The sequence below is a fragment of the Euphorbia lathyris genome, chromosome 8, assembly GCF_963576675.1.
Source record: "Euphorbia lathyris chromosome 8, ddEupLath1.1, whole genome shotgun sequence".
Lineage (NCBI taxonomy): Eukaryota > Viridiplantae > Streptophyta > Magnoliopsida > Malpighiales > Euphorbiaceae > Euphorbia > Euphorbia lathyris.
Window position 1 is genome coordinate 26,372,263 of NC_088917.1, and position 72,089 is coordinate 26,444,351.

General features: G+C 38.7%; 4 protein-coding genes across 6 annotated transcripts; all 4 read right to left on the reverse strand.

Moving 5' to 3' along the window:
* Positions 1 to 5,407: 5,407 nt before the first annotated feature.
* Positions 5,408 to 7,764, reverse strand: LOC136204221 (protein EARLY RESPONSIVE TO DEHYDRATION 15-like). Its single transcript, XM_065995432.1, has 4 exons — positions 7,341 to 7,764; positions 7,097 to 7,222; positions 5,938 to 6,243; positions 5,408 to 5,808 (listed from the first exon to the last, which is right to left on the reverse strand). Exon 3 carries the CDS (start codon positions 6,205 to 6,207, stop codon positions 5,956 to 5,958), a length of 252 nt encoding a protein of 83 aa, XP_065851504.1. The 5' UTR covers positions 6,208 to 6,243; positions 7,097 to 7,222; positions 7,341 to 7,764; the 3' UTR covers positions 5,408 to 5,808; positions 5,938 to 5,955.
* Positions 7,765 to 20,332: 12,568 nt separating this feature from the next.
* Positions 20,333 to 20,857, reverse strand: LOC136202560 (PRA1 family protein F3-like). Its single transcript, XM_065993256.1, has one exon. The coding sequence runs from the start codon at positions 20,855 to 20,857 to the stop codon at positions 20,333 to 20,335; it is 525 nt and encodes a 174-aa protein (XP_065849328.1).
* A 6,758-nt stretch (positions 20,858 to 27,615) lies between these two features.
* On the reverse strand, positions 27,616 to 32,177 carry LOC136203774 (uncharacterized protein At4g29660). Of its 2 annotated transcripts, XM_065995001.1 has the most exons (4): positions 32,040 to 32,177; positions 31,494 to 31,574; positions 30,188 to 30,395; positions 27,616 to 27,908 (listed from the first exon to the last, which is right to left on the reverse strand). In XM_065995001.1, the coding sequence occupies exons 3-4, from the start codon at positions 30,368 to 30,370 to the stop codon at positions 27,801 to 27,803; spliced, it is 291 nt and encodes a 96-aa protein (XP_065851073.1). In that variant the 5' UTR covers positions 30,371 to 30,395; positions 31,494 to 31,574; positions 32,040 to 32,177; the 3' UTR covers positions 27,616 to 27,800. The 2 variants fall into 2 exon arrangements, with proteins under 2 accessions (XP_065851073.1, XP_065851074.1); XM_065995002.1 differs by lacking the exon at positions 31,494 to 31,574 and having other exon boundaries at positions 32,040 to 32,168.
* A 1,102-nt stretch (positions 32,178 to 33,279) lies between these two features.
* On the reverse strand, positions 33,280 to 37,859 carry LOC136202599 (thioredoxin-like 2, chloroplastic). 2 transcript variants are annotated; one of them, XM_065993323.1, is made up of 5 exons: positions 37,603 to 37,859; positions 37,276 to 37,506; positions 35,935 to 36,117; positions 33,822 to 33,986; positions 33,280 to 33,655 (listed from the first exon to the last, which is right to left on the reverse strand). In XM_065993323.1, exons 2-5 carry the CDS (start codon positions 37,504 to 37,506, stop codon positions 33,515 to 33,517), a joined length of 720 nt encoding a protein of 239 aa, XP_065849395.1. In that variant the 5' UTR covers positions 37,603 to 37,859; the 3' UTR covers positions 33,280 to 33,514. The 2 variants fall into 2 exon arrangements, with proteins under 2 accessions (XP_065849395.1, XP_065849394.1); XM_065993322.1 differs by having other exon boundaries at positions 37,276 to 37,858.
* Positions 37,860 to 72,089: the final 34,230 nt, after the last annotated feature.

The window sequence follows — 72,089 nt, forward strand, 5'->3', positions numbered from 1 at the left end:
AGTATGTTCAAGAACAGAAGCCGTCTTGCGGAAGATATGAAAGAAATTTCATCATAGTGCAAGATGATAACACTCCATATGTATAAAATAGATTAAGTGTAATCTAAAATGCAAGTTTGAGACAGCTTAAGTCCTTTTGTCTAAACAGCTGGAAGTAATCAATATATATATATTGAATTAAAGTTAGATGTTTTGGTAGATCTGAACCTATGCTTCTATGTGGTTTTAATTGTTGGTCCCGTGTGATTAGTTCCAGGGGGGTTAGGAACTAATGTAACTTTTTCTTTTAATTATGCTGACTTAATTGATTCTTTAAGTTACTTAACTTTGTTTAGGTCAGAACGGCCGAGAGATGTAAGACAGCTTTAGTCAGATGCTGACTAGAATTGTTTTACTTGTGAGTTGGGAATTAACACTTGAGGTCAGCTTCCAACTCAGCACCAAGATTACTCAGTGTCAGCTTTTACAATCTATATTCTGAGCAATTTAATCAAGCAACACATATATAGATATATTGAGAGAGAGTTAGAAATTACTCAGCACGATTTATCCTGGTTCGGCCTCTCCGCCTACGTCCAGTCCCCAGAGTCCCTCCGGGCTTTTTCAATCCAATACTGAGCTCTTTAAAGGTAGAGCACAAACCGTTTACAAGGCAGCTGAATATGCAAGAGTACCTTCCTCTATTCGTCTACTCAACTCCTACTAAGTGCTATAACCGAACACCTAGATTTCTCTACCGCTGAGTACTTAAAACCGAGTACTCAGCACAACTCTCTCAATTTTACAATTGATACAAACTTGTTCTTTCTAGATGAAGAACACTTTAGATGATTACAAAATCAATCTAGCTTTTACACAGAAATGGAAGTTTGGTGTAAGATTTTTTTCTTGTTTGAATGTGCTTTGTATGTATATGCTCTTTTCTCTTTTTGTATTTCTGCAATCGGCAAAGGATCCAAGAATGAACTTGTCCTTTTATAGTTGAGGTCTAAAGCTCTAATGATTTGAATCTGGAATTTATCCGTTGGATTCAAACGGATCTATTGCGTCATTGTTCTGGTCAGCTTCAGATTTGCAGGCCAATCCTTTCGTCTGAGATTAGCAGGCGTCAGGCTTGTCTTCTTACCGCAGGTGCGTCTTCTAGTGCCAGTTCGTCTTTTAGATAACGGACAGTTGACCCATGCATCTCGAAATTGACTCTGTGCGTACTTCCAAGGTTTCTATTATTGGTGCAGACAGTTGTCGGATCTTGTCTTCTAGCAAACGGAACATTCGCGCTGTCCTGACGAACACTCAGCTTAACTGTATTGACGTTGCTTTTGTTCTTTGTTTCTGAGTCATATTCTTACTCAGCTTCCGTGGTCAGCTTCGTCTGCAAGCATTAGTTTAGAGGAAGACTTCTCTTCTTCGATACTAAGTTGCGTTCCACTCAGCTTCTTTGGTCAGCTTCATCTTTAAGTATTTGTTCTGAAGATGACTTTTCTTCGATCGTGCTGAGTTCACTTCACTCAGCTTGTGCTGTGTTCTCATGCTGACTTCGTTCTGTCTTACTTTTTATTTCTGTTTGCATTTATACTTATACTCAACATTGAACAAACATATTAGTACAATTAAATCAAAGCACTTAAATTTAATTGCCTCTTAATCATGGATTAACTTAAATAATTCTGTCAAATCAAAATCATGTGGAAAGGTGTTTCAACAAACTCCCCCATTTTGATGTTGGCAAAATATTTAATTAATGGAACTCAGCATTGAGATTCCCCATGATTGAAATTTCTTTTATACTTCTGAAATTACTCCCCTGTAAGTGTTGCATTAATTGACTTAAATTAAGTCTAAACCTTCAAAGATTTAATCGAGTAAAATTAAGACATGCCTATACTGACTTAGTTCAATTCTAGACCTTCCAAGATCTAATTCAGATGAGCCTAGGTCAGCATTCAGAAGAGTTCAATGCTTGACACATATGTTTACTCAGTTCGATACACAGTCAGTTTAGGTATCAGAGTTATGAAAGGATGTATCAGAGCTAATGTGTGCTGAGTATGTTTCTTTTTAATTTTGTTTGTTTGTTCATTTAAGACAGATCAGCACAAAGCACAATAAGTAAGTAAACATCACATAAGATTTATCAGTTTGAATGAAAGATGCATAAATATATAGATGGTCAGCTTAAAACAGGATAGAACACGCCAGATAAAATTACAAGTCAAGAACTAAAACTAGCCAATCTATTTCTTCCTACTGACTTGAGCTTGGTGAGCAGGATTAACTTTGCCTTTCCCTTTGGCGGTTCCTTGTTGCTGACCCTGATTTCCTGAACCAGATGCTTCTCCCATTTTCTGCTGAGTTCCAGCAGCTTGTGTTTCTTTCTCCCCCATTTTTCCAGCATCAGATGAAGGGGGAATAAATGTCTCGCGAAGAACATAACGATTTAGTTTGGCTGAGTATGCTTGGAGTTGACTCGTACTCTCCCGAAGGCCGTCGAAGACTGCCATGCCATCGTCCAGAGTGGCAGCAGGGATCCTAATGTTAGCACTCAGCATGCTCAAGAGATACTCCTATGATTTCCCTATCCAAGTTATAGATTCCGACAGCTTAGCATAAGATTGATGGTACATTTTGAGCAACGCAGCATCATAGAACTGACATTAAGCATTGGTATGTTGAACATGCTTAAGTGTGGCTTGAGAATACTGCAGAATCTCATTTGTCTTTACTTGGTCAGTATCCATCTCTTCTTTACTCAAGTTGAGTAGCCGAACAGCTTCACTAATTTGCTCAGTGGAACACTGGAAGGAGGAGGAGATTAATTCACGAGTCTTGGTCAGCTCAGAAGTTAGCTGGGTGAAAAGCTGATTAACCTCAGCAGAGGTTGCATAGATTGAGTTCGCAACTGACAAGGTGTTGAGTTGGCCCTGGATAGCATTCATATGATTTACCATTGTCAGCTGGAGTTCAGCCAGCTTCACTATAGATTCTTGCTTGGGTTGTTGAGATTGAAAGGATGTCATGATACTCAGTAGATCCTTAAGACCCTTGATTTCAGTTAAAAGCTGAGTGACAGAAGAGAGTTGAGTTGGCTCAACATTGACAAACCCAGCAGCATCGGCATTGGATTGATGAATATCTTGAATTAGGGCTTGAGCTGAGTCAATGATTCTTCGTCCAGACTCAGTAGCATGCAGGTAAGCATAAGATTCATCATGTTGTGGTTCAGAGGCCGAAAATGGAATAGGACCGGATGGAGGAGGAGTATTATGCTGTCCAGACTTGGATGTGCCAGCTTGGTCAGCGGCTGGGCTTTTGTTTAGGTAAGCAGCAGGAACTGACTGGTTTTCATTCTGCGTTGAAGAATTTGGAAGAGGTGGATCGGCAAAGATATTGACCTGTTCAGAGTCAGCCTGAAGCTAAGTAGTTTCAGAAGATTGAGGTAATGCAGTGCTGACCTGAGCAGGATTTTCCTTTGCTAACTCATTGTTTTGAGTAGCAGGAACTTCGAGCACTTGCTCGGCAGAAACAAGACGGTGTGGAGCTTTGGGGTCGGCTTGTTCCTCAGCTTGAGAAACAGAGGCTTGCTTTTCCTTAAGTTGATCTGGAGTTGGTTCAGAGAAGAATTGAAACTGGAGTTTTGTGAGGGCAGTAATTGGTTCTCTTAGTGGAGAATCATCCAGAATGTCAATGACTGGAGACTTTTGAGCCTTGCGTTTGAGTCGTTTGCTTGTGCGGTTCTTATGAGTTGGAGGAGAGGGATCAGCAGGGATGGAGTCAAGAGACTTAGATGAGGAGTTCAGTCCGAGGTCAGTATTGAGACCTCCCACAACCTTGTCCTGCACAAGCTGCTCAGTTTGATTCTCAGTCTGCTCAGCATCAACATCCTTACTTGGCTCAACATCATCTGTCCTTTCAACATCAAACTGACCTTCATCATTGCCCAGTTCTTCTTCTTGGTCAACAGGAGTTTTCTCAAGATCAATTTCTTGACTTCTCACAAAGTGTGAGTCTTCAGAGACTAAAAAGTCTAGAGGAGGTGCATCAATTAGCTTTAACCCAGAAGGTTTCTTCTTCTTTTGCAAGGGTTGCTCAGGGGTTTCCTCACTTTCTTCCTCAGGCTCAACTTGCCTTTTCAGTGTTTCTGCTGACTTAGGTTCCTCCTGACCTTGCTCAACATCATTTTTCCTTGCACTGGATACTATTCGTAGCTTTTTAAGAGCTGTGTTCACATCCTTTGCTGACTGGTCAGCTTTCCGCTTTTTGTCCTGTCGAGTGCGGTCAGTTGGTTTCATCAACACTTTCTTCCCCTTCTTGGTCAGCACATCCTGTGCTTCTTCAACCGTGGCCCCCTTTCCTTTCTTGGGTACGATGGGTTGGTCGTAGGCCAAACCGAACAGTATGCCAGTAGAAATTTCTGTACCCCAGACGTTAATTTCCTCTACCAAGCTCACTTTGTAGTCTTTGAGTATTTTGGTGATAAGAGATCCCAACCTGAGTGTGCCGGTACTGCGTTGAAATGCATCGATAAGAAAAACGGGCATGTTGAGTGGCTGGTAGGTCAGCATGTGCCAGATAAAGCACTGCTCGAAGTTAGATGCGGAGGATTAGGAGTTGACTTTAGGGAATATAAAGTTGGTTAGGATGTAATGAGCCATTTTATGATTCTGACCCGTACACGTGCTGGCTATTTCTCCTTTGTGACCAGGGGGTTTACAGAACTCAACAGGGTATTTGATTTTTCCGGAGTCGTTTGTGCTCCTGAGTTCGGTTCCTTCATTCTTCAGTTTAAGCAGTTTTGCGAGATAGGGGGGATTGATGAAGATTTTCTTCCCCTTGACCTCGGTGACCATGTAGTCACTGTTATCACCAGCATCTCTTAAATTGGCATAGAATTCCTTTACCAGTTCAGGATAGGTGGGTTCTCGAAGAGAAAATAGCTCGAACCAGCCATTTTTCGAAATCCATTCGCAAAAGTGTTTTTCAACTTCAACAAATCCCTTAGAGAACCAGCGGGAATGGTCGATCTTGTCACTACAAGAAAATAATGATTTACTGACGGAAATTTCCGTCAGTAAAGTGATATCCTGACGGAATGTTGACGGAACGAAATCCGTCAGCAATACAAGCGTGGGTAATGTATTTTGACGGAATAGTGACGGAATATGTGCTGACAGAATATTGACGGAAATTTCCATCAACAAATTCTGACGTTTTCTTTGACGTTTAAACCGTCAAAATTGTTGCCGTTATATATTAAACGGTAATGTTTCGTCGGATACTAATTTTTGACGGAAGTTTCCGTCAGTAAATTTTTAAAAATAAATAATAATATATTAGCATTGGTTTTATAATTATAATTAATAAAAATATAAAACAAATATTATTTGTTAAATATCAACATTTGGATTGAAGGGAGCTAACTATATCTATAAAGACTTTTTACTTCTAAATGCCAAAACCATGGTACCTTTAATTAAGTCTCTAATTAATGGTAAATACAAAAAACCCAAAATGACCACAAATGGCTTCGATTCTAACACTAAGCCTCATAATGCAAAAACTAAGAATTCAAACCCCTTTCTCATTAGACTAAGATAGAAAACTTGCAATTAAGTTAAAATTCAAAAGTACAGGCACAAGTTCATTTCTGATGAAAAACCTCTCTTGCACCCTTTATGTCAAGAGCCGTATTATCTCATATATGGTCCATTAAGATGACAAGCTCCTTCATTTGCAGGATTGACAAGTAGTCCTCCCAATTTTCTTCCGGCCGTGGTAATTCTTCCGGTCGTAGTCCTCCCAATTTTCTTCCTGATATAGAAAACATATTATGTCAAATTATAAGAACTAGTGGAAAGAACACGAATACATTCATGCTAATCTAATTGTGAAACAGCAGCCATATAAATTATAATAATAAACCTCAATGATTAACCTAACCTTAATAGATGTGAACATTCAATGTGACAACAAAAGTGCAAGCAAACAAATATAGGTGATGCACAGTAGATAAGTGATATTATCCTCTGCATTATCATAGAAACCTTTTGCGTCCTGATGCTGACTGAGCCAGTAATCCCTATACCATGTTGAAGTAGTAACCAGTTGCCACCATTCAGGAGAGAAATCTTCCACTTGCCGGTAAGCAGCAGGAATAAAGAGAGGGGCATCTGGGTTTAGTGTTGACCTTCCTCCTGAGACAAGTGCCATCTCTGCCAATGGAGACTCTAATTCCCTTTTCTTAATCTGCACCCAAAATTCATAAACTGCATTAAATATTCATTGCCTCCAAAAACTGACTGATTTTAAGAAAGATTATCAACTTCACAAACATCAAGGGATCAATATTTGCATGCTAAGGAATAGATGGGTCCGATTTACTCATTCAACCACAAATCAATTGATAATAGGCCTAGAGATAATCTTTAACCAACATCTTTATTTAAAAAGCTTGATCAGTATGTGATTCCAAAAAATGTCTTACTTGGATCTAAACCAAATCAAACATCATAATTCAAAAATTCTAATCATCAAGAACAACATCCAAAGTTGCATTTATTCCATAGATCATGCAACATGAAATGATCAGATCTTAGAAACAAAGCTCAATATGCAAGTTGATGAAATTACTAGTTGTAAGAGATCACCACAGGCAAAAGCTCAAGTTTCAATAGCTACACAGGACAAAACAATTCACTACAGGAAAACCAAATATGATCACGATCTATCCACAGATCGTTTAAATTTAAACCGATCAAGATCATGAAGTTTTCATAGAAAACAAAACAAACAAAAATAAGCTCGAAAAAGAAAGAAAAGAGAAAATTGACTCCGATCTCGTGACTCTGTAGCTTCAATTCGATTTCCATAACTCAATTCTCAACTTTACACAATTCACTTCATTTTCGAATTCTGTCTACCATCATCAACAACTTTCAATGCAATCATACAACATCTCAACAACAGCAAAAGAAATCCTTCCAGAATTGAAGAAATACACGGATCTAAGAAAATATACCAAAACAAGACACAAGAAAAATTACCCGTCCCATCCGATTCAACAGAAGAAAAAAAAAAGCAGACATGAAATGGATAGTACCTTAAGCGAAGAAAATATCTCTTGGGTATATGTATAAGCTTTACAAAGGTGCCAAACCGACCAGCCCCTTGGAGAAACTACAACGATATTGATCAGCCACGTGCACCACTTGCAGAAACATTCTATCTACAGAATTTGACCATAAAAAAATCCCAAATGAGGAATACAAAATGAAAATTCTCTAATATTATAAAAAGTCCCAAATTCATGAGAAAAATGAAACTTCAAAAAGATATAAGCCAACCTGATGGATCTTGCCTGGCTCATTGAAAAGGTTTTGTTGAACTCATCGTTTGGTCCCCCATCGACTCCACAAGGCTACGTGTTTCCAGATGAACCCACTTGAGACGGAAAAGAAAGTGCGCTGTGGAGTCGACCAGCAGTTCAGAAAAAGAGAGAAAGAGGAGAGACGGAGAGGAAACGGCATTGTGGAGGCGGACCAGCAGTTCGGAACAACGGAGAAAGAGGAGAGACGGAGACGAAACGGCGATGTGGAGGCGGACCATCAGTTCTGAACAACAGCGAAAGAGAGGAGATGGGTCGAAAACTTGTCATTAGGAGCCGCCATTATGAAAGAGATGCCGTCGTTTCTAGTCGAAGTGAGGAAAGGAGAAAGGATTCTAGGGTAGACCGAGAGACACAGCCACAATGAGAAGAAAAAGCGTGGCTTCAGAGAAATAGGAAACAGGGATTAGGTTTTATAAGGTCACTTATATAGGGGAATGAGATGGCTTTAGGGTTTCCAGAAAAATAATTAGTGGGCTTTAGGCATCCATAAATGGGTCTGCCATTTAAACCCAATCCAATTTAAATTCTTTAGTTTATGTTTAATTTTTTATAAGTATTTTCTTTCTTTTATTTCAATTTGGAAATTAATATTTGGGTTTAGTTATGTTATAGATTAAGTTAAATTAAAATTCAAAAGTACAATTAAAATTCAAGCGGAAATATTATTATGTATAATTTTAAGTAGAAACACACTTAAATACTAGTGTAATAAATGAATTATGAGAAACATAAATTAGATCCAAATAATTAATGATAAATGATATAAAAATATTAAGGGATAAAGTGCAAAAATACTCTTAACGTTTATAATTTTATCCCTAACGTCTAAAATGACGTAATTTTACACCTAACGTCTAAACAATTTATTAAACACATTAAGAATAAAAAATAAATTCAAATAGAGATATTATTTTCATAAATCTATCTATAACCAACATAAAATGATGCATTTAAGTTAGAATAATATGATTTTTAGTAAAAAAAAAGTGAAAATATATTAATTTTTTACATATCAATTACTTAATTTTCTCGGAATTCCGTCAATAATTCCGTCAGAACGCATCACAAGTCTGACGAAATAGATTCCGTCAAAATATAATGTCAGAAATAATTGGCGGGAATGTTCGCGCCATAATATTTTGACGGAAATTTCATTCCGTCAAAAAATCCGTCAGAATATTTGACGGAATACCTTTTGACGAAATTCTGTCAAAATACGGAATTCATTCCGTCAGAAAATTCCGTCAACAATCAAGCATTTTCTAGTAGTGTGTATCCCCTTACACTGTTGTAAACCGGAGAATAGTTTCTTTCCAGTGGTTTCTTACCCTTCTCCTTTTTCTGTTTCTTAGATGGAGTTGCTTGGTCAGCTTGCGGGTCTTTACCGGAGATGCTGACCTTAGATTGGTCATGCTGACCATGACCTTGAGACTCACTTGAAGTCTCTACGTATTCCTGCTGAGCGGGAGACGGAGGATTTTCATCGGAGCGATTTTGATCGTAATCGCCACCGGAGATGTTTTGAGAATCAGACATGATTTTCTCAAGGATTTTAGAGAGATATTGGTATTCAAGAGAGAGAGAGAGATTTAATGCCAGAATTTTCAAGTGTAAAAAGGTATGAGTGGGATTTTGTCCACTATTTATAGAGGTGTCGAGTTGATCTGATACGTTGAAGTGGCGGTTTGACCTCGAGATAATCAATCGATAATTATTCTGGCATTTATGATACAATCGGCGCATGTGTTTTCTAATTAGTGCGCCTACGTCATTGTAGGTGGCTATTTAATACACGTGCTAGCATTGATTGTGCAAGTGGATTTACTCAGTATCTGGAGTTCTAAACGTTTGATATTCTGAGTAGTTAGTTTTACGTAGAAGAATTTCGTTATGCTTAGTAACTCAGCTTATGTTAATCACTCAGTATGTATGTCTACTCAGCATAGGGTGATATACTTCATATTTAGCTCAGCATGCAATGGTTACTAATTTAGCACAAATCACTCAGCATGGTAATCACTCAACATTCAATTTAAACATAGAATTTTAGTGAAGAGGATTAGACATATCGATAGCTTCCCTTAGTATGTTAAATTGCTCACGAGCCAGAGGCTTTGTGAAGATATCCGCAAGCTGTTCATCTGTAGGAACGTAGGTCAGCTTGATCTCACCCTTGAGTACATGATCCCTTATGAAGTGATGCCTTATGCTGACATGCTTCATCCTGCTGTGTTGGATTGGATTTTTGGATAAGTCAATGGCACTCTTGCTGTCACATTTGACTTCTATTGTTTCTGTTCTTACACCATAATCCTCAAGCTGTTGCTTTATCCACAGGACTTGAGCCACACAGCTTCCAGCAGCAATGTACTCAGCTTCAGTTGTTAACAGGGCCACTGATGATTGCTTCTTGCTGAACCAAGATACTAGACAGCTTCCAAGGAAGTGACACCCTCCTGAAGTACTCTTACGCTCTAGCTTATCTCGTCCATAGTCAGCATCAGTGTATCCAATGAGTGTGAAGTCATTTGTATTTGGATACCATAAACCTACATTAACTGAGCTCTGCAAGTATCTAAAAATTCTTTTTACAGCAATAAGGTGAGATTCCCTAGGGTCGGCTTGATATCTTGCGCAATAACATATTGAGTACTGAATGTCAGGCCTACTAGCAGTAAGATAAAGTAAGGAGCCAATCATACCTCGATATAATTTGCTATCTACTGACTTACCTTTTTCGTCAGCACAAAGGACAGTGTCAGTACCCATTGGGGTAGATATGGGCTTACATTCTTCCATATCAAATTTCTTTAACATTTCTTTGGCATACTTAGACTGACTAATGAAGATGCCATTCTTCCCTTGCTTGATTTGAAGTCCAGGGAAGAAGTTGAGTTCGCCCATCATAGACATCTCGAACTCAGTTTGCATCTGTTTACTAAATTCTTTGCATATAGATTCGTCAGTAGCACCAAAGATTATATCATCTACGTAAATTTGTGCCAGCAGGGTATTTTTACCCTTTTTCTTAATGAACAAGGTTGTGTCAGCTTTGCCTCTGACATAGTTCCTAGTCAGCAGGAAACTGGTCAACCTCTCATACCAAGCATGAGGTGCTTGTTTCAGGCTGTACAAGGCCTTCTTGAGTTTATAAACGTGGTTTGGAAACTTTGGATCTTCAAATCCTGGAGGCTGACTAACATATACCTCTTCGTTTATAAATCCATTAAGAAAAGCACTTTTGACATCCATTTGATATAGTTTGAAGTTCATGAAACTAGCATATGCACATAATATATGTATAGCCTCTAACCTAGATACGAGAGCAAAGGTCTCACCATAGTCAATGCCCTCTTGCTGACTATAGCCTTGGCTACAAGTCGGGCTTTGTTTCTGACTACATTGCCTTGCTCATCTAATTTGTTTCTAAAGACCCACTTAGTTCCTATGGTCTTTTGATTCCTAGGTTTTGGGACTAAATCCCATACCTCATTTCTTTTGAATTGATCAAGCTCTTCTTGCATAGCATTGATCCAGAATTCGTCGTGCTCAGCATCGGTGAAGTTCTTTGGTTCATGGACTGAGACGAACGCAACATTGCTGAGATATTTTCTAAGCTGATCTCTCGTCATCAGCTTGTTTTCAGCAGCATCAAGAATGGACTTCTCCGAGTGTCCTCTTGGAATTTTAACTTCTTTAGGTAATGTTGATTTGTCTGGAATATGTGTTTCTACAATATCTGCAGGAGTAGATTGGTCAGCAAAGGTAATTTTGGGTTCGTGTTTACCTTTGGTCAACCCTTGTGGTGACGACTCAGCGGATCCATTTTGGTCAGCGGAAGCTGAGCTTGGGTCATCTTCGGCAGACTGAGTTACCTTTCCTGCAGGGTCAGTTTCGTCGAACTCAACATGTACCGACTCTTCTACAACCTGAGTTCGTTTATTATACACCCTATATGCTTTACTGTTAGTTGAGTACCCTAGAAAGATCGCTTCGTCAGCTTTAGCATCGAATTTAGCAAGGTTTTCTTTTGTATTGAGTATAAAACATTTACACCCAAAGGCACGAAAGTAGCCAATGTTGGGCTTTCGTCCTTTCCAAAGTTCATAAGGGGTTTTCTTGAGTATAGGTCTAACTAAAGCCCTATTTAGTATATAACATGCTGTGTGGACATCTTCACCCCAGAAATACTTTGGAAGCCTATTTTCACTCAGCATTGTCCTAGCAATTTCGACTATTGTTCTGTTCTTCCTTTCAACAACCCCATTTTGTTGAGGAGTCCTAGGAGCAGAAAAATTATGGTCAATGCCACTGACTTCACATAATTCGTCAAACTGTTGGTTTTTGAATTCTCCGCCATTATCACTTCTAATATGAGCTACTTTTAGGTCTTTGTCAGTTTCAAGTCTTTTGACTAATGTGGAAAACATCTCAAATGTTTCATCCTTGCTACTCAGCAAGATGATCCAAGTATACCGAGAGAAATCATCTACAATGACTAAGGAAAATTTCTTACTGCCCAAGCTGAGTGGCTGGACAGGTCCGAAAAGGTCCAAATGTAGTAATTCCAAAGGGCGCTTGGTTGAGACAATATTTTTACTTTGAAAAGACTTTTTCGTTTGTTTACCTTGCTGACAAGCATTACATAATTGATCTTTCTCAAATCTAAGTTTGGGCAATCCCTCAACTAATTGCTTTCTTGCTAGTTTGGCAAGGAGGTCCATGCTTACATGACCAAGTCTCCTATGCCATAGCCAGGAGTTGTCCTCCTTTGACACTAAGCATATAATTTTTGAAAAATTCTTTTCTAAACTCAACATGTACACATTGTCAACACGAGGGGCAGTTAAAATCAAATTGTTTATTTTTCCCTCGAGTATCTGACACTCAGTGACATCAAATACAACCTTTCTGCCGCTGTCACACAGCTGAGCTACGCTCAATAGGTTATATTTGAGACCCCTGACTAAGGAGACTGACTCAATAGTAGGGTTACCTCCGATAGTACCTGAACCGACTATCTTACCCTTTTTATTGTCTCCGAAGCTTACACTTCCACCTCGTTTACGCTCAAGTGTGATGAATTGAGTTTCATCACCAGTCATATGCCTCGAGCATGCGCTGTCAATATACCAAAGCTTTGACTTCTCCACGCACCTCAGGCTCACCTGCATTTTGAATCATTCATCTTTAGGTACCCAATTCTTTTTGGGTCCTCGTTGGTTAGCATAGACAAGTGTTACATCATGTTTTAATTTGTGACGACATATATTTATTGTGTGGCCAACTTTACCATAGAAGTCACAATAAGTCACCCTTTGAGAGTGATTTTATTTCTGGTCAGCACGATTGTGCTGAGCATGCCAACATACCTTAGTGGTATGGCCTTTCTTTCCGCAGAAGTCACATTGGATATTCCGCCGAGAATACCAACACACATCAATGGTGTGTCTTCTTTTCCCATAACAGTCACACTGAGTGAACCGTATATGCTGACCAGTACCTTGATACTCAGCATTGGGATAGAACCCTTTCTTAGCCGATTTACTCAGCTGGTTCTGTATGGTTGTGATGTCCTTTCTAAGCTTCTTTGACTCAGTTTGGACTTCCGAGACAAAACCATGCATGACTTTTAAATTTTCATCTTGCCTAGTGTTGTCTTGGAGAAGATATCGGAGGTCACTCAGTTTGACCTCTTCAATCTCATCACATCGCTTGCTGAGTGCCTTTATTTTCTTGTTACACTTTTTAGTCAGTGTATATAGATCACTCAGGGTGTTAACCATTTCATTTCTAAAGCAAGAGCAGAGATGTTACCTCATTGGAGTGTTCCTCTTGGTCAGTATCATCTGAGAGGTCAGCTTACTCAGATTGGCATTGGTCAGCAGCGTCATCGGCCATGAAACATATATTTGCTGTCTCATTTGTATCAGCTTCTGATGAGGTTGACTCATCGTTGTCACTCCATGTGGCCACCATTGCCTTTTTTCTTCCCTTCTTTTCTTTCTTTAAGTTGGGACAGCTTGACTTAATGTGCCCAGTTTGATGGCACTCAAAGCACGTGACAGACTTGGAGCTGTCCTTTTTGTATTTGTCGCTGGACTCAGCTTTATACTTATCACTTCGTCTGAATGGCCGTTTGCTGTTCTTATCATTCTTTCTGAACAGCTTCTTCATTTTCCTGGTAAACATGGCCATCTCCTCATCATCTGATGAGTCAGCTTCGGTTGATTCAGCTTTCATGACAAGTGATTTTTGTTTCTTGTCTTCTGACTTTTCTTTAGCTTCAAAGTTCTTCATTGATATCTCATGGGTCAGCAGCGATCCGATCAGCTCGTCATATTTGTACGTGGTCAAGTCCTGAGCTTCTTCCACAGCTGTTTTCTTAGCTTGCCAGCTCTTGGGTAGACTTCTCAAGATCTTCTTCACTTGCTCTTCTTTTGTGAAGTTCTTGCCGAGTCTTTTCAGCTCATTTATGATGTTGGTGAATCTAGCATTCATTTCCGAGATGTCTTCGTTGTCATTCATCTCGAACAGCTCGTATAATCTCATATGTTGGTTCACCTTTGACTCCTTGACCTTGCTCGTGCCTTCATAGGTTACTTCGAGCTTCTTCCATATTTCCTGTGCTGACTCACAACATGAGATTTTGTTGTATTCTGCAGCATCTAGCGCATAGTGAAGCATATTGATAGCCGAAGCATTATTTTGTAATTTTCTAAGGTCATCTTCTGACCACTCAGTTTCACTCTTGACAACTTTTTCGTTGTCTACTGTTTTGTAAGGCACATATGGGCCTTGAACTATTGCAAGTCACGCACTCATGTTTGTAGCTTGAATAAAGTTTTTCATCCTGTTTTTCCAAAATGTATAATTTGAACCGAAAAACAAGGGAGGCCGACTAATTGATAATCCCTCAGGGAGTATCTGTGTTGTTTGATTTCGTGGAAGGAAACGAGTGCTGTTCTCAGCCATTTATCGGGATCAGCTCAAGATAGTTATATCTTTGAGTAGTGGGCTACTTAGCTCTGATACCACTTGTTAGTCCCGTGTGATTAGTTCCAAGGGGGGGTTAGGAACTAATGTAACTTTTTCTTTTAATTATGCTAACTTAATTGATTCTTTAAGTTACTTAACTTCGTTTAGGTCAGCACGACCGAGAGATGTAAGACAGCTTTAGTCAGATGCTAACTAGAACTGTTTTACTTGTGAGTTGGGAATTAACACTTGAGGTCAGCTTCCAACTCAGCACCAAGATTACTCAGTGTCAGCTTTTACAATCTATATTCTGAGCAATTTAATCAAGAAACACATATATAGATATATTGAGAGAGAGTTAGAAATTACTCAGCACGACTTATCCTGGTTCGGCCTCTCCGCCTACGTCCAGTCTCCAGAGTCCCTCCGGGCTTTTTCAATCCAATACTGAGCTCTTTAAAGGTAGAGCACAAACCGTTTATAAGGCAGTTGAATATGCAAGAGTACCTTCCTCTATTCGTCTACTCAACTCCTACTAAGTGCTATAACCGAACACCTAGATTTCTCTACCGCTGAGTACTTAAAACCGAGTACTCAGCACAACTCTCTCAATTTTACAATTGATACAAACTTGTTCTTTCTAGATGAAGAACACTTTAGATGATTACAAAATCAATCTAGCTTTTACACAGAAATGGAAGTTTGGTGTAAGATCTTTTTCTTGTTTGAATGTGCTTTGTATGTATATGCTCTTTTCTCTTTTTGTATTTCTGCAATCGGCAAAGGATCCAAGAATGAACTTGTCCTTTTATAGTTGAGGTCTAAAGCTCTAATGATTTGAATCTGGAATTTATCCGTTGGATTCAAACGGATCTATTGCGTCATTGTTCTGGTCAGCTTTAGATTTGAAGGCCAATCATGTCGTCTGAGATTAGCAGGCGTCAGGCTTGTCTTCTTCCCGCAGGTGCGTCTTCTAGTGCCAGTTCATATTTTAGCTAACGGACAGTTGATCCATGCATCTCGAAATTGACTCTATGCGTAATTCCAAGGTTTCTATTATTGGTGCAGAAAGTTGTCGGATCTTGTCTTCTAGCAAACGGAACATTCGCGCTGTCCTGACGAACACTCAGCTTGACTGTATTGACGTTGCTTTTGTTCTTTGTTTCTGAGTCATATTCTTACTCAGCTTCCGTGGTCAGATTCGTCTGCAAGCATTAGTTTAGAGGAAGACTTCTCTTCTTCGATATTGAGTTGCGTTCCACTCAGCTTCTTTGGTCAGCTTCATCTTTAAGTATTTGTTCTGAAGATGACTTTTCTTCTATCGTGGTGAGTTCACTTCACTCAGCTTGTGCTGTGTTCTCATGCTGACTTCGTCCTGTCTTACTTTTTATTTCTGTTTTCATTTATACTTATACTCAACATTGAACAAACATATTAGTACAATTAAATCAAAGCACTTAAATTTAATTGCCTCTTAATCATGGATTAACTTAAATAATTTTGTCAAATCAAAATCATGTGGAAAGGTGTTTCAACATTAATATGAGAGACGTGCTCCTCTTTCCAAGAAAGAATTAAAACACCATAACACATGTTTCATACAATTTGTGCTTTAGCGACCACAAGATGGAAAAAAGACGATCTCAGCCTTTTCCTAATGTGAGACTCACATCATGAAATCATAATTTCTAGACACTTCTTGTCCTTAAGACCCTTAACTTATTCTAGAAATATAATCTGATGTGGCTATCTTGGAAGGGTCATCTTTAGGTTGATGTGATAATTCCAACAAAAAAGAACCTGACTATAGAAGCGAGTTAGACCGTGATGGAAGAAATAAAGTAGGAGGAAAATAAATCTATTAAGTTCACATATTAAGAGTTTCTGTATTTCATTGTCTGGACACTTATGGGCATGTGCACATTTGTGAAAAACATATGAACTGTAGAGATCGATTTTGTTACAGTGGATGTGATGTGAAATCTAGGATAAAACATACACCAGAGACCATCATGTTCAAATATAAAAATTATATATCTCCAACAAGTATATAGTCCCAAGTTTGATATATGCACAATCGAGCAGCTATAGGTTCCAACGAGTATATAACACTAGAGCTTTATATAGTATATCGGTCGTACGAACTATTTTCCATAGTATGGATGAGATTGAGATGAGGTTTGAAAGTGCGAGGGAAAGATATTGGAATTATTCGATTAATGGTCGAGGAATCGATTTTTCAATCCATACCAGGCTCCAGGTAGATTTAGGAGTGACCTGGCTGACAGAGAGATGGAAGCGGCAAATCGTTTCGCCGAATAATTAATCCGCTCGAAATGGAATCGGACCAAGTCCATCTAAAGAATGAGAATTAAGGTTGGTGCATTATAACCTAGCTGAGGGCTATGAATAGAAAACCATCTAATCCTAATCACACAATAAGAATTTAGATTTTCTCATGTGCCTCTTTCCTTTCCTGCGCCTCCCCTCTATCTGTTTCTGATGTTAGTTTTAGTTTGTAGATTCACTGTTTCATTTCGTGATTGGCATCTACGTGGATGATTCTTGATCAGTGATACGAGATTGTAGTTGATCCGATTTTTTCGCTACTTATCTTTCCAACTGATTATAAGCTTTGAACCCATATTTATATTAAGATTATTTGTTAAGATAATTTTGAAGGAAGAAATTTAAAAATCCATATATTATGACAACAACAAAAAGAAATTATGACTCATCTGCCTATTTTAGATACACATGCTACATATTTAGCAGATCATCTCTAAAATGTGGTGATTTATGATGATGACTTGAATGAAACAAAGTGGCAATAATGCATCTATGGGCCCTAATACTGGATTACCATATTATAATTGTTTTTTGCATTCAATGATGTTTTGAGATTATTAGATCATAAAATAATAATTAAAATTTCAGAATAAAATAATAAGAGTTTAGGTTGAGAATGTAATTATCAAAGGCCAAGAGGACAAGGACCTTCCTACTCTAACTCTATTGTTTCACCTAACATTTGATAGGGAATACACATCTAGGAAACAAAGAACCTAACAATCATAATCTTGGATTTTTCTATGAAAGTCTCTATAGTTTTATCACATTATCCATATCAATTCATTTAACCACTCTATGTCACATTCTCATTCATGGATATAATTTTATTTTTAATGCTGTGAATGGTATAATTTGTTGATTTAAAAATGATTAAAACACATTCAATCAAGTTCAAGATCATTATTAATATGAATCAAATTACATAATCACATAAAAGAATGAATCGTATAAGCATTTTATTATGTAGAATTTTCAAATAAAAGTCTGATTTGCAACCACGAAGAATGAAAAGAACGTTTTCTTTTTTTGCAGAAAATGAAAAATTATCTCTTTTCATTCAATCTCTCCCTATTTATAATATTATAAATGAGTCAATTGGATTGGATCGGGCCCGTCAAGAGTGACCCATCCGAAATATCAAATATTTAATTAATGTTGACAATGACACCAATTTTAAACATCATTATGAAAATAGACATTTAGTTCTCGTGTTCTACACCAATTGCATATATATTGGTTCGGAAATAATTTTTTTTTTTTACGTTTTTTACAATTTCAAAATAGATTTATGGATAAAATTCCTTTAAAACTTGATGAAATATTTAAATTTTAATTTTTTTTTATCCAATACGTGTAGAATATCATGAAGCCAACTCTTTGAAACCATATGACACTTACTTGTTCCTTCACAAAAAAAGCCAACCAAAAAGTATAAATAAATATGTTTGCAATAATTGCATGCGCAAAGTTAGATACATACTGTATATCAAAGATATATAGTTGAAGCAGACCAGCACATATCATATGGAAAACCATCACATCAACCTATAGTAACAAGCAACATACATGATACCTCACCACGTAGTAGTAGGAGACAAGTACTAGTAACGAGAGGAACCTAGACACAGACTAGGGACTGGTTGGTCCTAATGGTAATTAATTACTCACTGTTGGATTAGATCACTCACCCAAATTGAATTTATGAAAAAAACTCATAAAGCTTTGTCTTTAAAGATTTATAGAAATACATCATGCATTGCTTGAAAATCACTTTGAAGTGATATTTATAAAGAAGGTCCTCGTATACTTGGATGTGCCCTAAGGGATACTCCACTTTTATAAAAGGTTGAGGACATACTTGATGTTTGACCACCACGCTCCACCATCCGATCGACTGACCGATCCGTCCCGGTTTGGATTAGTGTGGTGTAGACTCTATATTATATTTCTTATTTAATTAATTTAATTTTGGAATTAATATTCAGAATTCTTTAATTACTTTTTGCTTCTGAAAATCAAAACTGAGCAATAATTTAAGTGTAGTCAGACCGAGTTCGTACTGTGCAATACGAACTCGTATTTCCATTGAGTGAGCTGTTTTATCCTAGAGGTGATCGGAATTCACACTGCTTCCACTTACTGAAGGTAGTTCCACAAACGTCTTAAAGAGAGCGACCTCGTCTGCGACTCGTCTCAATATTATGTATAGTGAAGTTTTGTTTTTACAGTTCATGCTTTAAGAGTCACACCCTTATAGTAGTCCTTACAACGACTTGAGACTCGTGAGGAAAAACCATTACAATATCTCATTCAAATTACCTTCCATCACATAACACATGATTACATTAATTGTTCACTCTTACACATAACGCGAGACAAAAAAAAAATTCATGTGTATATACGTGTATTTGATCTGTTACTCCTGAGTAATAACATAATGCATATTTACAATAAAAATAAAAATATCTGTGACTGAAAAGAGAGTTTCGTTAATAATGTTCAAATTGGTCCAATTTATTAATATTAGATCTTTAATTGCATAATTTAGAGATATTTTTATACCTCATTCCTGTAATATAAGAATCAAGTATGGATAAAATGTTTCAATCAGTATCAAATTCAGATCAATTAAAAAACATTATTCATTTCACTTATATCTGAAATTATATTTTTTACAATTGAAAATGAGATTTTTATCATTTGTTTATAGATAAATCAAACATTAAAGATAAAAATATAAATTTGAAAATGAATAAAGTTCTATATTACACGAGGTTTATGTTCAAACCTTAGCTAGTCATTAAAGGTAGGGGTGTCAAAATCGATCATGACCCATCAAAATATTCATATAACCCATAAGAAACAGATTGGCTAATGGGTTAATTGTGTCGGCCTGTTTAGTCTATTTAAATTTAAAACGGGGAAAACCCTGAAAAATAGGAAAATGAAAATCCAGAAAAATTGAAACTGGAAAATAAATGAAAAAATGAAAAAAATCAGGAAACTTAAAAAAAGATATCGAAAGATAAAAAATGAGAAAAAAAAATACTACAAAAATCAAGAAAAATGAACATACGAAAGAAAAAAGGAGAAACAGAAAAAAAAAACAAGAAACGAAAAAACCCAAAAAAAATAGAATAAAGGAATCGGGAAATATAAAAAAAATGAAAGAAACGAAAAACTTGACAAAAAAAACCGAGAAAAGCGTTTTTATCGATTTTTCCCTAATATTCGCCTCTTTGCATATAATTTTTTTATCTATATTTTACTCATTTAATTAATTCAATTAAACAAGTCAACCCGTGTTAATTCGTTTAATAAATAACGTATATCATACCAACCCATTTAGTAAATGAGTTGTTCCGGTATGGATCCAACCGATTATGATCCAGTAATTTGTTGTTGACACTTTTAATCAAAGGCTCAATATGATCAAAATTAAGAGACGAGAGGCTTAACGTATTAAAATGAAAGAAAAAATAACTTCATCCACCGAAATCAAAATAATCAACAAAACTAACAATTTAAGAAAAAAAAAATCTACAAAATAAAATGATGGATGATTTAGGATACAGAAAAAGAAGAAGAAGCTGGATTTTTAAGAGGAAGTTTAAGCGATTAAAACCCCTGCTCCTCATCTCCTCCTCCCCCCATATACATCAAATCATCTACCTTCCTAAATCCTCCATGAACACAAACTACCCCAACCCCTAAAACCAGTGCAGACACAATATTATTAGTTACATCCGTAAAAAAAAGAAGAACAACAGTTACACCCAACAAAACTCCCATTACCATTTTATCATCCATCAAAACCCCAAACATGATCAACGGATCATCCCGGAGAAAATAGAGGAACAACCAGGCAGACATCATGAGTATGAACACGATGAGCGAAATCGGATGCCATAACAAGCTCAGGAACAGAATTGATAGTATGATTATGATGTAGTTGTATCTGAAGTATGAAATGTTTGTTCTGATTCTGTCAAGAGATTCGTCGAAATCGGCAGGGATGTTGCAGGAGGAGATGTTCATGAGCTCCTTCCATGGTCTTCTTGTTCCCAGGCTTGATTCTAGTTTTTCTTTTGGATTTGATATTGTTGTGTGGGGTTCTGAGGGGATTGTTCCATATGTTGTCATTGTGGAATCATGTAGAGAGAGAGAGAGAGAGAGAGAGAGATCAGATTAGATAGAGAGAGAGAATGGGGTTTGGAGAAATGGGAACGAAAAGGGAGGAGAAATTTGTGGAGATTGATGGTTTTTATATGGTTAGGAGGGAAGAATGTAAGGTGTGTAGACGGTTATTAGATTCATAATTTAAAGGATGAAGTTGAAATTTGCCTATATACCCTAAGGTAAAAAAAAAGTGGGCGACTATATACCGCACTAAAATTCCGGTTCACCGCCCTGTATTGACCTTTTTACCCTTCTCATTATTTCAAATATAAGTTTTGAAAATTCCAAATCCTCTCAACTTATTTTTCATTCTAAAAAAAACCGACCAAAAACGAGATGGCACGAAGAGGAGGCATCGGCAAAGGATACATGGGTATTACGGTAAGTATTTCCATAAAAAAAATTATCAAAATCGTGAGTAATCGGACCGAAATTCGGGATTAAAATCCCAGAATTTGGCCTAGGCGGGCGACACGCTCCATCTCCACCTACGGTGGAACGCATGAACTATGCGTTCCACCGTAGGTGGAGATGGAGCGTGTCGAGCGATCCACCCTATGGTGGATCGCACGGCGCACGCGCTCCACCGTAAGGTGAAACGCGCGGCGCATGCGCTCCACCATGGGGTGGGTCGCTCGTCGTACGCGTTCCACTTAAGGTGGAACGCGTACAACGCATGCGCTCTACCTTATGGTGGAGCGCATGCGCCACCCGTTTGGCCTAAGGGCCAAACGTTTACGGCGCACTGGTCGGCCCTAAGGCCGACTGGTGCGCCGCACCCGTTTGGACCATAGGGTAAACCACCCGCCCAGGCCAAAAAGGGGCAAATTTTGAATTTTTTTTTTAAAAAAATTGCACGGACCGGGCGTAGGCAGACCCGAACGTATAGAAAAAAAAATTATGTTAAATTGAATATACCTTATAAATAAATAATATTACAGGATCAGGAGGGAGCTGACCCTAGACGCACGTCTTCACGTCCTGTTACTGCATCTGCTCGGCGGGACCGGAAGGAGCAGCAGCGGTTCATGGCGGACGCCCGGAGGGCACATGCTGCACAGGCGGAGCGTGCTGAGGGACGGGATGAGGCGGCTGATATAGATATGGACGGGGATGCTTCTATGCATCGTCCTAGTGCTGATACTATCCCCATAGATCATGGCGTTGTGACGAGGGGTCGAGACGGACGATTTTCTTCTACCGCAGCATCTTCTTCTGGTAAGAGAAATTAAAAAATGTGTTTATTTGTATTTGTGTTAATCGTGATTATTGAAAAATATACTAAAAAATTAATGTAAACCGTTTGCTGTAATTTCAGGTAGCAGCAAGCGATCGAGGAGTGTAGAGGATGACTGGGTTGTGAAGGACCCCGTCCCCGGGGGTCCATTTGATGGTGCTGTGATCCCGAGCTTTTTGGGACATATTGCATGTGCTATATGGACCGGTCAGGATAGGGGCGTCCTTAGGTGTCATACCAGATCAGGGTATTGCACGAAGCTGAGATTATGGTACAGTGGTTCTTCCCGGACGATTCAGTCGCATATCGAGTCATCTGGCTTGTTCCATTTACCTGGTATTATGCACAGTCACATAGATGCTGCTCTGATCACGGCATTTGTAGAGCGGTGGCAGCCAGACACGTCATCATTTCACATGCCATTTGGCGAGATGACCATTTTGATGCATGATGTGTGGGAGATATTGCGCATCCCCGTAGATGGTGCCATGGTGACTGCTGATGCGATTGTTGATGAGCTTAAGGAGTGCGTGATGGATTTGTTTGGGGTGACTCGGGTTCAGTTAGATGCCCGTCATTATGCTTCTGGTGGTATACGAGCCGCTTCCGTCATGGAGCACTGTAGAGGTGATCGGATTTCTGAGACCCAGGCTATAGCTTGGACGTGGCTGATGCTCGGTTCCACCTTGTTCGTAGACAAGAGTGGTGACCGCATCCGACCTTCTTGTCTGTTAGAGGTGCAGGACTCGGCGACTGGAGCCGTTGGACTTTCTTGGGGATCAGCTGCACTAGCATATCTATACCGTCATCTTGGTATTGCTACTAGAGGAGATTGTGGGCAGATGATGGGTTGTATGACATTGCTCCAGTCCTGGATTTACGAGTATTTTCCTTGCTTCAGGCCACATCGAGAGGCAGTTACAGTTGACCCGGATCTTCCTAGGGCTTCGTTGTGGCCATCTATATCGATGGAGAAGAGCGATGAGCGGCTGAGAGCATTTCGTGCCCGGCTTGATGTGTTGACAGCAGATGAGGTATACTTGCTTTATAATTATAAATACTGTTCAATTAAAACAAATTTGTGTATTACTTGTATGTGTTAATGTAATTTTATACATCTGTAGGTCATGTGGATGCCGTATGGCCCTGATGCCATTACTGAGACCCCGAGGACTCTATATTCTGGATGGATACGGTATCGGGATGTGATCGAGCCGTACATGCCGGGGCGATGCCTTCGACAGCTTGGACATGTGCAGACCATTCCTAGACCGATATTGCAGCCTTCTAAGGCTGTTCGCCCGTGGACCAGTTTGAAGTATCGTGTAGAGGTGCCAGCTGTGATGGTGCAGGGTATTTGGGACTCTTTTCCCCAGTCGTCCGTCGTTATACTGTCTGTATTCACTCCAGCACATACTCCATCAGATTGTGAGGATCAGTACATGCATTCTAATATTGTTCTCCATTTGCCATTCTTGAATTTAGAGGCAAGACCTTTATCTCCAATGATTCTATACACACGATCTTCCACATCCTTATTTATATGCCAAGTGCATAGCAAGTGCGCTGCTTGTGGAAAAACTTCTTGTATCGGCTTTAATAACCCAAGCTCCCTGTCACTAACAACAACGGTCGGGTTAAGATCATCCCCAAGCAAAATCTTCAGCCTTTGCAAAATCCAACGATAGCTCCCTTCGGTCTCGTCTTTAACAATAACATACGCTATCTTGAAGTTATTATTGCATGGCGTCATCCCAACAATCTCAACAAACGGCATTTTGTACTTGTTTGTTTTGTACGTTGAATCAATGCCGATGTACCAGTGGTAAGTCCTGAACATATCAACTGACTCTGGATGTGCCATGAACACATGCGTTATCACACCTGAATCAGCCTGTGTGTAATTGACATATTTGTTCTCCACAGCAATATGGTAGAATTGACTAGCCAGGTCTCTACCTTCAAACGCGTCCCTCCTCATTTTGTCCCTGTAATTATATATGTGTTTAATTACTGAGTTGTCCTCTGGGTGTTTTTCTTTAACTGCTGCTAAAATAGCACAAGGCTTTGCTTGAGCTGAAGACATATCACGCACAATTTGTTTAGATGCGATACTGAGTCCGCTCATTTGCCGACTTCCCTCTGGATACATACGCATTGTATGGTTATGCATTCCAGTTAACCCAGCCTTAGCCTTTATCCCCCATCCCGAAAGGTCTGCATGTTGATAGGCTTTAATCTGAAATTTACAGCGGCACGCTTTAGTTTTACTTTTCCTAATTGCAGGATCTTCATCATTTTTCACAACACCTCTATATCGTTCACCCCGTGAACAGCGCAACAACTTCTGTTTTCCCCCATTTTTGTGCGAAGATATTACAAGCTCAAACCCATTCTGAATAGCTATCTTTTTTACCCAATCAATAGCATCCTGACTGCAGGGGAAAACGGTATCCGTTATAAAACGCGAACTATAATCAATGTTATCGGGGTTCCAATCTTCTATCGGTACCTGAATATACGAAAAATTTACATTAAAATTACAAAAAAAATACTTCGGGGCTATTTCTCCCGTTCGAAATTAATTCGGGGCAATTTCTGCCCATTTTTGCCTGAACGGGCAGGCTACCCGTTCCACCATAGGTGGAAACGGGCAGCGCGTACTGCCCGTTCCATAGGTGAAACGGGTGGCGCGTACCACCCGTTCCATGGGTGGAGCGGGTGGCGATTACCACCCGTTCCTTAGGCCGAACGGGTAGTTCATCCGTTCGGCCTAAGGAACGGGTGGTATTCGCCACCCGCCCAGGCAAAAATCGAATAAAAAAAAATAAAAAAATGCTAAATAACGTTTTTAATTCTCGTAATATTACCTCGTGTTCGAACTCATTGTCTTCGGGAATGTTTTGATCCATTTTTTTCAAATCCGGGATTTGTGCTCGGGAGAGAAAACTAGAGAGAGTTTTGAAGGTTTTAGGGGGAAAAAAAGTGGCAAGGGTAAAATGGTCAAAACAGTGCGGTGAAACGGAAATTAAGGGCGGTATTTAGCAATACCCTAAAAAAATTGGTAAGCTTAATACATCATTTATCTCCTGAATTTATCTAAAAAGCTTGATTGGCCTTCTGAACTTTTAAAGTGTCCTGATAGCTCCCTCAACTTGCATAAAATATTCAGTTAGCCCCCCTAAACTTGCACAAAATGTAATCACTTGATCACTCGGTTGCAAAAAAGAAAAATAATAAGTTAAATGCGGAAGATATATTGCACGAGTCTTAAAAAAAGTAAAAACGACCAAAATCGGGGTATACAGTTCTAATATTAGAGAAGACAAGTTTTATAGTTGAGCAAGTAATAACTTCATTTTTTTATTTTTGAATTATGTAATAACATTTTAAGATGCGTGGAATACATGGTTCGTGTTTAATTTACTTTTTTTTACGACCGGATGATTAATTGATTACATTTTATGCAAATTCAGAGGGCTAATTGAAAATTTTATATAAGTTGAGGGGTCTATCAGAATATTTTAAAAGTTCATGACTAATTAAATTTTTTCAACAAATTCAGGAAGCAAATGATTTATTAAGCCAAAATAACTTTGGAGCAATTATGAGCCATGTATCAATATAAGGATACATGGGACAATTTCGGATCTAGATATCATAAGCTATAAAATGGAACTATTACTTGCACCTAGATCAAACCCTCTAATGATCTTCTAATTTAATACATCAATTTACAAATTAAAGTTATAAGGTTATAATCAAGTCAGACGAGCTTTGTCAAACTCATGCTCGGCAGAAAATAGGCAAGCTCGAACTTCGATCTTAACATTTTGTTCGATCTCAGTTTATTGGATCGTGTGCAGCTCGTGAATTCTGTTCATAAATTTTACCTGTAAACAGCTCATTAATTATGTTTATAAGCTATGTAATTTTAAAGCCTATAAAAATTGGTTTAATACCTTCTTAGTCCCCCAAGTTATCTCAATACTGCAACTGACTCCCGAACTTAGACTTGTAGCAACTAATCTCCTCAACTTGCTTATTTGGAACAAATAACCCTTCAAATAGGTTAATATTTGTGATTTCGGAAGTTTTTTTAGGGTAAATAATTTATTAGTCCCCTAGTTTTTAACTAACATACTATTTAGTCCTCTAGTTTTTAACTAACACACTATTTAGTTCTCCTATTTTGAAAAACACATTTTAATGTCCCTATTTTTTGCCAATATTAACCTTGTGGTCCTTTTATCTATTTTTTTTTTAGATTTTTAGCCGAATATATTTTAGCTTTTAGGACAACCACAGTACAATACAAGTTGACAATGTTACTTTGTTATTTTATATATATATATGTGTTTATGCTAAAATATAATGATTACAAGTCTAAAAAAAACTAAACAAAAGGACCAAAGGGTTAATATTGGCAAAAGCTAGGGACTTTATAATGTGTTTTTCAAAATATGAGGACTAAACAATGTGTTAAGTAAAAACTAGGGGACTAATAAATTATTTACCCATTCGTTTACCATTTAGTTAATGTTTTGAAAATCTTTTATTTCTAATTTAATATTATGTTGAATGTTTTTTTTTTTTTGGTTTAGAGGTTATTTGTTCTAAGTAAACAACTTGAGGAGTTATTTGTTCCAATTGAGCAACTTGAGGTATTATTTGTTCCAAATAAACAAGTTGAGAATGTTAGTTGTCATAAGTCTAAGTTCGGGGGTCGCACTATTAGAACAACTTGGGGGTTGGAAAGGTATTAAGCCTACAAAAATTTCACACAAAACTATGCAAATTTACATTTCTTTTTTCATAAAATTACTGTTATTATAAAAAAAAATCGAACCGAACTTGCTCACGAGGTTGCTCATAACTTGTTCACAAACTTAAAATTGAATCTGCTCACGAGCGTCGAATCGAGTTTCACCTTACTCATGCTTGACTCGTTTGCAAATTGAGCCTCAAAATTATACTCAAGCTCAACTTGATTATAAATCAAACCAAATACTATCGATTTTCTATCGAGCCAAATGTCAAACTGCTCGAGCAGTTCAACTTATTTACAACCCTATACACATTGAGCTCTTGATTCCTTGAAAAATTAGTTGTAAAAATTATATTCAATTGAAATTGTGATGCTCGTTTCACCAGCAGTTAAATTACAGCTTGAAAATTCCTTTTTATGTCTATTGTGACTATAAGAAAGAAATTTGTAATAAGCTACTTTCGATATGTTAAAAGTGGAATTTCAAATGCAGATGAAATGTTTTAATAAAATTAACTTTTGAGGTAATGAAGAACTTAACAAGTAGAATTATAATTTAACCAAAAATTCAATATGTCAAATAAATGAAACATATAAAAACTGAAAAATCAAGGTCCTCAAAATGATGCCTTTTTTCCACTTTGGTGTGAACAATGTTGTTTATTAGTTATACAAATAATTATATTTAATATGCCTAAATGGAAAGCGCAAATCTCATAGGTTATAATAATGTATTGGCAATTGATATATAATATAGTTGATGGACACACCAGGATATCATAATTCCAAGTCAAAAAGGATCTAAACAAGCTTTACAGAAAGCATCAAATTGGGTTTAAGGTTAAGGTGAAGCAAATAGGAAATAGGTGTTTGCTAAAATCTAACCTCTGGGATTTACATTTTCACTTACTGATTGGAACTTCTCCCCTATACACTTTCCAAGGACCACCGTAGAATTTAGGGTTCATGAGGGGCACTTCTTCACCAGGGTGATCTTCCCAGTACTTCTCCTGCTCAATAATATAACCACATTTCTTTCATTAGATACTACATTCAAACAAGGGATGTCAGACGAATTTTAACGCCTTTAGACCACGGAAACCTACAACTTTGGGTATAATACATTATTGATATAATAAAATCATTTAGCAGAAATGCTAATTTGTAGATCGCTCAGAACAGAAACAATGTGGATAGATGACAGAGAGCTGATGTGCATTAAGACTTGTATATGAGCAAATCAACAAGACATATCCCCCCGCGTTCCTTGGAGTACCAGGATATGATATCACAGGGTCGATCCCAAACCCCGGCTATAGGGTTGTAGCCGAGCCGAGCCGAGCTTTGGCCTGCTCATGAGAAAATTGACAAGCTCAAGCTCAAAATCTTGTTCGTGAGCTGCTCGTTAATTTTGTTCATGAACTTCACCCGTGGACAACTTATTAATTATGTTCATTTGAAATTTTTTTAACACCAAACTACATAGTTTTGGAACCTACAAGACTAAAGTTTACACAAAAGTAGATTGTTTTACCTTTGCCCCTTTATAGAAATATTATTATTAAGAAAAATAATCGAACCAAGCTTGCTCCCAAGCGTGTTCATGAACATTATAATCGATCTTGTTCATGGGCTTGTTCATGAACCTATATCGCAAGCTTTCGAGCCGATTTTCTCTGTGCTCAAGCTCGGTTAGTTATAAATCGAGCTGAACACGGTCAAATTTTGTCGAGCCGAACACCTAGCCGCTCATGAGCAGCTCAGCTCATTTACAGCCCTACCCGGCTAGGACGTACAGAGAAACAAAATTCGTAAAGTAAATTTGATGAGCCAGCAGAATCCAGTTTAAAGATTGGGAAAGTGCATCCTCAAGCCCCTGATCCTTTTTGTTTATTATTTTTGTTGGTTATCCCTTGATCTCTCAATTTGAGATATTGAACTCTCGGTCAATTCTAAACACAATACACTTAGATATGAAAATCAAACTAGATTTGGAAACAAGTGACTAATGAATCTGAAATTTTTATACTTCCAAAACTGCAATTTTCAAATGCAGACGAAATAAGTAATGCACTCTTAACCAACTTTAATGCTCAAAGCTAACTTTTCAAGTAATCTGAGGGTTAATGTGGGCGATTATAATTGGCCGAGGATTCTCTGTGTCAAATAGAAATATCACGAGCATAAAAGGGCTGCCCGGTGCACTACGCGTTCCCCACTGATCGAGGGTCCGGGGAGGGGTCCCATCACAAGGGTGTACTGGGGGCAAGCCTTCCCCTACCAATTTATTTGGCAAGAGGCCGCTCCTAAGACTCGAACCCGTAACCTCTTGGTCACACGACAACAACGTTTACCGTTGCGCCAAGGCTCACGAGCATAAAAAAAAGGGCGGCCCGGTCGCATTACGCGTCCCCGCTGAGCGAGGGTCCGGGGAGGGGTCCCACCACAAGGGTGTATTGGGGGCAAGCCTTCCCTTGCCAATTTAATTGGCAAGAGGCCGCTCCTAAGACTCGAACCCGTGACCTCTGGTCACACGACAACAACGTTTTTACCGTTGCGCCAAGGCTCGCCCTCTGCCAAGGCTCACGAGCATAATCAACAAAAATCAAAAAGATCAAGGGCCACAAAATGATTTATCCCTTAAACGTTTGGTGAAGGTTTACAAATCAACCAAGTAAGAAAATATGACACAACAGTCAATTTAGAATTATCCAAATAAATTCCCTATCGGCACCGGAGATAATTTAAAAGTAAAAAAGAACTGGAATTATAAGTATTCAAAGTTTGTTCTCTTTCTCAAAACCCAAGTCAAATTCTTTGAAAGCAGGGGCATTACTAAGAGTATGTTTCTCATAGACAAGCTCAAACATATTGATCTTCTATCTTGATCAGTTGATCTATAACATCCATAGAATTTCCTATAAACAACAACATTAAAGATTGCAATTTAAAACAAAGTCATTTCATTGCTACATTACATCATCATGGCCATTGCCCCATGTGTATGATGTTAGTTATTTATTGGAATTAGGCAATTTACAGGATCAACATAAAAAGAAAAGGCTACCCTAATAGATTTATCTCATGTCTATCAGTTTCACGAGTTACAAATGAATTAGCTCAATCCTTTTCTACCATTGTAACCCTAAAGAACACTTGAAATATAATAACCAAGTATTTGAATGTGGCTACAGCCCGAACCAATACATACAAAGCAATCAGTAACAATATTAACTTTCCAACAGCAGAAGTGAGAGGAAAAGAATTTAGCAAAGTTGTCAAGTTTTACCTTGTAAAGTTGCTCAGTGATGGCAGCAGCAATGACTGCAGTGTAGAAACCAGCAATATAAATTGTGACTAGAGGAGTAAAAGTTTTTGGTCTCCTGAATGGCTCTATCATATCCCAGAGAAGTGTTCTCTCCCACTTGGTGTACTTATAGTCTGCATATTTCCTCCACAGGTAGCTCGACATTTCCACTCTCTCCACACACTTCTCACTATTTATACATGGGATTTGGGAAAGTTAGAGGAAGAAATAAAATAAATATAAGCTCTCTTAACCTGGGATTTGTTAAATAAATAGTAAATCCATCTGTTAGACAAGATGAGAATTTCATACCACATCAAGTATGGAAACTATAGATATCAAAATTCAACAACATCAACATATCAAAATTCCACCTTTTAATTGCCATGTTTATGTTGCACATGCTTTCGTAATACCTTAAAGCATCACATTGCAATTGATCCAACCAAATGATTTCCATGATAAAACAAAGCTAAATTAAAATGTCATATCTGTTGAAAAATATCGTAAAGCTTGCATGAAATGCAATGCATTAAATACCAAACCCCGTCTCATGATTATAGATGATAGTTTGGTTCTAACAACTAAAAGTTCAGAATAGAAAGGAACATATATAATCTATTCAAAATAAGCGCCATCATTTCTAGAATCGAGATCATTGATTCAGCAAATGCACTTGGCTATATGAGCATGCACAACACCATAAGACAAAAGAAATGAGATGCCACAACCTAAACAAAGAAGGCCTAGTTTCATTAATTAACACCGAACCAAATTACCACAAACTCAAAATTGTACACCAATTCAGGGAATCTGAAAGTACAGATGAATAATCTAAAAGCAAGGCAATAATGACGCTGGGGACGGAGCTGCAACAATTAGGGAATGCCCTACCTTGTAACTCCCAAAAGGAGATGAATTTCCTCAAGAAAGATACGACATACTTAGCTATAGACTGCATATTTTGGTCATGACATACGAGTTATGAGGCATAACATGAAGGGCTGTTTACTAAAAAAGCACAATTGGACTAAATATCTACTATATAAAAAACATCACAAAACTAGCATTTTGAAAGTTCAAAATTACAAAATAGCATTTTACCCTCATAGAAACAACCAATGGTGGAACCAAGATCCCGAAAGACCCGGGGCTCAAGTATTTAGTAACAAAATTTTCATAACGTCAAATATGTGTGTAATTTTATTTAAATATTTTATTTTCATCAGCTTGTTCACCTAATGCCAAAAGCTAGTGATCATATGGAGAAGAATGGTTAAAAACTAACCATTAGAGAATATGAAATAGGTGCCTGTAACATTAGGAATGTTGAGTTTTTGGTCACCTTCAATGAACAACAGCAAATTCACTACAAACGACATAGCAGTTAATTAGAGTTGTAAAATAATCAAACTTTGAAGGCTGAAGTGGAATTGATTTAAAATTGAAGAATATATACTTATATTTACAAATTGGAAAAGGACCGAAAAAAGGCTTAAAGACAGTGCAGAAAGTGAAAAGAAAACGAAATAAAATAAGCAGCCCGCCATATCCCATCTTCTTCTTCTCATGCTTGCTAAAGCTTTTAGGGAGCAAAGTAATCCAATGAAAAATTACACAACTTCAGTATGACAGAGCTCCAGAAATCCCAAATCCTAAATTAAATTATACTTATCAACTCATACATAAAATTGTGTTTCCATCCAGACTCCAGTATGCCCTTTTCATAATTTCCAGAGATTGTTCATATTTCACAGGGATGAGGGATAACTATTCTAGGGATTTAAAAGACAAATCGAAAGACAAATAAACTAAAGTAAACTAATCTGTATACCTCCAAGCCGCAGAAGCACTCAATCAAATTGGACGAAGAACTGCGGTAACCGGTGGAGGCTGGGTCAAGTCCTGGTCTGGCCGTGGTGGTCGATTGAGGCTGTTGCAAGAAGGTTTGGGTTTCTTTTTGAGAAAATGGGGTAGGAATAAAACAGTGAAAGGGCCGGCCCTGGGCCTTGAATCAAGGGGCGAAGGCCCAGGTCCCCTCATCTTAGGGGGCCCAAAAAAAAGATATTACGTATATATGAGTCAATAATTAAAAACGGAATGCCAAGTTCGTAAACTAAGAAAGAAACGAAGAGAGAAAGAAAAAGAATAAAAAATTTCTAAGTTGTTATATATATGAAGATCATTTTGGAAAAGTCACAAATAAATAATTGGTCTAAATATGTAAATGGATATTCCATTGACCTAATTTTGTTATTTTTCCGATTTTTTAAGATATATGTTACAAATATACATGTTTCTCTGAATTAATTATTTTATATTATTATTTTTAGATAATATAATACATATTTTAATTGAAATTATATAACAATTTCTTTATTAACAAATACAAAAATACAAATCCGATTAATTTCCAATTAATCCCCGGTTAATTCTTTAGGACTCTGTCTGCCCAACTAACGTCTAACATTTTTTACGACCTTGATTATAAATATACATGTTTTTATATATTAAATCATTTTATATAAGTATTTTAAATAATATAATACATATTTTAATTACATGCCTACAATAAATTGTTTATTCAAACAAATATAAAAATATAAATCCGACTAATTTTCAAGAATCTTATCCGTCCGATTAGTGTTTGCAATTTTTTACATATCAACTACTTCGAATAGCAAAACTATGCATCCTCTAAAGTATAACAACTAAGGAAACAATCTGTTACAGTTATTATCACTCCACTAATTCGAGAACAAATCATGCAAACTCTCATAGACGGCCAGATGGAAAGTTTGAGCGAAAAATGGCTCTAAAAATGGCTATGATCCGCACATCAAAAATGGACAGAAATGACTATGAACATAAATGACCGAACTTATTAGTAAAGTATATTTTCAAATTTTAATATATGCAGATACGTTTTACAACTTTGAAATACAAAAATAAAACTTGAATCAAAACATACAACATCTACATAGTAAACAGAGAATATCTATATGCTATCAGACCATGTTGTTACAATAACGAATGAAACATTTAGAGCCATCGAAGATACTGGAACGATGGAGTAACAGTAACCATAGTAATTGTGCTTAATTTCATTTCTGCAGAGGTTTTTACATTACAAGCTTAGCTTAGCGTGCACATCAACAATTAAGAAATTCTGCTATCTCGACTCGACAGATTAAAAAAACATATACAAACACAACAGCAAAATGCTCTTCCTGAAGGTATACTAATAAAGCAACATAAATAATAGAACACATTATATAGACAAATGATTTAAGCTAAAGATTCTCATGTTTATGTTGATGCTGATCCTGCCGACTTATCTACGGCAGCAGTCAGAGATTCAAGAGTAAGTTCTCCACTTCCCTTTGGTGGACCATTGCTGTATTGAATATCTTTGCTGTGCAATGCAATTGCATCTTTTATTTTTTGAAACTGCAGGTGGTTTAAAGAAACACACAATATGAGTAACACCGCCAATCGAAGATGATTCTCAAGACTAAATGCATGCCTCGCATAATCTAGATGCATTACAAAAGTCTCCATTTAATGAAATATTTCAGTTCTGTAGATTAAATGAGCCAAGAGAAAATTTGCCAACCTTAGCAAGTGAACATGAAAAGGATTCCAATTGTCCATGTGCGCCCCGATAGAAATGGAAGTAAGGAAGTACTTTAACATTCAAACTTTTGCACATAGGCTTGTTCTCATCAAAATTCACTTTCAAGAACAAAATATCTGGATGGTCTTCAGCTGTCCTGCAGAGCTGGAGAATCCATCTTAAGATATATCAGCAAAGTTCACCAGGAAACCTTTCCAAAAAGGGCACAACATCATAATAACTATACATATTTATATAACAAGACCAATAAAAAGTATCCTGAATCCATTCATTAGTTCATTCTATCTTGAACTAACAAATAATTTATTCCATAATATATTATGAAGGAAAGAAATTGTCAATGCAATACAAGTGGTGACATGGTAGTTCATGATATTAGTTCCAATCACTTTTTCGACAAACAGATATCACAGAAAAAGACATTTGGTGCCTTGAATCCGTTTACAATGAAGGACTTTTCCTTTACTAACATGTTTAAGTCCGTTAATGGCCACCAACTGTCTCCAATCAAATCCAATTATGGCAAAGATTTTGCCATTTCGGGGACCTATGTTGACAGAGATTGTGATAAGGAGCCTCCAATCCTATCACGGGGATCAACCGCAGTTCCGACCCATGTTTAAGGAACACATTTCCTGCACTTTGGTGATGATAGCGCTGGTCTGGGGAGGGGCTTTGAATTCCTCTAGAGAGAATTTCAAAACAGCAGTAAATGGAGCTTCTTTGGAAGAGAGGGGGAGCTTTCAATTGGAGGTGACCGTTACCTTGAAGGAGACCTTTCCTCCACCACCACCACCGCGGCTGCCATTACCTCCGGCTTCCTTTTTCAATTCCGAATGCGTGATTGATTTTTCTTCCTAGCATGAACTACCCAAATCTTGGGCCCTTTGGGACAATTTATCAATTGGAAGCCCCTTGTCACAATCTCAATCATATCTCTTCTATAAATTGGTCATTACTCTTGCCATTTGTTGCGCCTAAAAGAGAGTTGAGAGAATTTGATTTGGAGGGCTTTTGGTTAATTCCTAAAATGATAATATGAGATTGTGAGACATCCAGGTGTGATCGGGTTCAAAGTACTAAGTCTATGGGTTTTGAGGGTTCCTTTCCTTTACACAGTTGTACCATCTTCCCATTATTAGTGAAGGTTCACATTTGTTCCTTTCCATGGGTAGGCAAAATTACACGAACCATGTACTTGAGCATTCTATTTTCTCCTCCAATCCCCATCTACTTTAGTTTACAAATTTTGTCATTAAATTTTAAATTCAATCAACTAGATCCTTATTATAACCTTACAAAAAAAAAAAGAATACTGCAACTGGTCTTTGTCATCACACGAGAAATGTTTCAGTACATCCTGCAACTAATTCCAGATAATCGATACTGATGACAGGCACACCAATTTTTCTTGTTAGCTTGGTTACTCAGAAGGGACACATCCACATATGCATCTTGCCTATAAGTATTAATTGGATTATTAACAACCTCGTGATCTGTATTACGTCCATCATCAGCTTACAGTGTGATAAAATTGTAGATTAATTGTCTCCTCAGGTGTACTTCAATGTAACACTAGACTCCACAGGTTACAAAGTTAGAGTGAAAAAGTCGTGCCCTCATTATTGGCCAGATAAAGTACAATTGACTGCTAAAGAGCATAAATTAGCACAAGTGACTACTGACAGCAAACCATAGGGTTGTAATTTTACGAATTTAAGATTACCTAAATTACAAGCAGGATAATTAGATTTTGGCCTGCAACAAGGAATTCTCAAATCAAATGAACTCTAAAAGCTGGTAGGCACAAAGATAAGAGTTACTGAAATTTACCACTCAGATGCCCTTGACAAAATAATCAGCAGCCAGTGAAAATCCAGAAGCAAATTCCAATTCATTTATAACGAATCACAAAGTTGAAAAATATTTAAAGAACATGGCTGCTTATTAAAAAGAATTATATATATATATATATATATATACATATATATTTTATTTTGCCTATATTGACACAGACAAATAGAATAATCAGTGAAGTGAACAATTCTAGGGGGAAAAAAGAATGAAATGTCAAGCAACAAAAAGGGATTACCTTGGGAAACAAAGCTCGACAAGATGCACACCAAGTTCCATAAAATTCAACAATGACTAATTTATTTTCAGCTTGACTTAATGCACCCAAAAATTCTTGCGTAGAATGAATATCAACCATATTAGGTCCTGCATTCTTTTCCCACCATTTTGGCTGGTCAGTTTCAGCAACAGTAGCATGAACCTGCATTCAATATTGAAGCAAAACAATTATAAGCATTGGCCCACAGGGAAATTAACTAGAACAAACTCCCTATGACACAAAAAAAAATAATATGAAAAACTATCTTCCGAGTCTTCTTGTAGTTGTCATTGATGAGTTTCACCGAAAAAAACGACTATTCAACAGCTTCTTCATAAACAATTAGAAAGATCAATCTCCATCAAAGGAAATTCATAATTCCGTAGAGAATATCTTCATATTGGAATAACCATTATCCGCTATTTGCAAAAATAGAAATTGCATTCTTTCAATGTAGATACGTAGCAACATATAACTAAAATTTTAACATGTCCTGCAATAAGCATAAGTAGATCCATTTCCTGAAAATTTTGCTTGCACAATGTAATGAACAAGGATAAAGAACTTCATAGAGATGCTGGAAAACAAGACCCAGCACAAAAATGCCACACGCAATTTAAGAACTACTGGTACAAATTTAGACTGCGGATAAAAGTAAATGCAAGTCATGAGTTGGCAATAAACAATAATAACCAACCAAAAGAATATGCAGGAAGGATATATTCATACACGTGTCTTATTCTTTTGAAGGATGTTTGTCAGAATATAATAGCAGAAAACATAAAAAGTACAGATTTTGCAGAAAAGGTAAGCAGATGCCATAAAAATCAAACTCAGTCGAAGTTTTAGCAAAAGGATGGAGGCAAAGTAGACATAGATTTTGAGCATCAGGTTTCAATGTTGAAAAATTATACTACAGCGATAACAAAGTTGCACACATGAACACAGTCTAAATGCAAATAACAAAGCATTCACATGATTTCAAATGATTTTTCAAAAGGAACATTCTAAAAAGAGGGAAAGATTTAAAATATGGACAGCTTAAACCACCCAAAAACTTTTTCCAGACTGACTGGATGGACCTAGAAAATATAAAAACCAAATATGAATGAACATATTGTTTAATCAGTGTAAAGCAGGGTAAACTGACGCAATGCCATGATATGATACTATTGAGAAAACAATTGAGTACTTAGAAACCCTATTCTGTAACATTTAACAAACTCTCAGCTCGAAACACAAAACAAAACAGTTCCAAAATTGGGTATAACAACAGAATTAAGGGTAATCAAGAGACAAAACGCTCAATTGAATGGTTACCTTGAAAGAAAGCAATTGCTTTCTGGGTGTGGGAGAGAAGCAAGGTACAGCAGCAGAACCAGAAGAAGAATAAATTACAGGGTAAACCCTCTTATCTGAATTCAAATAATTACTATTCTGATTGAGTGGTAGAGAGGGGTGAAGAGAATTGCAATTGGAGGCAAAAGTATTGAGCAAAGAAGAAGAGAAACGAAGAGAGTGAAACACTGGTAATCGAACAACATCTGCCATCTGTAGATTGATTGGATGAAAAAGAGAAGAGAAAAACAAAAACAAAAAATCAAATTGGGAATATCTTGAAGTGTAGAGTAGAAGAGATGAAATTACATGAGGTCAAAAGCAGAAAAGACCAAGAAGAGAAGGCATGGGGTAGGAGAGGAGAGGGAGGCGAGAAGAAGTTGCTGAGAAGGGGGCTGGCTTTGGGTTGTCGTCTCGTCTCGTCTCGTCTGCGTTTGCAGAGTTTGTGTGAACCAGATCGAACGAAGAAGATTACATCCACATATGCAATTTGATTTTCTCGTTCCGGCAGCTAGTAGTTTCTTCTAGTTTCGTTTTCTCTTTAATTGCGGTTGGCCAGTAACCGACCCAAAATTAGTGTCTTGTTTGCCTAAGCATTTAATGAAACTTCTTGGTGGACTAATCCCTTCATTAACATATACTACTCTCTCCATTATAACTCCATTATAAGTGATTCTAACAATTGAGTTCTTAAAAATAGAAGTCTTTCTAGCATTTTAAGAACTTTTAGTATAGTTTTCGGATTTAAGTATTAAATTTTTTGTCTTAGTCAATATGTTTTTCAAAATTACAAGACTTATCCATCAAACTATTACATGAGAGATAATTTTTTAAGTTAATCAATATAGATCCATTAATTTCACTCTATATTAATTGTATTTCTTAATTTGTGTAAAACAACCTAGAATAACTTATATTTTGGAATGGGAGGAGTAATGTTTAACTTAAATTATTAAGTTAAACATTTTAACTTATTAAAATAAATGATTTTTAACTTAGTTGATTAAATTAAGTGGTGGAGAAATAACCATTATCAAACATACTTAAATTAAATAAGTACTTAATATTTTAATTTAAGTAATTAAGTTGGTTATTGATAATAAGTTGGTTATTGATAACATTTTACCTGAATTTGCTTACGTGTCCAACCCATTGGATCAATCTGACGTCGTAATGAATCTGCAAAACAGAATGGAGGTCAGACGGGGCCAGAGTCCGGAGAAATTTCTCTAATGCCTAAGTCAGTTTGTGAATGGATCGCATTGAAGGGTATGAACTAGTTGAGAGATAATAGTTAATTTACCGAACCATATGCCCATACATGTCCATTTATAGTGTTTAATTAGGTTATGGTTGTCACTTTTTTAGGAATCCTTATGAGTTTAGGATTCCTAGTCCCTTAAGGAGTCCGAATCATGGGAGGAATCCTTTATCTCGTAGGATTCTAGAAGTTTCTCTTGTGATTGGGGCTAAGGCCCCGTTTGCTGATCTTGGGCTTTGTTAGACATCATTGGGCTACTCGTTGTGGAACCTAGTCGTTGTCGTTTAAGCTTAGGCTGCCAATTTCAGCATGTGACCTTTTACCTCAAAGAATGGTGAGAATGATGTCATCCATGTGATGTCATTTTGTATGATATTAGATGTTCCCACCCTACTTGGTATTTACATTCTTTCAGGATGTCTTTTGTAATATTTATTTTGCTAGGAGGACCTTTTGTGCTTTTTGTCCCTAAAAAGTCATTGTTTTGAAGCTTTATTGATGTCGTCTATTTCAAGGTCTTAAAAATTGATGACGTGTCTGGTGGTGACTAGACTTGAGACTTCGTGTTTTAGCGGCTCATTTATGAGTACGTTTGTGATGATGAAAAAACTCTTCAGTTGCCTGCATCTTTTTTATTTATCCATCGCTTTATCTTCATTTATTTTGCTTACTATGTTTGTTATTCCTTACTTTTTTTTTACACTTTTTCTTCTTCTGAGGAGTTTCAAGTTTTCTGGCCTTTTTTCTTATGGATTTGATTTCTGAAGTTGTTGTTCTTCTAAGGTAAGTTCCTTCTCCTTCTATCTTTCATTTCCTATCTTTCCTCATTTCAATGGTTCGAGTGAGATCCTCTCTTGGTAAGGGTAAAACCCCTAGTAAGAAGAGTAATATTTAAGGTAAAAATGAAAAGGCTGAAGAGCCCAAGAAACCCATGGTTCCTCATTTGAAGAATTTCGAGCAGCCCCCACCTTTGACGAACTTACACTGGCCATGCTGGTGTCTAAATTTCCTAAGTTTGCTCATCTCGAAGTTAGGTTTCCTTCCCCTGATCAAGTGATAACTGAAGCATCGGAGGGTCATTTGAGGTTTTACGAGATCTTTCTTAAGAATGGGGTTTGTCTCCCTTTCTCCAACAACATTTTGAATGTATTAGGGGAGCTTGAGATCTGTCTGGATCTTTTTGGTATGGTTAAGGTTTGTGAGGATTTGGAGTACGTGCTGATAGGTACTCTCTTTCAGCATATCTGGACTCTTTATCGACGAAAAACCGATGACTCTTTAGCTGTTAGGCATGAAATTGACTACATTTTAACGTGTTAATTATAATGAATTAAGGGTGTTTGTAGTGTTTTATTGCAAGAAAGAAGGTCTTATAGGTGCTTTTATGCAGATAAGGAAAGACTTAGCCGAATAGACTGGAAGCAGCCTGTTCGCACATACCAAGAGGGGATTGAGCCATTCTTTGATCCAGCGGTCAAACGCCGGAACTTCTGATGATGGACAGCGACTAGATGGGATGCAGGTACGATAGTAGTTGCAGGTAGAGAGGCGGATAAGTGCAGGCGGAAAGCAACATGATGAAAAGAAAGCTCGGCCCTTGAGTGTTCAAGGGTCAAAATGATCTTCACCACTTTTAGCAATTTTTAGATTTCTGAACTTTTGACTTTGTTTTGTAATATATTTTGAGCGGATACTTTTCTAGTACCGTTTTGGACCCTGTCCTTTCCTTTAAATAGGGGTAGTAAGGAAGGAAAGGGATCGCACTCTTTAGAAAACACAAATATAGACCTTGCGGAGGAAGGAGAGCTCCATAGATGGAGTTTCAGAGCTTTAAACTAGCAGATTGCTCACTCGCCAGTATGAGTGAGTAATCCTTTTGAATGGGCTCGGCCAATCGGGCTCGGTAATGTAAGTTTCCCAAGTCTAGTAATGAATGAATGATGTTAATGCATGAAGTGTTTGGTGAGGCTTTATATTTCAATGCTTATGCATGTATGCTTGTGTTAGATGAATGATAGGACACTGCTTTCATCTTCACCGAACGCTCTATCAGACATCCAACCCCGAAGCAGAAATGTTAGGTGGTTTTATCAAGGGTTTTCTCATTTGAAATGTTGCTTAAATCTTAATGCAAGAAAGAACAAACCTGTAGGACGCTATTGGTTTTAGTAAGTCTTAGAATCTTAAGAACACACGAGAGTTGACTTAAGTGAGTGTTAAAGCAGAAACCTTGGCTTCAGTTGCATCATTCATGACTTATTAGGTTGTTTGGAGGCTTGCAGTAACATGTTCTGCTGTGCTTAGCCTGTTCCCTTTATTATCATTATCAAGTAGAGAGAACGTGTAGACGAAACCGAGCGGGAGTTCTTTAACTGTTTATGCGCAGAGCTGGACCTCCTGTTTTTCCTATCGATCTCGAGTTAGAGAGAACGTGTAGACGAAACCGAGCGGGAGCTTGACGTGCAAGACAAAGAGAGCGACAAAGAGAAAGAAGGATGGATGGAAGGGTACCACCCGAACACCCAGTTCAACCCAATCAAGAGGAAGAAGGAGAGAATAACAATCCTCCTATTATGAGAATCAGAGACTATTCGAGGCCAACCACGGAAGGACATTCGTCATGCATTGTGTTGCCCAACGAAGGAAACAACATGTTTGAGGTGAAAGCATTGATGATACAAATGTTGCAGGCAGCAGTACAGTTCAATGGATACTAGTCGGAAGATCCAAATGGGCATATCCAGGAGTTCATAACACTGTGCAACACTTTCAGATCAAACCGAGGGGTTTCTGACAATGTGATCAGGCTAAAGTTGTTTCCCTTTTCTCTGAGGGATAAAGCAAAGAACTGGTTGAGAAACTTGCAACCAGGAATGATCACCACTTGGGAAGAAATGGCCAGCGCATTTCTGATGAAATATTTTCCACCAAGACAGGCCATTAAACTCAGAAATGAGGTATCCCATTTCGTGCAAGAAGAGGATGATGTTGGTGTGCCCTAGTTCATAGGCATTGGTTCTTATAAAATGTATTTGTGTCACATTAATAAAGGCATCAATCTAGTTCATTTATATCTTGTGCTATAATGTGAATAGAGAATCCATTGATTGATAATCGTAAAACCATATCCCAAGTCTATTCTATCATGGGAATGATTAGGACCACAGACTTGTATATTCGATGACTGTATGGTAGTTATTGATACTAGCCATAACACTTGATAAGTCAGTTGTGAATATGGGTACATGTTGTATACATGTGACTGGATCGATCCGCCCGAGAAAACTACATGGTGGTTGTATCATTAGTTTTCTTGAGTAGGTCTCTAACTATCTTTAGACCAGATTTCATTATAATATCAATACGGGATCCGGTTCACTTTGACATATGCCTAACAGGTCTGTAACAGGATGCCAAATACGGGTATGATTGGGTGAACAGGTGAACATATTGGCATTGATAGTGAAGTGACGGAATTACCACTCACATAACAGTGAGATGATATCACAGGCCACTTGATAAGTGAGATTGATAAGTGTGTGGCCACACCCTGATAAGTAGTTTACTTTTCTGATTCATTAATCTACTTAAGATCAAGAAATATCATAAACATCAGAGAGGATGACAGCCGCCATGCCTCTAGTTTATAATATCGATATCAAATGGTAAAAGAAGTTGAGAGATAACTACAGGGTCTCTGCATCTTTAGACTGCTGAAACTCTGTCTTAGTTAGGGGCAGTAATGGTTTGCTAGAACCCACTTACTGTCTGTGAGCCATAAGCCCACTGCTAGCTAAGGACAGTCCCATAGGATCGTGCACATCGAACATCTGAGTTAGAACTTATAGAACGGTACATTGGAGAGATAGAATTAATTGATTGATTGACAGTAAAATGTCAAGGTAATTAATTGGTGGTTAATTAATTGATTAATTGATACTTTGTATCAAGGTAATTGATTAATGATCTAAGGAGTTAAGTGTTTAATTGATTAATTAGTTCGCGGGATGTAATTAATTAATTTGTAAATTAATAAAATTACATTCGGTGAATAATTAATTAAACTGATACATTAATTTATTAACTAGTGTTGTTTATTTAATTGGGGTAATTAAATTTAATCCAATCATAACTAATTGCATAAAATAAATACTATTGGTATTTATTTAAGTGATTAGGTTAGGATAGGATTAGTTTTGTAATTAACCAATTAATCCTAAACCAACTAGGTTTAGAAATGCACTATATATATAAATTAAACTCCTAACCCTAATAATACAATATTTCGGCCACCACTTTGAGAAAGTGGAGAAATCTTTTGGAAAATATCACAATCTCTCATGTTCTTCGTTCGTTCTTCGGCTAGCACCGGATTTGGCTCGATAGCTGTTCGTGCACCTGATTACGGAGATCTTACTACTTTGTGGATTCTTCAGCCGTCTCTAGAAGAGACAGTCCGGGTAAATTTTTATCCTTAAACGGATCCAAAAGGTTTTATTCGATCAATGGTTAACGGACAAAGATCAAGCTATAAGGGATTAGAAATAAATTTTAAACCGCAATTCCGCTGCGCTACAGTTGATTAACTGGCTTTAATCCCTAACAGATGAATCCTTAGCCGAGGCATGGGAAAGATACAAGGGACTACTAAGAAGGGTACCAAATCATGGCATCCCCATGTGGATGCAAGTGCAGAACTTTTACAATGGAGTCACCAACATTTATAAAATCCAGATCGAATCCAATTGCCAATGGAAACCCTGAAGATCTTGAACCACAAGCCTTGTATGACCTTATTGAAAGAGTAGTGAGCACGAGTTATAACTGGCACTCCGCCAGGAGTGAAGGAAAAAGAACGGGAAATGATGATGTTGTGTCAAAATTGACCAGCCAAGTGGAACAGATTGCCAGACAGCTCGGCAAGATAAATGTGTCGTCGATTCACAACGAACCGCCGTTCAATGACATATGTGATTTTTGTGGAGGGCGTCATTTCAATATCAACTGCCCTGGAGTTAAACAAGGGAAAGGTGAGCAGGGAGAATGTGATTATGTCGGGTATAATCAAAGAAATCCACCAAATCCATACTCAAACACCTACAACCTAGCAACAAGAAATCATCCAAATTTTGGATGGACAGGCCAGCCTAATCAGCAGGAACAACCAAGATATAAACAACAGCAAGGAGGACATTACCAGAGGCAACCTCCGCAGCATTATAAACAACATGTTCCACCAAAAGAAGATGTAGAGCCAGACATGAAGACAATGATGATGCAATTCATGAAGCAGACACAAGCATCAATTAAAAATCTGGAAACACAAGTCCACCAATTAGCTGCATCTACGTCAAAAGGAAAGGGAATAATGCCAAGCAACACGGAGCCAAACCCCAAGGGCGATGTCATGGCCATCACTCTGAGATCTGGTAAGCAAACTCAACCAACTGTATCTACTGACGAAAATGCTGAGTGTGCAGGAACATCCGAAAATGCTGAAGGTGGGCGGGAAAAAACTGTTCATAGTCAAGAAGAACCCGTCGGGGTAAAGTTATCCAGTGATCAAGATCAGGAGGGACGAGGAAAGATGTACAAGACACCTCCACCTTATGTTCCACCTGTGCCATATCCGACGCGGTTAATAAACAAGAAGCTGGAAGAACAAAACTCTAAAGTGCTAGACACCTTGAGGAAGCTGCATATCAACATTCCCTTCGTGGAAGCACTTGCCTAGATGCCGACATATGCAAAATTCTTGAAAGATATCTTGTCAAATAAGAAAAAGTTGGAGAACATTTCGATGATCCAACTAAACAGGGATTGTTCTTCAATACTCCAGAACAAGCAGCAGCTTCCACTAGTGGAAAAATGGCCATTTGCATCAGCCGTTTCGGGCCATTTGCATCGGCCATTGGCCGATGCAAAAGCCCTCGATGCAAATGTGTCTGCATCACATTTGCATCGGCCGTCGCCCAATGCAAATGGTTGTAGCATTTGCGTCGGCCCTTTAAAAGGGCCGATGCAAATGCATCTTATTTGCATCGGGCCTTTAAATGGGCCGATGCAAATGATGTAGCATTTGCATCACATTTTTAAAAGGGCCGATGCAAATGATGTAGCATTTGCATCACATTTTTTAAAGGGCCGATGCAAATGCAGTCTCATTTGCATCGGCCCTTTTAAACGGCCGATGCAAATGTCATTTAAAAAAATAAAAATAAAATAATTTGGATTGAATGGAGCTCTATAATATAGCAAATAGCTTTGATTCATATAATATTAAATGGAAATTTTTCATATACATATGTATAATTGGGTAGCTTGAAAATATACCAAATCGTTTGCATATGACAATCAATATTTAGAATATGTCCATCACAACAAATTACAATAATCCATATTTAGTATATGTCAATCAATATAAAATGCCTAACATTTTTCAAAGAGAGTTCTTTGTCTTTTGCCAATGCCAATATCCATCCAGGTGTCCCAACAACTATAACGAGGGCATTCCCTTTTCAATAAATCTTTATGAGTTTTTATATTGACCACCTTGATATCTGGTAAATAAGCGTTGAACCTCTCAAATGCATGGTAGATCAAGCAAAGAATTTAGTCAGGGAATAGACAATGCAATCATCAAGAAGTTAAAGACAATAAAAATAAAAGTCAAAATTTTCAGAATTGAAAGATACCTGGTAAGCCAACTCCATAGTATGACTTAGAACAAGAGCAATAACTTGGCCAGATGTCGAATTAATAGAGGAATAACTGGACAGATTCAGTAAAAGCTGATGAGCTAGGTGGTCCTCATTGATTGTGTGCCCGGGCAAACACAAGACTATTGAGGAGCTGATATTTGAGAAGAAGATCAACATCTATTGTATTTTTATTACCAGCTGCAATCAAATTATTGGACACTCCATACTGCCTTAAAATTGAATTCAAAGTTTGAGCCCTGAGCCACCAACGGTGAGAGTAAATGGACCAATATTATGAACTCCACTAATTGCTAAAATGAATGATTTTTCAAAACTCAATGAAGGAAATTGCAGCAAAATACAAATATAAAGACCTAAAAATTAAGATTTCATTCTACCTTTTGATCGCATGAGCTGAATGATGCTTGTTGGGGTTTTGAATATATACGGCTTTAACATTTGCAGAATATGAAATCTCCATATATAGCTGTCATAAAATCAAAAGACTGAAAACAAAAGTACCAGAGAAGGGAAGGAGGGAGGCATAGAGTACCTCAGCCAGGCCTTCAAAGTGCTTCTTTATGGAGAGCAATAAAATTCAGGAAACAAAACAAAGAAGAACCTGACCTTGAGTTGTCTCGGAAAAGATCTTTTCCTTCAGAGGAAAATTACCTTGAGTTGACAAAGAAAATTACCTTTCCTTCAGAGGAAGCAAAATCAATAGTGGAAGGACAAGGAGTCGACAGTACAACCCAGCCTATCCAAATTGCATTACTTGGCCTAAATTAATGAAGTAACTAGCTTACTGAACCTGAACTTAATTAAAGAAGAACACTTCAATATATATACATGTTCAAGTTCTAACCAAAAAGTTAAATGATTTTGCTAAGACTTGGCAGGATAAAGTTCCTAAATTAGGCTCTATTAAGTTTCCTAATCTGGTAATCCATCCATTCTGGTTTTGAAAATGAAAGTTTACTCACAAGAACTGAAATGGCCCAAGAATTTCAATCTATGGTCTTTAAAAACAGTTAATTCACTAATCAAATCACAAACCAATAGTTACCAATCCAATTCCTACAATCCAAATCCACCAATCTAGTAGGATCGAAGGAATTATTATTTACATAAAAAAGAATTAAATAATGAAAGTGAAGAACAGGAATACATCATAATCATAATAAGAAATGAAAGTTTCAGAGTATATACTACGATGCAACCGATCAAAAATTGTAGAATTGAGCAACAAGTGCGATAATTATGATAATAGCCCCCATAAACAATCTCAGATTGCTCATCTTGACATCTTCCATATATCCATGACTAGTTAATATGTAAAATTAATAAGAAGGAAAGGAAAAACGATGCATCAACCAATTGAATTACAAAGAAAATCAAAACACACTAAACTTAGGGTTTTCGTTGAGTTAAATCTTTCATCATTCTCTGCATACTTCTTCGGATTTTCTTTTGCAACATATATATCTTAAGATTAGGGGTATCTAATTAAGTATAAAATTGAAATCGACATTAATCGGAGTATAAATACAAATCATTAAACGTATTAAGAAAGTCGATTTGAGGAAGTTCGGGACCAGGTACAGATTCGAGACCGGTAGATCCAGACATAAATCCAGTATTAGCTGCAAAAGCTAGAGAATCATGAAAACAAAGAGTATAAGAAGAGTAAATTAGTATAGAGTAACGAACCAGGAGTTGCAAAGAGAAGCAGAACAAGAGAAGCGGCTATGGAGGCGGCACGACAAATCCGGGTGAAGCTAAATTCACGACGTATGAATTGAAGAGCAGTGGCACCTAGGGTAGGCAGTGAGAGACAAAGAGAAGGTGATGGAGTTAATACAAAATGGGAAAATCAAATGGCAAGACATCGCTAATGGAACCTTAAATCAAATAGAAAAGAAAGAAGCCGTAAAAGGAGGAGAAAAGAGAAAGGGAGTAGCAAGCGACGAAGGACGACAAAGCAATGAGGGAGATGAAGGATTTTCAACTCAGAGCTCAAAATCGGAGGTGGAAAAGGTAGCCATGGAAGGGAGCTGAGTTTCCATCTTATGAAAAGGAGAGGAGGGAGATGGGAGGCGGCTGCAAATAAGTACATTAACCCTAAAATCCAAATTTTATACTAACACTATTTGCATCGCGTTTTATAAACGGCCGATGCAAATAGTTCAATTACTATTTGCATCGGCTCTTTTGAAAGGACCGATGCAAATAATACATTTATTTGCATCGGTCCTTATTAAGGGCTGATGCAAATGACCCTTTTGCATCGGTCCTTATTAAGGGCCGATGCAAATGAACCTTTTGCATCGGTCCCAAATAAAAGGCCGATGCAAATGAGCCTTTTGCATCGCGTTTTATAAGGGCCGATGCAAATGATCATTTTTCCACTAGTGTTCCGAAAAAGCTAAAAGATCCAGGGAGTTTTTCTATTCCCTGTTCAATTGGAAAGTTAAATATTGAAAATGCACTATGTGACCTAGGAGCTAGCATAAACCTAATGTCGTATTCTGTATATGCTAAACTAGGATTAGGAGAACCACAACCCACCAGAATGTCAATTCAGTTGGCCGATCGATCAGTATGTTATCCTAGGGGAGTCGTGGAAGATGTGTTGGTCAAAGTAGGAAAATTCATATTGCCTGTTGAGTTTATCATAATGGACATAGATGAGGACCTGCATGTTCCTATTATCCTAGGTAGACCGTTTTTAGCAATGGGTAAAGCATTGATAGATGTGGGAGAGGGACAACTGTTTTTAAGAATTAATGGAGAAGAAATCATTTTCAAAATGAATGAAGCAATGAGACGAGCTAACACTATGGATGACACATGTTGTTTCTTAGATGATTTTCAAAGTCTTTCTAATTTACAGGAACAGGAACAGGACACTCTGGAGACTCTCTTGGGAGAAGAGGTGAACTTATGTGAAGGAACAGGCTGTTCCATTGAAACCAACTTGCCTACACTTCCTTCAGATCCTACTGTTCCCACTCATCAAGAACCACCTGAAATACCCACTGTGCCATTGTCTAGACCCGAACGAAAACCCTTACCCTCACATCTTGAGTATGCTTTCCTGGAACCACCCAGCAGAAGCCCAGTAATTATATCTTCAAAGTTAACTCCTGATCAGAAAGCTCAACTCATGGAGGTACTGCGAAGGAACAAGGATGCAATCGCATGGAAAATTGATGATATAAAAGGTATTAGTCCGACAGTCTGTGTCCACAGAATTTTGATGGAGAAGGATCACAAGCCATCTGTCCAGCCACAGCGCAGATTGAACCACCACATGAAGGAGGTCGTGCGAAAAGAGGTGATCAAGCTGCTGGATGCCGAAATTATTTACCCCATTTCTGATAGTGTGTGGATAAGCCATGTTCATGTTGTACCAAAGAAGGGAGGAACCACAGTGGTACTCAACGAGAAAGACGAGTTGGTCCCTACGAGAACCATAACAGGATGGCGAGTTTGTGTGGATTACCGGAAGCTCAATAAAGCTACAAGGAAGGATCATTTCCTTTTGCCCTTCATTGACCAGATGTTAGAATGGTTAGCAGGGTATGCATTCTATTGCTTCCTTGACGGTTACTCGGGGTACAATCAAATTGCAATTCACAGTGAAGATCAGGAGAAGACAACGTTCACATGTCCATATGGAACCTATGCCTACGGGCGCATGCCGTTCGGACTGTGCAACGCTCCAGCCACGTTTCAAAGATGCATGATGTCTATATTTCATGATATGGTGGAGCGGACTGTAGAGATCTTCATGGATGACTTCTCTGTTTATGGAGACTCTTTTGGAAATTGTCTAAACAACCTCGAAGCTGTGCTTGTGCGATGCAAGGAGACCCACTTAGTCTTGAATTGGGAGAAATGCCACTTCATGGTTACTGGTGGAATTGTTCTCGGGCATAAGATTTCTGAAAAGGGAATGGAAGTGGATAAAGCTAAGGTGGAAGTAATAGAGAAACTGGCTGTTCCAACTAATGTAAAGGATGTGAGAAGTTTCTTGGGACACGCAGGGTTCTACCGGAGGTTTATCAAAGATTTTTCAAAGATTGTGCTGCCTTTGTCAGCTTTGCTTCATAAGGATGTGGAATTTTCATTTGATACAAACAGTCTGAAAGTGTTTGAACTATTGGAAGGCAAGCTGATCAACTCGCCCGTACTGGCAGGACCCGACTGGAAACAGCCTTTTGAGATGATGTGTGACACTAGCGATACATGTGTGGGAGCTGTTCTTGGGCAGAGGATTGAGAAGAAGTTCAAGCCTATCTATTATGCAAGCAAAACATTAACCGAGACCCAACAGAACTATACCACTACCGAAAAGGAGCTCCTTGCAGTAGTGTACGCTTTCGCCAAATTTCGTCCCTACTTGGTTCTGTCAAAAGTCATTGTTCACACAGACCACGCTGCGCTACGCTACTTGTTTGCAAAGAAGGATGCAAAGCCAAGGTTGATACGGTGGTTACTCTTACTTCAAGAGTTCGATCTCGAAATTAAGGATAAGAAGGGAACGGAAAATGTGGCTGCTGATCATTTGTCAAGAATTCCTCACCAAAGCAGCCAGGAACAACTAGAGATTTTGGAAGATTTTCCAGACGAGCGTCTATATACTGTACAGCCTGCTCCATGGTTTGCCGACATTGCCAATTATCTAGCCAGTTCACTGAAACCTCACAACCTGTCCACTAATCAAAGGAGGAAGTTCTATGCAGAAATTAAATACTATTTTTGGGAAGAACAACCTTATCTTTTCAGGTTGTGCGCCGATCAAATTATTCGCAGGTGTATATCTCAAGAGGAGGGACAGGCTGTTCTAAGCCATTGTCATGACAGAGAAGCAGGAGGACATCACAGCGCTAGCAGGACTGCAGCCAAAGTACTTCAATCAGGTTTTTTCTGGCCAACACTTTTTAAAGATGCCAATTCGTTTGTTTGCACTTGCAATGAGTGCCAACGAACAGGCAATATTTCAGCTAGAAATTCCATGCCCCTCAATAACATAGTCGTTTGTGAAATTTATGATATATGGGGAATAGATTTTATGGGACCATTCCCTACATCTTTTGGGCATAAATATATCTTAGTGGCTGTTGATTATGTGAGCAAGTGGGTTGAAGCAATGGCTAGCCCCACTAATGACTCCCGTGTGGTTGTAAAATTCCTAAAAAGGATGTTTGCCCGATTCGGTGTCCCACGAGCGATCATTAGTGATCAAGGAACCCACTTTTGCAATGCCAAATTCGAGAAGCTGATGGGCAAGCTTGGAGTCTCTCATAGAATTGCCACGCCTTACCATCCACAAACAAGTGGACAGGTTGAGATTTCAAATCGAAAAATCAAAAGAATTTTAGAGAAAACTGTTGGCAATTCTAGGAGAGACTGGGCAAACAAGCTTGACGATGCTCTTTGGGCGTATAGGACGGCCTATAAGACACCAATTGGAATGTCCCCGTTTAGATTATTGTACGACAAGTCTTGTCATTTGCCAGTTGAAATGGAACATAGGGCCTTTTGGGCATTAACCTTCTTAAATTTTGAGCAACAGGCTGTGGGAGACCAGAGAAGACTTCAACTCTGTGACATGGAAGAGTTCAGGCTGTTTTCGTATGAAAACGCGGTAAATTACAAGGACAAGACCAAGATGTGGCACGATAAAAAAATCCAGACGAACACGTTTCACGAAGGATAGAGAGTTCTCTTGTACAATTCGAGACTCAGGTTGTTTCCTGGAAAGCTGAAATCAAGATGGTCGAGACCTTATCTGGTAAACAAGGTGTTTGGTCATGGAGCAGTTGAAATTGGCAAAGAAGGTCAGGAACCTTTCAAAGTAAACGGGCAAAGATTGAAACCATATCTGGAGAATGATCACACAAGGAAGATCGACACAGTCCACTTCCAAGATCCCCCACGAAAATAGAAGCACAAACAGGGTGTTCGCTACAAACACAAATTGTAGCACAAGTAACATTGCATTTTTTTTAATTAGTTTACATTTTCAGTTTTGTTAAATAATATTAAGGGTAGTAAGATCAAATTTTGTGTCATATGATGGTCCGTGATTTCGGTAATTCCTGTGCAAGCAAAACGTAAAATTTTCCCTTCCATATGGGTCAAGTTTTACATTTTTACTGGTTCTAAGTAGAAAAATGAAATAAACTTTTGTTGAAGAGTTATCCTTGGGAAAAGGGAGGCGAACTGTGGACTGAAAAAGTAAACATCTAATCGTCTGTCACTGGGTACCTACTGTTGTAGACACCGAGTCGGAGGACCTGTGACGAAAACCCACGACAAACGGCAAAAGCGGTTGATTCCATTAGTTAGGAAATTTAAAAAATCAAAGGGAAACTCGGAGAGCCGGCATGTGATAGCCCCGCTAAAAAATTTAGCGTCTCCTGAGTGAGATCGGGCATGTTCATCGTCGTGTCGATGAATGAGAGGGCCCCAGAAGTCGGACGTTAGCCGACGAGTGACCAGTGTCGCTCCCGGCGACAATCATCGTTACGTAAATAACGGCGCGCGACACGTCGAATGCCCGCCCGACGGGCCGGGTGTCGAACGTCGCCCGTCGGCCGACGGGCGTCGCTCGTCGAGCGTTGGGCGCAGCCCTAGGCACATCGACGTCGCCCGATGGGCGGACGCCCCGCGGCGTCGGGCGGACGCCCAACAACGTCGGGCGAACGCCCAACATTCGTTGGGAGAACGCCCGACGAGGTTGGGCGAACGCCCAACGGCTGTTGGGCGCGCGCCCAACGTGGTTGGGCACGCCCGCCCAACCCAAGTTGGGCGTTCGCCCAACAGAAGTTGGACGTCCGCCCAACTATTTTGGGCGTGCGCCCAATGTGATTTGGGCGTCGCCCAATTCCCGTCGGGCGACGCCCAAATCGTTTTGGGATCCGTGCCTATAAAAGGCACGGATCCCCATGCATTTGAGGGGAGGATTTTTGGGAGCTTCTCACTCTAGACATTTTTAGAGAGAGAAAGTTAATTTTTTGGGAGAAAATATTTTTTTTTCCTAAAAAAATCCAAATTTCCTAAAAGTTCAATATTTTACCAAAACACCAAAAACGCCGAAAAATCATAACTCGTGGGATCAACCGACTTCAGCTGTCAATACCGATCTTAAGGTATTATCCGAGGACTAGACTCGTTTTATTTATTTTATTTATTCTATTCATTTATTTATTTTTAGGATATAGTTTTATTTATTTATTTGGTTATTTATTTATCACGTTTATTTACTTTTCCGCGTTTATTTAATTCTCATCTCGTATTAAACAAATGTTTTTGTTTTAAATAAAAAACCTCGTTTTGACATCCCAACACGAACCGTGACCCGATTTGAGGGTAGTTCGGGATCAAAAGGTTGTAATTATAAATTTTAAGAATATTTCCAAATAACGTTTTGAAATAAAACATCGTTTTAGGAGTCTCCGTTATCGACTATGATCCAACTTTGGTAGTTCGGAGACCCAAAACGATAGAATAGATTAGATTTAAAGTGCTTGAATAAATCTGGAAAGTATAAGGATTGCTGCTGATATTCTGCCATTTCTGTCACTAACAGCAGATTAAGACGGATTTTCCGTCGGTAATCTGCTGGAATCCGAAAATTGCTCTTTTAAACCCGTTTTCTTTACTTTTTGGCATTTGATCCTTGTGTATATAAGTATATAATCATGTAATATATTTTTGAAAATCATTTTTGGGCTATATAACTATTAATTATATATTATATATCTATCTATTTCCTCTTTGAAATTTAATTCACATTGATTTGGTCTTGTAAAGTAATATATTTGTATATATATGTATTTTGGGGTTTATTCAAGTTATATTAGCTATTATTTGGGTGGAGGTTATTTTCCATATATTTATTATTTGAAACTATTTCGGGATAAAGGTTATTTTTCTATTCATGAATTTTGTCCATTATTCTTACATATTGAGATAAAAATGTATTATATTTAGTATTTTTCATTTTTATTATTATACCTATATTTAGTTATATAATATAGTATCTTTTACTCGTTTTTCCCAATCTATAGATATATCCTTATTTTTGATAAAAATGTATATGTATATTCACTCTATTTTTGTACTTATATGGACATATTTCAAATGTATTAGTAAGGTTTGAATTGTGGATCTAATTTGCTAATTGTTGTAATTATGTTGGCATTGAGTGAATGGAAGTGAGGATTAAGGTGAGTGAAAAAGGGAAAATAAACCACAAAAAGAGACTTTAACTTGATTATTTAAACTAATGGTTTCTAGAGGTTCCTAATGTAATTAAAAGATTTCTCCTTAATTCTTTATCGTTTTCAAAACGATTTCTTAAATATCATGTTTTAAAACCTTAATCCGTTCCAACGACGGATTAATCGAACCTTGTAATTAAAATGGTTTCTTTTAAATAATAGATTTTTGAATCGTTTTTCCAACTAAGCGGTTTTGTACAAAAATAAATGGACTTGTATGCTTAATCACGTTTTTGGTTAAAATTTCTTGTTCAAACGTTTTCGAATGCTTGAGTCGTTCCAACGGCGATTCGAGTGGATATCATGTAAATTAACGGGGTTTTGAAACGTACCTAAATCGTTCCAACGGCGATTAAGGTACGAACCATGTAAATAAACTCGTTTTTGGGAGTGAGATTAGCTTAGAGTTAATATATAAATTGAAGCATAAATCACACTGTGAGTAAATCAATTCTTTCTTCTATCTCCCTCTCTCTCCTATATACTTTAAATTCATACAAAATGGGTGATTCTTTACTAAAATGGCTTTCAATAATATGCTCAAAACGATTTTCAAAACGAGAAAGAAAAAGTTTCAAATGAATTTTAAACTTAAAGAAATATGCGATTAGTCCGTTATCGCCTAACACGCTGAGTAGGAGGCCGGTGGTTCATAACCGGGCGATGTCGGGGTGCCTAGTAGCCTTTCTCCGGAAAGGAGCTAGCCTTCTCGGCTCGTACCTAAGTTTCCCGAACCCTCACCGGTCTCCCGCAAGGGATCGGTGTTCATTTTCCCATTCGTGGGTGGCGACTCTTCCATACTCCAGGCTCCGGTCCTGCTGAGAAGCTTGATTCCGTGATTGGTTGCTTTCGGCGCTAATCACAGCATCTGTCGTCAACGGTGTCCACCCCCCGGTCCGCCCGGGCGAGGCCGCGGCACCTACAAGTGGCGACTCTGCTGGGGAAGCGAGAAATTTGATTCCGGAAGGCGTGTATTAAGCCCTTAACGGGGACGGATCGTATTATTTCTTTTCGTATGCATTCATAAGCATTATTGCAAACCTTTTGGGTAATTTCCGCGAAACCTCTATTGAGAGTCCATTCGTCGCTCGAAAGAGGCTAGCGTAAGTTCCCCCTTGCAGTAAGGCGCCAAAGGGTCCCCATCCATTCGTTAGGGGCGAATTTGTGCGGTCCTGTGAGGTCCCGCGATCAGCCGTGTCAGCATATAGTAGCCTTAGAAGTTTCCATAGGATTACCCGTTACTATTTTTGACGTGATGAATGAATCAGTTCGTGTTTTCAAATTACCATGATACGTGTCTAATCCTAAACTATGTAAAGAAAATGAAACGATACGTTAATATATACTCTTGAACCGATATATAAACTACCCCAAAACATCGAAACAATTCGAACTAAAGATGACTTAGTCATCTCGTGTGAATGAACTTGTGCGACCCGCCTGGTCCCTTTCCGTGTCCCGAAGAAGGCACATGTTCAGGAAATGCATTATGACGTAAGCACGTATTAGTACAAATCGGTTTGGTATTAAGGATGGTTATATCTCGATTCAAAAGACTATATTAACGATAATCGTTGTTCACATTCTTTAATACGTTGGGATAAAGCGAGATTATGACGAAACGAAAATGAAGAACATTTCTGTTTTGAACGACCCCGTTGTAACGTAAAGAGTTTTGCAAACATGGCCCGTCCCTTCCGAATAAAAGACAAGCTCTTACATTATACCTTGCGTTGTTCTAAGGAGAAATGGACGTATCCGCAAAAGTGACTAAGAAAATAAAAAAAATGAAACCGACCAAAATCATTCCATATCTACGATATATGTCAATCCCGAGAGTAGTTAAAGAAAATGAACCAATGCCGTTGAATATGTGCCTCGAACGGGTATATACGCCGATTAAAATCATGAAGTCGAATTAAGCTAAACCGCATAATCGCACCATATGGACGAGACTGTGGGTTTGACTAATGGCTCGATCATTTCGACCATTACCCAAACTACAAGAAATATGGCCCGATCTGCGTGTTCGCTCAGTTCGTGCTAAAGTGAAAAGAACGGTAATATCCCTTCTTCGAATAAGCATGCGATTCAACGAAACGTTGATTTTCTATAACCACGCTAGGATGATATATCCCGTAAATTGGAAGAAATAAAAATTTGTTGCTAGCCGAAAGATTATCGTGCCCTCGAATAAGACTCGCCGTCTCTTCACGTAGCCAAAACGAGCAAACGGATTCTTGACGCTAAAAACAAACACGTTACGCAATGGGTCCGTTCCCTAACATAAATCCAAAAGTGATACCATCACTAAACAAACACGTGGTTATGTCTCTCGAAAGATCCAAAAGATCCCGTTGTAATCCAAAAATCGAGACACAAACCCACGCGAATAAAGGGGAACGAGTCATTGTCAGTAACGAACGATTGAACTGAAAAATAACTCGTACCACGTCTAAATTCGAGACACGTCAAAAGGGGGTCAAAACCCGAACTAATGCGTCTCGCAAAATAACAAAAGACGAGTTATTCAAAAGGACAATCTAATTTGGTCGATATCTTAGTCACTGAACGCTGATACATTAAAACGAACTGTATTGTTTGATGGATGATTTACCTTTCCGCAATAATCGATGGTATCATGCGTCCCCTGGACTGCAATGTGAGCCCCAAACCAAAATCCTAGGAAAGAGACTTGGACCAACGAGTGTGTGGAGGAATAAGGATGAAAGAGAGATGATGTAATGATTGTGATTATTATCTAACGTTTTCTTTCTCTTATTGCAATGTAATTACGCGTTATGTACGATTTTCGCTAACTAGTTGTTTGTATGGATTTATATCTGGTTGTACATCAGTCGAGTCAGATTTAAGTTATAATGCATCCTATGCTTAATAAATCATTACAGTCATGCCATATAGAGTGTCGCATGCTAACCGAATTGCGTGCAGCCATTCTAGGTTTTGTAGACTTAGGACATGTTTGTTAGGAATGTGAGAAAGAGTCGACCCCAGCATCGCGTGTTCATCAGGAGGCATACTAGTTATTTCGTGACATATACCATACGTCTTTGCCTTGTCATACCTGTGTTTTGGGACGTATCCTATGTGCCCCTGGCCTGGCTCGTGCATCTTTATAGTGTCGTTTGTATGCTAGCTAGGAGGCATGTCCGTTATGTCATGACGTATCCTATGCGTCTTCGCCTTAGCATATTGTATGTATGGTAGCATACCTCGTACATTTCTCTAGTATCGTAGGCACTAGTCAGAAGGTACAACCCTTATGTCTTGACATATCCTGTACGCCTTTGTTTTGGCATACCCCGTATGTCGCGGCGCCTCCAATATGTCCTTACCCTGTCAAGAGGTGTACTGTTCTCTTGTGACATGTCCCCTATGTCCTTGCTGCGTCGTATCATCGTGCGTCCACCTGTCAGGAGTCCCACCTGTCATGTGGTGACGTATTCCTTGCGTCTTTAACATTTTCCATTAATCCTTAAGACGCCGATCAGGAGGCGTACTTGTTATGTCGTGACGTATCCCATACATCTTTTCGCCGTTGTGCCTCGTATATTATGACCCATTCCTTGTGTTGCTACCATGTCATTACGCACTGATCAGAAAGTGTACTATGTGTGTCATAACGCATCTTGTACATCTCCGCCTCATTCCTGGCACCGAGCAAGGGGCATGAGCTTCATGCCCCGTATGTCATGGCATATCAGGTGCTTTTTCACCATGTTATATACGTTAGACGAAAGGCATACCATTTGGGCCGTGACGTATCCCATACGTCCTTGCCTCGTCCCACCTTCCATGTCATGAAATGTCCCATGCGTCTCCATCACGCCAGCTATACACTAGTCAAGACATGTACTCGACGCGCCGCCATGCATCGCGTACATCCGGGTATTATCAAGGTCGTACATCGCGATAGGTCGCATATGCATCTTCCATATCGGATACGCCAGTCTAGAGCCGTACCCCGTATAGCATGACTTGAGTTCTCACCTTGCTAGGTGCCTAACGGAAGACATACCCCATATATCACAATGTATCTCGCGCGTCTTTACCATGTCTCGCATGCCCGTCAAAAGGTCTACCCCGCATGTTATGATGTGTCTCATATATTAGTCCGGAGGAGCACCTTTAGACCTTGAGGTATTCCCTATGTCTTCGTCGTGTCATACTTTGTGTGGGATACACCGCGCACATCTTTATCGTCATGTTTATACCGTTAGAGGGTATACCCGGTGCATCGTGACATATCACATGCGTCTTTACCACCATGTTTGAGTTACTCGGAGACATGTCCAGGTGTCACGGTGTACTCCGCCTCCTTCTATCATGGTTAGGAATACTGTTCGTTAGATATGCATCTTTGCCGGATCTAAACTGCTGGGTGGTCATACCTCGTTTGTCATAACATTCGCATCGTGGGGCAAATTCTGTTCACTTTCCGCATGGTCGACTCGAGACATACTATGTGTGTCGCCACGTCGCTGACAACTTATCGATAGTTCAAGAAAAAAGAAACATTATCACGGCATCGGTTCCCCCGAGATTCAAATTAACCATTCGTCACATGTCTCATACACGTCCTACTTATACCGCAAGACATACCATGTATGTCGCTACGCCTTAGCCAACACATCTCAAGATTATGACCGGTACCTTGGACTCAAATGGAACCATAATCTCCTGGGTCGTCGTCACCTCCCTTTCGTATCTCAAAACATACCCACATATGTCGCCATGCTATACACAATGCCCATGTGATTCCAAATTACGTCGTTATATTATCCGTACCTCTCATCTCGTAAGTTGTCATCATGACCTTCGTACGCTAAGACATGCCACGCATGTCGGCGCACCATACACCTATACTCCAAAGTTACGTTGTTGTACGATCGGTACCTTAGGGTCGAGTCAACTATTTCACACGAATCTCACTTACCTGTCGTCATTCGCATCCGAGGGATGTAGTCTATACATAGCACCTCCGTATTTTAGAGTTGTGGACAATGCCCTGAGCTCCAAAATGAACCCTTAACTCGTGTGTTGTCCACACCTCCTATTTATACCTTTAGGTGTGCCACGTGGGTCATCATGGTGCCCCCTCGTATTTACATCGTCCCACTGTCCGGACCCCAGGTTCACATTAACCCTCAGGCGCACGTTTCATACGAAGTCATCGCGTCACATCCGCACTTTAACCGGCGCCTTATGTGTCACCTCGTCACATCTAGTAAATCCATGCGTCATTGTACTAACCTCTTAGCTAGTAGGTTATCCTCATGCCGCATTGGTACTCTCGGTCGTACCTTGTATATCGACACGTCATTGTACTGAGGTAACTCACGCATCCTTGGCCTTCTTGAGACACTCCGTCACATCTTCAAAACGGCCAAATCAATATGAGACATACCAGGTGTGTCACCATATATCGTAACACGTCAGTATTCCAAACATGTGACGTTGGTGCTTCGAGCATGTATCAGTTTTCGGTGCATATCTCGTATGTCACCGCTTATGCTTTAGTCGTACGTTGGGCCTTGTCAAAATGCGCCCCGCGTGTCGCCTTGTCATCGGCAATATTTGTAGTCCGCGAATATGTCATTAGGCTATCCAATTCTGGACTGACCTCTGACGCGCATTCCGTAGGTCATCCCTCGCACATAACTCACATATCAAAGGCTGATTCGTTTATACCATCCAGTCAGGGTTAAGCTTGTGGCACATACCCCCATACGCGGTTTGGTACGTCCCATTCGCATGTCAAATGTCGAGTCACTCATGTCATCGTGTTCAAGTTGAATCTGGGGCAAGTATCATATATGTCATCACGGGCATCTCGCTTACATCTCTAATGTCGAGTCATTTGTATCGTCAAGTTCAAGTCGAACTTTTGGCACGTACCTGTTATATAGAGTGATTCATGTCGTCGCGTCCAAGTCATACTATTAGGCACGTACCCTACGGTCCGTCTCGAGCGTCCCGCTCACACCTTGACACACTGAGTCGTTCATGTCGTGAGGCTCCTGCCAAACTTTTGACGTATGCCCCCTAAGTCATCACTCATGTCATGAGTACGCCTCAAACAGCGGTTTGTTTATATTGTCAAATCCTGGACACGCTCCCCCTACATCATTGCTACCATTGTCCATGCGCCCCAAACCCCGAATTGCCTTATTTACGAGTCTGAGACATATACCCTAGGAGTCGCTATTTGGGTCTCGCTCGTATCAGTAGTATCAAGTTGTTCGTACCGCATCTAAGTCCAACATTTGGCACTTAACTCGAAGGTCTTGGTTTGCGCCTTCGTTGCTCCTCGAACGGTTCATAGTGATAGGTTCCAGTCGAACTATCGACGTCTACCCCATGTGTCATTGCTGGTATCTCAAATATCAGTGATGGACCAAATACGTCATAAATATCCACGTAAGAGCTTTAGGGATTCTCATAAAACATATCGTCGTCGGGTTTGCGCTATGAAACAAATTGACCTTTGCCACATACCAGGTGAGTCGTCGTTTCCATCTCATTGGTACCTCGATAGGATTAGGACACCTCTCATTCTACCAGATGCACCGATGTCTGCGAATTCATCGAGGTATGTGTGTCTCTAGCTTAGGTTAATCCTTAGACTGCACCCTACGTGTCGGTATCATGTCTAGCTGACACCTCCAATGTTGTAGGAGGTACCTCTTGAGTCATCTCTGTGCTTCATCTATGCCCAAAGTTGGTCAGATAATACGTGTGTCGTATGGGTACCCTATTCGTGTCTCGTACCCAGCATGTCGGATTTCCCCCGCGACGGTCGAAATCCCAAAAATCGAGCCATCACATCGTTCGTGAGTTGTGGGGGCACATCAAGTGTGACTCCCATCATGCCTTTTGGCTACCTCTAAGGCATACCATGTACGTCATCGTACTTCCTAAATGCACCGTGTTTCAAACCACTCTGTCATGATACTAGTGAGCCAAGTAGGAGTTAATAATTGGCACATACCTCGTAAGTTGACATATGCATCCTATTCGGACCTTGAGTATCGGGTATTCCGTGTTCATTGTCCCGTTAAATAATACCCATCATTGTAATAGTTGCTTGCCGAGAGAAGCTGACAATTGGCGCACATCACGTATGTCACTCGCGTTTTCCTTATGCCTTAACCTGTTTGGGGCACACCCCGTGTGTTACCACTTTCTGCATAGCACGCCAAGGTTCCGTTGGTACGTCTACGTATTTGTAACTTGGGTTTAAACTAACCATTGACCCACACCCCATATGTGGTAGTCTCGTCCCGCTTGCTTCTAGTTTAGGACACACCCTCTATATCGGCCTGTTTCAGGAAATTTGTGTTTCCCAGAAAGGCGGTTCCCTGCTATCAGTATGGATACCAAGTAAACTATGGACACGTGCCCCGCATGTCTCCGTCATGGTCGGTTTAAGTCTCGAACATACCATGAGCGTCACATTAGCCCGTGTAATGCCTTGTATCTTTGAAGTAGGTCATTACAACCGATGATGACAATCCCTCACATGCACCTCATGCATAGTCGCTTATGTTGTTTTTTTAGGTCGTGAGTCATGTCAATGTACCAAGCATGTCATTTCCCCCCACTCATGTCGCTACCCCTCGAATGTATCTACACGTCACGGATATCAGCGGGGTACACTCTCATCTACCTAGCGTCCTAGGAAATTTTACTTATCATGAGGGTCGTCTCAATCTCACAAGCGTCGGTCGTGTCGAGCATCATTAAACATTGTAAATCTTGTAAAGCATTGCATAGTAAACTCGTGGGGTTCATACTAATGTGTGCATAATAGTTGAAATGGTTTCGGGCATCCGCACTTCCAAACAGGTAAGTTAGCACAGACGATCGAAGCGTTGCCGACAGCTCTGGTAAAAAGGGGGTTTAGCTCTATTCAAAATCATTTTTATGTTGTAATAAATAAAGCGCACACCACGAATCATGCATAAATCATACATCCATCGATAGGAGGCACAAGTAGATAGCTTTGGCATTCGCACCACACGTGCATCGCATCATCAAAATTCATAATGCCTAAAAAGCTCCACTCACCGATCCTTTCTCTTTCCTTATTAGAAACCCAACTCATGGCCCAGTCCAGCAATCCAAACCACAATCTTGAGAGCCGTGTGCAAGGGGCTTTAGCCAAATACATCTTTTCTGATGAGTTCAAACGCGCTCTTAATGATCCGGAGGCTGCTAAAAATAATGGGGTTGAAAGTTCCCAGGGGATGATAGGAGATTTCAATCTCAGAGCAGAAATCGAGCGAGTTCTTCCCGATATCCTTGCTTCAGATGAATTCAAGATAGAGCTGAAAAGGTTGGTCCGAGAGGTCCTGAGCGAGTCACTGGTTGCAGAGATCCCGAAAGCTGCTGTAGAGAAACCTATGTTCTAGTTCGCGTCACAAGCTAATCCACAAACATTCACTCCACCAAGGGTAGTCTCACACCATGTTTCACGAACACAACAAGATCCACACCATCGGGGACATGAGATTACCAGGGTTGTTCACCCTCCATCGCCCACTCAGTATAGAAGGGAGGGAAGGGAGTTCTCCACTTTCACTCAACCCTTATTTGAAGTGTTGGAGGGTCTACGAATGCATGACATATTTCATCCTCTACCAGCCACGGGAGGTCAAACCACTGAGCTAGTCAAATGCAGGGGCTACTGCCACTTCCACCAGAAATATGGTCACGAAACAAGTACTTGCATGATGTTGAAGCATGAAATTCAAGATCTCATCGAAGCTGGAAAGATAAGTGATCCAGATCCTTCTCATCAGATGAAGCTTTCGACTTGTTCCTTGAATGGTGAAGTCTACAATGCATCAGGATGAACTAAAGAAGAAGTTCTCGAGATTGAGGACACTTATGAAGTGGAAGAATCTGAAGCTTCCTGAAGTAGCATGAGAGAGAGGATTGCACTTGTAGTCTTTATCCTTGTCTTTTATTTTATCTTCTATTCCACAAGATGTTATTAACCTCCTTTTGAATTCAATGAAATTTCGTTTTCGCAAATTTATCCTAAACATACGTACTTACATTTGATATCTACTCAATTGAGATATTCCCGCTTCTATTATGGCACGGACGTAAGCTCTAGAATATACTTATTGCTCAGTACTTAACCACTGAAGAGAGAAAATCAAGAGAGAAAAAAAATAATAATAATAAATCATGAGAAGCGATTCCCTGGCTCTACGATGATAAGTCGGGCATTGACCCATCAAACGAAGGATTCTCACCGGCTTGTGCCCAAAAAGAAAACCGAGCGACAATCAACAAAGTCCGAAAAGAAAAAAGGAGCAAGCAGCGAGCCCTCAGAACCATGCTAGCACTGGGGCACCGTCAAAGATTTCTCCCCCCCAAAGGGGACACAAGTACATGAGTGCACCATTCAGAACAAGACGGGGGCAACTAACCTATCAACAATAAAGGGCCCTATTCCAGGATCAATGAAAAGGTTTAGATCTATGATGACTCAAAGTAAAAAAAAAAAAGAGGAAAAAAGATGATGCTAAAAAGGCTCAGGGGCAAAGTCAAGCCAATCAGAAGTAAAAGAAAATCATTCAAATAAAAAGCAGACGTGACTAGCCAAGGAGCATCAAGGTGACAAGAGCGGTTAACATTGCCCAGAAAATGGGTGATCAAATGTACGAGAAAAGCTCACTTTAGCAAAGAAAGATCAAATGCGTAGTCGAATGAAGACAAAGGCGGAGACGAAGTTTAGAACTACGGTCAATCTCAAAGGAACCAAGGAATCTTTCCCATGAAATTTTTTTTAAAAAAAGAAAGAAAATCCCGATAGGTTGAAAATCCAAAAAGGACGGCCTATGCAACAATAAGGGACACCCCAATAAGTGAAAACCCCATGGGGCGCTTATTTGAAAATTCCGGGGGTAAAAGGAGAGAGTTAAAATAACTGAAATGTGAAAACCCGAAAGGGCATACTTTGGTGACAGTGGTTAATAAACTGAGCAGTAAATAATTCAATGTATGTTTGCCAAGTGCTTTATTTAAGCTAGACGGTTGCATTTGCAATGAAAACACCCGCATCAATAGACACCCCATCTCAACTGAAATCACCTCAACACCCATAAACCGATCCAAAAACTAAAAAAAAAGAGATTATTCCTCTCTCTCATGCTCCATGACGTTTGGTTCCCCTGCTTCTCTGTTGTCCTCTCAAGAGTCAAACTTCGACCGAAGCAACTACTCCCAACGGCAGTATCCCTAGCTTGAATGCACAAGAAATCTCACCTCGAGTTTGCAGGGGCATGCGCTCGCATCAACTTCTCATCCACACCAAGACGGTAATGTCAATCGGGGGCATGACCATGCAATCGGATCACCATCCATCTCGCTCTGGAAGCTTCTCCATTAACGAAGGCATCGGGCATGAACTCATCGTCAAATGCTCAGCATAGAAGTGGCCCGTAGATATGAACCCCCTGTGCTATCCGGTATCATTTACGATCAAGAAAAAAAGAAGAAAAAACTGAACAAAAAAGAGTTGGATTGAAAACCTCAAAAGAGGCGATCCAAGCAAAAGGAGAGATAGAGAAAATCTGTGAGATATAGAAAAGATGAATTGAAAACCCCTAGGGGCAGTTCATGCAAAAGGAGAGATAGAGAATATCGGAGAGATCCCGTTGAGTTGAAAACCCGAAAAGGGCGGCTCAAGCAAAAATTAGGGAAAAAATGAATACATCAATCTCTGGTTAAAGGCGAGAGCCCCTTGACACAAGCTCATCAAGACCAAATCCCCGTCCTTACAACCCTTGGTATCAAACTTATCCTCGCCCTTATCCTTGCACGCCCTAGGGATGGCCTGGAACATCGTTTCTCGATCTGAAGCTACCAAAATCCTCAAGCCTATGAAAAGGGAATCCATCCGACCATCTCATCCGCACATACATAGTTTGCATACACACATGTCCATACATCTGCATAAAGCAAAATGCATAGGCCACGCTTACATACATTCAAACACACGCACAGTCACGTACATACACACACACACATAGGTGGTTACACGCATCCATAGACTAGGCTACATTCACCCATCTATATGCATCACTACACACCTGCGGTCGATTTAGAGACTAGGGTTGCTAGAGAAAGCCATTTTACATGCGGTCGATTTAGAGACCATGGTTGCTAGAGAGAGCCATTTTACCTGATGTCGATTTGGAGACCAGGGTTGCTAGAGAGAGCCATTTTACCTACGGTCGATGACCGAGGTTGCTATAGAGAGCCATTTTACCCGCGGTCGATGACCGGGGTTGCTATAGAGAGCCATTTGACCTACGGTCGATGACCGAGGTTGCTATAGAGAGCCATTTGACCTACGGTCGATGACCGAGGTTGCTATTAAGAGCCATTTGACCTACGGTCGATGACCGAGGTTGCTATTGAGAGCCATTTGACCTACGGTCGATGACCGAGGTTGCTATAGAGAGCCATTTGACCTACGGTCGATGATCGAGGTTGCTATTGAGAGCCATTTTTACCACGGTCGATGACCGAGGTTGCTATTGAGAGCCATTTTACCACGGTCGATGACCGAGGTTGCTATTGAGAGCCATTTGACCTACGGTCGATGACCGAGGTTGCTATTAAAAGCCATTTGACCTACGGTCGATGACCGAGGTTGCTATAGAGAGCCATTTGACCTACGGTCGATGATCGAGGTTGCTATTGAGAGCCATTTGACCTACGGTCGATGACCGAGGTTGCTATTGAGAGCCATTTTACCTACGGTCGATGACCGAGGTTGCTAGAGAGAGCCATTTTACCTACGGTCGATGACCGAGATTGCTATAGAGAGCCATTTTACCTACGGTCGATGACCGAGGTTGCTACTGAGAGCCATTTTTACCACGGTCGAAGACCGAGGTTGCTATTGAGAGCCATTTTACCACGGTCGATGACCGAGGTGAAGGATTTGAAGCGGAAACATGTTGGTATTTAGGAGACGAATTTCAAACAAAATTCCCTAAACAAACAATCAGTGTGATTCAATCACTCTGATAAACAGTCAAACATCCGATGTTTGACATCAAATCCTTAACCAAGATCATTAAGTTCTTCAATAATCAAATTGATATTTATACTACGTGATTGGAAAAATACCTCTTGTAGATTCCAATCGGATATTAAAGCTTCTCTAGTGGTGAAGTCTCTAGTCAGTCCACTAAGTCGATTAGATCAAGCCTCGAAGAAACTGATTAATCTTGCTCAAAATCGAAAACTGATTCCGGATCCGATTTGTCTGAACCGCAAAAATCGTATCTCTCTTATTATTATTTCGTTAGTTTGCATATATATATCTTTTGATATATATATATATGCAGAACTTGTTTCAATCCATTGTGGATTGAAACAAATCATGTACTAGGACACTACGTGCTAGTGCATGTTATTTATATATATATATATATAAAATAAATTAATATAATAATAATAATAAATTAATATAATAATAATTATTATATTATTATTATTATTAATTTATAATATATATAATAATAATTAATTAAAAACTTAATTAATTACTATTATATCCTTTAATAATATCTTAGAGGGATTAATTTAAAACACCTCTAAATTCCAACAGTCAATATTTGACTATTGTATTCGGACATCAACTTAAATTGAGCAAGATTAATTTCCTCATTTCAATTGAATATCAAACAGTGTTAGAATGTTTTGTCAATCTCATTGACATATTTAATTGTGTCAATTAATTAATTAAAACACTTTTAATTAATCAATTTAACAAAAGCTAGATACAGACAACTTATATGTGTGTGACTTTCTAGGTTCATCTTTAACTAGCATTAGAGGCATAATAATAACACTTATTAATTATGTTAGGAATCCAATTCCTTGTACTATAAGTGTATCCTATATAAGCTTAGCTTATATATACTTATAGTCCTCTAAAGGTCATGATCTCCAGCTAACACACTACGCCATGACGTCCCAATTAAAGAATGAAGTTACTTGAAGTAAATTCATAATGAAACTAATTATAAACCATCGATCATAATTTCCATGCACTAAAGTCCTTTCATTAAAAATCCCGATCTTGACTAGAGTCACAAAGTGTCAAGCTCTAATTGTCAAGATACTAAGAAATATTGATTAAGTCTTTGATAAAATAAGACTCTTATCAAAGAACCATTCTTTGATACTTATCTTATCAGATGAGTATTATTGTCCTGGCCAGGAACTCATTCCATCAAAAAACTAATCAATAACTATCTTAGGATTTATCTCTATTTACTTAGAGTAATGAATCCTCTATTAGCAAACTCTTGTTACACTACACAACTAACTATAGCGATTCACTGCCGGATTACCTGAATTAAGATCCCAGTACAAGGCAGGAACAAACTATAATTACCTGCGCAAGAACAACTAAGTTTCCTCAAGTCAAAGGACTATATGCACTATTATGACCTAGATAATAATTATGTTGACTAGGAGTAAACCTTTGTGCAATTATTATCTAACGTCACAGTTCGAACCATTCACCTCTTTGAATGTCAACATATTTATTCTGATATCAACATATCAAACAGAATGAGATTTTCTATTTCTGATTAATATCTCATACTAATCAAGAAAATAAACAGAGGTGATAGTCTAAGGATAGATGAGTGTCCAATTCATTATCCACCGACTATGAACATTTAAGATTATTATTTTACCAAAGAAATATATCTCATTATTATTAACTCTTAATAATATTATCTCTTTGTAAATAATCTTTGGACTAATATATATATTCATTAAGTAATTAAACAATACAAATAATTACACATGAATACATATTTTATTAACTGCCGTTTGGATACAAAATCCACCCTGTATAATATACAAAAGGAATGGCCTAGGGCATACAACACATGAATACATATTTTATTAACTGCCGTTTGGATACAAAATCCACCCTGTATAATATACAAAAGGAATGGCCTAGGGCATACAACACTTACACGAGGTTGCTATAGAGAGCCATTTTACATACGGTCGATGACCGAGGTTGCTATTGAGAGCCATTTTACCCGCGGTCGATGACCAGGGTTGCTAGAGAGAGCCATTTTACCTACGGTCGATGACCGAGGTTGCTATAGAGAGCCATTTTACCTACGGTCGATGACCGAGGTTGCTATAGAGAGCCATTTTACCTACGGTCGATAACCGAGGTTGCTAGAGAGAGCCATTTTACCTACGGTCAATGACCGAGGTTGCTATAGAGAGCCATTTTACCCGCGGTCGATGACCGGGGTTGCTATAGAGAGCCATTTTACCACGGTCGATGACCGAGGTTGCTATTGAGAGCCATTTTTACCACGGTCGATGACCGAGGTTGCTATTGAGAGCCATTTAACCCGCGGTCGATGACCAGGGTTGCTAGAGAGAGCCATTTTACCTACGGTCGATGACCGAGGTTGCTAGAGAGAGCCATTTTACCTACGGTCAATGACCGAGGTTGCTAGAGAGAGCCATTTTACCCGCGGTCAATGACTAGGGTTGCTAGAAAGAGTCATTTACCTGCAGTCGACTTAGACTAGGGTCCCCAGGAGAAGCGTCCGTCGGCCCCCGATTCAAAGGCAAGGACGGGACAGACAAGACGAAAATCAAAGACAAGGCAGGAGCGTGCGGCGCGGAGATCAGGTATTCCTCCTCCTACTCTATATGTGTCTTTTACTTTAATATATTTCCATTGCATGTGCTGCGTTAGCAAAAAAAACGTTTTCAAAACACACACATCATTGTCAAGATAGAAAAGTAGGGGCAACTATAGACACCGAGTCGGAGGACCTGTGACAAAAACCCACGATAAACGGCTAAAGCGGTTGATTCCATTAGTTAGGAAATTTAAAAAATCAAAGGGAAACTCGGAGAGCCGGCATGTGATAGCCCCGCTAACAAATTCAGTGTCTCCTGAGTGAGGTCGGGCATGTTCATCATCGTGTCGATGAATGAGAGGGCCCCGGAAGTCGGACGTTAGCCGACAAGTGACCAGTGTCGCTCCCGGCGACAATCGTCGTTACGTAAATAACGGTGCGCGAAGCGTCGAATGCCCGCCCGACGGGCCGGGTGTCGGACGACGGGCGTCGCTCATCGAGCGTTGGGCGCAGCCCGAGGCACGTCAACGTCGCCCGACGTTCGATGGGCGGACGCCCAACAACGTCGGGCGAACGCCCAACATTCGTTGGGCGAACGCCCGACAAGGTGGGGCGTTCGCCCAACCCAAGTTGGGCGTTCGCCCAACTTAAGTTGGGCGTCCACCCAACTATTTTGGGCGTGCGCCCAATGTGATTTGGGCGTCGCCCAATTCCCGTCGGGCGACGCCCAAATCGTTTTGGGATCCGTGCCTATAAAAGGCACGGATCCCCATGCATTTGAGGGGAGGATTTTTAGGAGCTTCTCACTCTAGACATTTTTAGAGAGAGAAAGTTAATTTTTTGGGAGAAAATATTTTTTTTTCCTAAAAAAATCCAAATTTCCTAAAAGTTAAATATTTTACCAAAACGCCGAAAAATCATAACTCGTGGGATCAACCGACTTCAGCTGTCAATACCGATCTTAAGGTATTATCCGAGGACTAGACTCGTTTTATTTATTTTATTTATTCTATTCATTTATTTATTTTTAGGATATAGTTTTATTTATTTATTTGGTTATTTATTTATCACGTTTATTTACTTTTCCGCGTTTATTTAATTCCCGTCTCGTATTAAACAAATGTTTTTGTTTTAAATAAAAAACCTCGTTTTGACATCCCAACACGAACCGTGACCCGATTTGAGGGTAGTTCGGGATCAAAACGTTGTAACTATAAATTTTAAGAATATTTCCAAATAACGTTTTGAAATAAAACATCGTTTTAGGAGTCTCCGTTATCGACTATGATCCAACTTTGGTAGTTCGGAGACCCAAAACGATAGAATAGATTAGATTTAAAGTGCTTGAATAAATCTGGAAAGTATAAGGATTGCTGCTGATATTCTGCCATTTCTGTCAGTAACAGCAGATTAAAGACGGATTTTCCGTCGGTAATCTGCTGGAATCCGAAAATTGCTCTTTTAAACCCATTTTCTTTACTTTTTGGCATTTGATCCTTGTGTATATAAGTATATAATCATGTAATATATTTTTGAAAATCATTTTTGGGCTATATAACTATTAATTATATATTATATATCTATCTATTTCCTCTTTGAAATTTAATTCACATTGATTTGGTCTTGTAAAGTAATATATTTGTATATATATGTATTTTGGGGTTTATTCAAGTTATATTAGCTATTATTTGGGTGGAGGTTATTTTCCATATATTTATTATTTGAAACTATTTCGGGATAAAGGTTAATTTTCTATTCATGAATTTCGTCCATTATTCTAACATATTGAGATAAAAATGTATTATATTTAGTATTTTTCATTTTTATTATTATACCTATATTTAGTTATATAATATAGTATCTTTTACTCGTTTTTCCCAATCTATAGATAGATCCTTATTTTTGATAAAAATGTATATGTATATTCACTCTATTTTTGTACTTATATGGACATATTTCAAATGTATTAGTAAGGTTTGAATTGTGGATCTAATTTGCTAATTGTTGTAATTATGTTGGCATTGAGTGAATGGAAGTGAGGATTAAGGTGAGTAAAAAAGGGAAAATAAACCACAAAAAGAGACTTTAACTTGATTATTTAAACTAATGGTTTCTAGAGGTTCCTAATGTAATTAAAAGATTTCTCCTTAATTCTTTATCGTTTTCAAAACGATTTCTTAAATATCATGTTTTAAAACCTTAATCCGTTCCAACGACGGATTAAACGAACCTTGTAATTAAAATGGTTTCTTTTAAATAATAGATTTTTGAATCGTTTTCCCAACTAAGCGGTTTTGTACAAAAATAAATGGACTTGTATGCTTAATCACGTTTTTGGTTAAAATTTCTTGTTCAAACGTTTTCGAACGCTCGAGTCGTTCCAACGACGATTCGAGTGGATATCATGTAAATTAACGGGATTTTGAAACGTACCTAAATCGTTCCAACGGCGATTAAGATACGAACCGTGTAAATAAACTCGTTTTTGGGAGTGAGATTAGCTTAGAATTAATATATAAATTGAAGCATAAATCACACTTGTCACGACCCAACCCAGGCCATGACCGGCGCATAAATTAAATAATCTTTAATCTATGCTAGCCTTAATTCTGAACTAATAGAAATTCCAAAATTTACTAACAGAATATCAAAGTCCTCTCAATTACATTAATAAACCTTAAAAGAATCAAACTATTCAAGTCAAATCTCAATAATCAAAAGTCTCCAAAAATAATATAAAGCTAAATCATTAGGCAGTCTCCTTCAACATCAATCCAAGGGTACCTCATGAACAGGGACCTTAATCTGAAAAAAAGAAATATTCAACGTGGTATGAGATTTTCGTCTATACGAGCGAAAACCTCAGTGAGCAGTAGCTATAGCACACAGCAGAAAAGGAACAGGCAGACAAGCTGATACTTTTAAATTATTACGAATATAATTCAAAATATAGTATTTCAAAATCAGTTAAACCAAAGGGTCAATATAAGATAATCAATTCAAATACTGGAATCCAATTGTCAACCATAATCCTGAAGCCTTTCAAAATATCAAATAACAGAATAATCAGAAATTATGGCAAAAGCTTTAAAACACATGGTACAGTGTAACAGAGTGGTGATACTGCACACCACCAGGGCCAGATAAATGGTAAGCGCTACCAATAACAGATACAGATAACAGATAGTCGCCTTCACCGATCTTATGCATGATTCTAATGCTGACACAACTGACGACAAACTAACAACTGACAACCTGACTCAAAGACAAATGCAAGGACCTAATGTTATGAAGATCGGTGAGAGGCCAGATAACAGATACAAATATACTGAGCACTTGTACCAGTTTGAAAACATATAGTATACGTATATAAATCAGAAAATCATAACTGATTGAACGAATTATCAGATTTCTAAAACAAAGGTAATAACTGCGATAAATCGCGTATCAGAAACTACAAATCATATCAAATCAAATTTTAATAAATTCATTATACCTGATAATAAAACAAATCAATATAAAGGCCTGTTCCCAGAATATACGCTCTAATACTAAGGATATTTAGTAAACATAAGGTTTAAGCTATACGTTTTTAGGAACGAAAATATACAGTCAAACGCTAATTTTTGATAAACAGTTTTTAGTCTAATATTTCAATCAAGCAGCGTCGTGTACTATAATTACCACTCACCTGGTATCCAAACGAATGATATATCTAAGAACCCCGATAGCTCGCCACTCAATCGACCGAAGGAATATTGTTATGTCCTATGAATTCAAATGGAGAGAAACGTTATTAAATTGGTCTAAAACTAGGATCGAATCTAAATTAATGGGGGTTAAAGTTTGTTTAGAA

Bases quoted from the DNA above. Each gene is read 5' to 3' on its own strand.
- LOC136204221 (XM_065995432.1), bottom strand. From the start codon at position 6,207: ATGGCACTTGTCTCAGGAGGAAGGTCAACACTAAACCCAGATGCCCCT.
- LOC136202560 (XM_065993256.1), bottom strand. From the start codon at position 20,857: ATGACAACATATGGAACAATCCCCTCAGAACCCCACACAACAATATCA.
- LOC136203774 (XM_065995001.1), bottom strand. From the start codon at position 30,370: ATGTCGAGCTACCTGTGGAGGAAATATGCAGACTATAAGTACACCAAG. The intron at 27,909-30,187 runs GTAAAACTTGAC...ATTATTGAGCAG, and splicing joins TCACTGAGCAACTTTACAAG to GAGAAGTACTGGGAAGATCA.
- LOC136202599 (XM_065993323.1), bottom strand. From the start codon at position 37,506: ATGGCAGATGTTGTTCGATTACCAGTGTTTCACTCTCTTCGTTTCTCT. The intron at 36,118-37,275 runs GTAACCATTCAA...TATTGAATGCAG, and splicing joins AGCAATTGCTTTCTTTCAAG to GTTCATGCTACTGTTGCTGA. The intron at 33,656-33,821 runs GTTGGCAAATTT...AACCACCTGCAG, and splicing joins TTTCATGTTCACTTGCTAAG to TTTCAAAAAATAAAAGATGC.